This window comes from Toxorhynchites rutilus, chromosome 1, assembly GCF_029784135.1.
Source record: "Toxorhynchites rutilus septentrionalis strain SRP chromosome 1, ASM2978413v1, whole genome shotgun sequence".
NCBI lineage: Eukaryota > Metazoa > Arthropoda > Insecta > Diptera > Culicidae > Toxorhynchites > Toxorhynchites rutilus.
In genome coordinates, this window is record NC_073744.1 from 178,763,937 (window position 1) to 178,836,025 (window position 72,089).

General features: G+C 39.1%; 2 protein-coding genes across 2 annotated transcripts; both read left to right on the plus strand.

The window, feature by feature from the left end:
• The first annotated feature begins 40,735 nt into the window (after positions 1-40,735).
• Positions 40,736-46,866, plus strand: LOC129761616 (uncharacterized). The gene is made up of 2 exons (XM_055759350.1): positions 40,736-41,006; positions 46,397-46,866. The coding sequence occupies exons 1-2, from the start codon at positions 40,736-40,738 to the stop codon at positions 46,864-46,866; spliced, it is 741 nt and encodes a 246-aa protein (XP_055615325.1).
• A 9,299-nt stretch (positions 46,867-56,165) lies between these two features.
• On the plus strand, positions 56,166-57,299 carry LOC129761617 (uncharacterized). The gene has a single exon (XM_055759351.1). It carries the CDS (start codon positions 56,166-56,168, stop codon positions 57,297-57,299), a length of 1,134 nt encoding a protein of 377 aa, XP_055615326.1.
• Positions 57,300-72,089: the final 14,790 nt, after the last annotated feature.

The window sequence follows — 72,089 nt, forward strand, 5'->3', positions numbered from 1 at the left end:
ATTTTAATTCAATTGGAATGCTGGGATGTTATTTTTCAATTCATGCGAATTGATTCGAATGTGAACAAAAACGAAAACAGAGTACTAGTTTTGTTGCATACATTGTTGGCTATGATTCGACAATTCGCGTAAAGCATCCATAGAAATCAATCGCTTCTGTGACAAGTCACTTGTTGGGTCTTGCTGTCTGTTGAAGTTTATCCCGCCCTTGGTATTTATTAAGAACAAAAAAAGGAGAAAACACATGTTTATAGAAAAAATAGCTAAATAGGGTCCTTCGCATAAAATTAAAAAACATATACTTATTTCCTAAACTATATTTCGATAAATAAAACCTAAAATAAAATTGAAATGACAGATTTAGCTATTTAAGGGTTAAAAGAAAGACGGCACATAGTCATACACAACACGAATTAAGGATTATATACAGCACAAACAACATTACACGACACATTAAAACATCGCTGCGGTTGGTAGTGCTGAAGGCGATGAAAACCAACCCGGATTTGGCGGGTCGTAGAGGTTCCGGTTGGAGCGAGTCGGGACTTGTTTGAACCACTCGATAGAGACTAGACGTGTAATCATAAATCCGCGACGATTCGGTGGAATTGTAGTTTCTACGAAGTCCTATCACAAAGAAGGAAATATCATTCCGCACAAACCTAAACCAAACTAGCGGTTATTGGCGGTCGCGTACAGTGGCGCACCGTAGTGTCGAAGAGGTTGAGTCGTGAGGGTTGGCATTATCGTCAAAACTCCAGAGCGCGGTGTGGCGTGGCCGAGGATCCGTACCGGCACCCTGAACGACGAACGAGAGGACAAGGCGGCGACGATCCGAATCTCCGCCAAACAGGAGAACCAACGCAGGAACGAGGGAGTATCAGCGGCGGTCAGAACCTACGCCGAAAGCCGTGGCAACGCAGGAGCGCGGCAGAACCAGCGGCGGGCCCTGACACGACACAATACACACATGTGAGTATTTGTAAATCTGAGTAGGAGTTAGGGAATTAGGGCAGACAATAAATAGAATAAAGACCGTCTCTTTAGGAATCTATAACGTGGTGTTTTCCCTTTTCCGAGAAACCTAATTTGACTGGAATTGAGCTGACCCTGGGAGGGAAAAGAAGGAGTACATGCGGGCAGCTGGGCGTAGCAAGCCCTGTGTTACACTTCGTTGAGTTTTACTAAACCAGAAAGTTTTTATCAACTTTGACCTTGGAACTTTGGACTCCGCCATCGATTATAACACGATTCCTTGACCCTTTCGCTACGAGCGTCGTCTATAGACGACATCAGGGTGATACTGCACAGCGCGATAGGCATACTTTTCGGCTCAGTTAATGATCCCCGATAATCATTCGATTAATCGATTAATCGAATACTTCCAACAGAAATCGATTTTTAATCGAACGAATGCTGCGCAACCAATAATCGAAGTGAACGAATAATTCACGTTGATTAAACGATCCAATGCCTGAGAAAAATCGAAAAATCGTTTTCTAATCTGTTGGTTTATCATTTCGGATATTATTTGCGAATACGTCGAAATTTCATGAATAACTTTTTAGTAAAAAGTTCCGGGACCCTGAAAAGGTCTAATGGCCTACGTGGTTTTGTAGAGTCATTTAAATTTTTAAGTAACGATTCTTTCTTGCCTTTGCGAGAACAATACACTAATTGGTCATATGTCGCAATTTGTTTCTTTATATCAATGCACGCACTGCACTGAGTATTCAACGAGAGGCATCTTCCATGCTTCGCCATTCAACAAGCATCAAACACGCTTCTAACAGATGCACACAGTTGCAGCGATAACAATGAAACATCGCGAGAATGACTGTTTATGAAAAATCGTTTCTCGACTCTCGATCAAAACCGTCAACAAAGCTAGGAGCTTGTTGTATCAGGACAGAGTCGATGCGCACGAGAGCAAATACGAATGGCAACGAAAAGTATCGAAGGTGTGCTATTCACATGTACAGGAAATGAACAAGTTTTAAGCTTCGCGCAACGAAAACAAGCAACACACTCAAAGCCGAACACTGATGGCTAGAAGCGACCTATAATCATTTGCACTCTTCTCTTTTTTCGCCTGCTTTGCCATGGCTCGAATGGTTGTGTTAATTACAATGCCAGATGCACTTGATGTGAAATATTCGCTAGCCTTCACAGCTCAAGAGGAAACATAAAACACAAAATGAGCAGAATAAGCGACCTTTGTTGTTTCGGGCACAGAAAGATTCAGTGAATTTTCCTCAGATGAGATGCAATACTTATACACTAGCGACAGCTTACTTACCAGGCAAATGTGGAGTTTACTTCGCAAATATGCTCTTTTGGCTATCCACCTTCGTTGTTTCTAGCGGCTGCATAAGTTGCCCGTTATTGACAGCTCTGTTCGGGAAAGCACACAAATGGACGGAACAAATGTATGGGAAAATGGGAATGCTTCCCATTTTCATCAATTTAAAAAATATACAGACTATGGGATTGTAACGTATAGCATATCAAACAAATCTTAGAACATTTACGATTCGTTTGGTATGCAAATCGTTAAATCCGTTTGCAGCGAAAATAACGGGTGTTAAATAAAAAATAAGAATTTTTTCAATACCTTTCAGTAACTCAAATAAAGAGCGTAAAATTTTCTTTCTCCAATAAAATTGTTCTTTGGGCTCCCTAGAAACAGTAGGGGTTTTTGGTTTTGCTAGTTTGAATTTAGTCAAAGCAAAGATGGCGTCGAAACAGCACGTGCTCCGCGAACGCATTGTACGGTTCTACGAAACGCATTTCCAGCAAGGAAAAAAGTTCACGGTGGCACATTTTAAGGAAGAAAATGTACCTGTATATCGTATCCTGGGTTCCCTGAACGTAGAGCGGAAGGTCGGAAGTGGTCGTCCGGTGACGATAATGACGAAGCAGAGGAAGACATCGTTAAAGAAGCTGTTTAACAACAAGGACGCAACCAGCCTGCGTGACGCCGGTCGGAAATATGGCTGCTCCCACGTATTGATCCATCGGACCCTCAAGATGGAAGGAATCGTCTGCAGGAAGAAGACGAGGTCGCCGGAGTACACGGAGGAGCAGATTGAGACGGTTAAATAACAGTGTCGGTGGATGACCAAAAAATACCGCGGGACGTCTTTCGTTCTGGACGACGAAAGCTATTTTCCGCTGTCAAAAACGCATATTCCAGGAAATGATAATTACTACTCCAGCGACAAGTCATCCACACCGCCTGAAGTGAAATACAAGTTCAAGCACAAGTTTGAGAAAAATGTTATGTTGTACATCGCCATTTCCGACCGGGGCATTTCAAAGCCTTGGTTTAAGCCGAGCAGTCTGGCAATCAACCAACAAATCTATCGAGAAGAGTGCCTCGATAAAATCCTGCTGTCGTTCCTGAACGAGCATTACGCGGATTGGAAGTACTTCTTCTGGCCGGACAAGGCGTCTTCCCATTACGCCAAGAAGACGCTGGCGTATATTGAGGAGAAAAAGATACCGTTCGTGCCGAAAGATCGTAACCCAACAAACTTGCCCCAGTGCCGCCCAATAGAGGATTTATTTGGCTCACTCAGTGCCCTAATGTATAAAAACAATTGGAGGGCCAAGGACACGATGCAACTGACTACAAGAATCCGGAATTGTATCCGGAAAATGGACGTAAGTTTACGAGCTCAGGGGAGCGTAAAGGATAATAATTGATTTTCGGGGAGGAATTAACACTTTTTTGATTCCAGATGGCTTTCTAGCAAATGAGAAATAGTAGTCTGACTAATTGTTTCTCTCAGTGTGACGATTAATTGATTAATCAATTATTTGGGGCGATTAATCGTATCGAATAGCAAACTGCTGAAAAGTATTCGATTAGTTGATGAACGATTAATTTCAAAAATCGGGGATCACTAGGCGCAGTGCTCCGTTTAGCGGAGCAAACTGCCGTAGTGAAAGGGTTAAAATTTACAATATATGCGAAGCAACAATTTGCGAAATGCGTACACTGGTGGACATAAGTATTCGTCATGAATTAATTTATCGCATTTGTATTACATACACAAATAGTCTGTGATATAAACTCAACTGTGCAGGTGCAGTAGATTCTGTGAAGTATACTTAGTAGAAGCAGTAGAAGTTTTCAATGATTTACCCTGCTTTAATAAATTACAGGAAAGAAAAAGGCCGAGTTCCACATTTTTAATTGGACAGAAGTATTCGTCACGTTGAAAAAAATGTTAATTTATCGATCCCTAAAGATCTGGAAACACTGTAAATGAATGAATGCGATTTAATCACTTTTGTATATTTTTAATAAAAATCGGCTGCGTTCGTATGATTTTTATTCCGTGGTAACAAAATGGGCAGAAAAGGTAAGGAAACTACGATAGAGAAAAGGAAAATTGTTTAGAATTTGTTCAAAATGAATAACACAGTTTCCAAATAGCTAGGAGTGTTGGTATGCCAAGAACAACGGTACAGGATATTATCAATCGTTATAAGAACAGCGATAACTTCGACAAAAAACCTAGGACGGGAAGTTAACGGATAGAGAAAAGCGAAAAATAATACAAATTATTGAGAAAGAACTGAAAACATCTTCGTCAAAAGTGCGAGGAGAGCTGCTGGAGTTCAGTGGGCAAGATGTTCTTTCCAGAACGGTGCGCAGAGTGTTGAATAATGCCCAATATAAAGCCCGTGTTTGTCGTAAGAAGCCTCTTATTAGCAAGGTTAATCAGGCTAAAAGGTTGAACTTTGCGAAAGATTACCAAAATCACCCGATTAGTTTCTGGAACAATGTGTTGTTTTCCGATGAGGGCAAATTCAATGTTTACAAATCAGATGGAAGGGTATTGGTATGGCGAAAACCGGATACTGAGCTGTAGAAGAAAAATGTTCAAGCTACCGTGAAAAAGGAGGTGCATCAGTCATGGTCTGGGGCTGTATGGCAGCATCCGTTGTCGGGGAATTGGTATATGTAGATGGTATCATGAAAAAGGAGCAATATTCAAATATTTTGAAACAAAATATGAAGAAAAGTGCTGAAAAATTGGGTATAGAGAGCAATTTCTACTTCGAACAAGACAACGACCCTAAACATACTGCGGAAGCGGTATCCCTCTGGCTGCTATATAATACACCCTATCAGCACAAAACGCAACCCCAATCACCGGATATGAATCCCATAGAGCATTTGTGGGATGTTCTAGATCGACGTGTACGTGAACATCATGTAACATCACAAAAGCAGCTGAAAGATATTTTTCGTGAAGAATGGTATAAGATCGAGCCTAAAGTATGCGAGAAGCTGGTTCACTCAATGACAAATCGATTGAAAGAGGTCATTGCACAGAAAGGATTAAACACAAGATATTAAATGTCTAGATAATTCGTTCAGAAATGTTTTTTTGGAGAAATGTTCTAAGTGCCGAATACTTTTGTCCAGCTGAATTTGAAGATGAAGTTATGATTTTTGTAAAATAAGCTAATTGTTTTCATTGTTTTGATTTCCCAATAAAGTAAATTTATAATAAGACTATATTGTTTCACTAGAATAACCTTCGGAAGTGGATTGGAATAATATCGCTTAGTAAAAAAACATTCGTGGTAGATTCATGCATATGCCGTATATTTATGTCCATCAGTGTAGCTAAATTTTCTATACCTCACAGTTATACAAAATGACTATCTCTCATGCAGGGATGCCAGGCGATTTTTTCAAATGTCTTCAAACGCAATGAAAAAATTCTAGGAGGTTGTGTTCAAGATACGACCGCATTGTTGACGTAAAACTAACCTGTTATTTTATATAAGTCGCATATTTATAACTTCGGCTATTATTTTATAATACTGTGAAATTTTAGAAACAACTGTTTAGTAGAATGGTATAATCACCCTGAAATGTTTTTTTTAATCGTAGAATCAGTTGACAATATTTTTTTTAGCTGATCGTTTGTCGCAATTTGTTTCATGTCAATGCATTAAAAGTTTACCTCGAACGCTATTCCGGTGGCCTTTTTCACAATTAACATAGGCTCGGCTACAGTCGTTTATATACGTGTTGCACCAGCACCATTATCCCACATCTCATAACTACATCAATACATCTTTGGAACCGCATGGAAAAAACAACAATGACAATACTTGCATGTATCGAATATCATGCTACATGTTATTTAGTATTGTCTCAGTGGAATCGCACCTCTAGGCATCGTTCGTACAACGCAAACCAAGCGCCAAACAAGCGTTCGCCATAGCATGCACACAGAGCCATATATTGGTGACTTAAAGCTACTAGAATTAACACTTCTCATCATTTAGCACTATTCTCAAAAGAAACGCTTCTGTTAATATTCTTCTTCTTCAATGGCACTAACGTTCCTAGAGGAACTTCGCCGTCTCAACGTAGTATTACTTGCGTCATTTTTATTAGTACTTAGTTGAGATTTCTATGCCGAATAACACGCCTTGAATGCATTCTGAGTGGCAAGCTCTAGAATACGCGTGATCACAGTGCCAGTCGGAGGAAATTTCTTTGACGAAAAATTCCCCCGACCAGAACGGGAATCGAACCCGAACACCCGGCATGTTAGTTATGACGCTAACCACTCGGCCAAGGGAGCACTTTCTTTTTCTTTTCTGTTAATATTACTGGCCTCGAAAAAAAGTTGCATTACTTTCTCATGCTCAAGATAAGCGCAGCTGACACCCTTAGTGGAAAAATTCCAGAGTGACATTTACTTTCTTGGTGACTAAATAAACGAAATAAACTCTTTCTGTTAATCTCAACAACCACGAACAGAGTAGCATTGCTTCATTATGATTAAGATTAGCGCAAATGCAATCTCCCCTATCTCCCCTCCTTGTTTATATTCATCATCACTACTGCATAATTTGCACCACCAAACAATGTTGCGCTCTTTTCAACAGAAGCCCTTTCTGTTATTATTGCCGGTCTAGATTAGCTTACCTCTCATCTTTTGTGGAGAGAGTATTGCTACTGTCATGCGGAACCAAATCACCGACAAAATTCCAGAACATTTATTTTCTTGGTGGCAAGACGATAGCCTAGCTTGATGATTCCCCACACAATTGCGCAGCTCAAAACCTTAATGCAATGGCGTCAGCATGATGCAATGGTTGTAATGCCAGAGACATCAGCGAGTGAGTGATTTGGTCACGACCACAGCTCAACCCGAAACGAAGACATTTGATGACGCAAAACAAGGAAGAACAAGCGATGTTCATTGCTTTGGAAAGAGAATGGAATGGAATGGTTTTGTATTATAGAGACTTTAAATTTTTCAGTTCATTCGTCTCTGGCCTTGAGAAAGGCTCTTGGAAAACTTTACTCTGACTCCTGCACTACAGCTCCACCCTCATTGCCTTGAGAAAGGCACTCGATCCCTCGCCGTCCAGCTCTTCCAGCAACGATGTTGTCCAGTCGGTGTCCACACAAAGAATGAGGCGTTGAAAACAGAACGAGATTGAAAGTTTGCCTCAGCTAGATCCACTGTTTATACTCTAGGTAAATATTCCCCTTCGTTCTTCTTCTTTTCCTGCAATCACGGAGACTTTTAATCTCACGATTTCCCCTTCTTCTTCTTCTTTTTGGCATTAAGAGGGTTTAAACTTTTCAGTTCATTCGCCTCTAGATTTCCCCTTCGTTACTCGTCGATAAGTTGCCCGTTGTTGACAGCTCTGTTCGGGAAAGCACACAAATGGATAGAACAAAAGTATGGGAAAATGGAAACGCTTATAGTTTTCATGAATTTTAACCACTTACACACAAGGGGATTGTAATGTATAGCATATCAAACAAATCTTAGGGAAATTCCGATTCGTTTGGTATGTAATAAATATAAATCGCCCAATAATAAGCGATAGAATCTAGATTTTCTCAATTTGCACCCTCAATATGTTCTCGAAAGACGAAATCGTACGTTAAAAGGTGCCAAGTCCAAAAACAAGAGGAGCGCTATTGCGCTCCTTCGCGCTCAAACGGTTAAGCTGAACAATAGTCTAAAGTTTGATGAATTGGTACATAATTTTGAAGATGAATCACTACCGGAAATTTTGGCCTCGTTATGGTTGATAAAATTCAAATATTCACAGCGCTGCAAAGTTCCCAAAGCTGTGAAACTTTATTTGACTTTTGAGTTCGATCGAGCGTTCCGCTATCGCAGCTTCCGACCATCCCTTCGGGGCGCCCGATAATTAGTGATTAATTACGCAGAGGCGCATCGAATCGAAACGCAGGGATATTGTTACAAATTGCGCTGCCGGTATGTTTACACGTTGGCACTAATTATTCGTATTATTGTGCGATTGTACACGTTTCGTTGCGCTGCGTGTTTATTGGTGACGCTTTATGTTTGGTTCGATGGTGTCACCGCTGCGAGTGTTGCTTCCGACTGTTGGATTCCAGCGAAGCGATTGATATCGGGTATGTTGGCTGAATTATCTAGGGATTTGGGGCGGAGCTTTGATACTAGATCGAAATTCAAATTGTTTGTTAGATGGATGTTTCCAAAAACAAGATTGGAATATGTGGAGATAAAAATGTGTCACATGGTCCAGTCTGACTTAACACCGACCAAGTGATGACAGATACGGAGGGGTGCTATTGGGGATCAATAAGTGCCACTCATTTTTTCAAATTGACCTTCCACCTATTGGAGGGATCGAAGCTGTTGCTTGTCATGCAAACATCAGAGGCAAAGACCTCTGTATTGTCAGCTTGTATTGGCCTCCGAGAGCTGCGGTTTGCCGCAAGCAACTTGCTGACATGTGCTCACTCCTTCCTGAGCCACGATTGATCTTGGGAGACTTCAACTCTCACGGAACTGCCTGGGGGGAACAGTACGATAACAATCGTTCATTGTTGATACATGACCTTTGTAACAGCTTCAATATGACCGTTTTAAACACTGGGGAAACAACACGTGTACCTAAACCTCCTGCTAAACCAAGTGCTCTTGACCTCTCGCTTTGCTCGAATTCACTATCGTTAGATTGCAAGTGGGATGTAATCCAGGACCCCAACGGTACTGATCACTTGCCAATCAAAATTTCCATCACCATTGGGTCGAATTCTTCTGAATCTATAAACATGGCATATGACCTCACAAGACACATTGACTGGAAAAAATATGCGGACGCGATTGCTCTAGCCATCAATTCCAGAGATGGTTTACCTCCATTGGAGGAGTATAACTTCATTTCTCGTTTGATATATGACAGCGCGGTTCGCGCTCAAACGAAACCCATCCCAGGCTCCACTATTCGTCGAAGGCCTCCCAATCCATGGTGGGATAGCCAATGTTTCAAGCTTTATCAGGATAAATCGAACGCATTTAAAGCTTTTCGAAAACGTGGAACCATTGAGAATTTTCAAACGTATTTGGACCTTGAAAATCAATTTAAAAACTTGATCAAAGGGAAAAAACGTGCTTATTGGCGAAATTTCGTGGGAGGTTTATCACGAGAAACGTCAATGAAAAAAATATGGAAAGTGGCTCGAAACATGAGAAATCGCTCTTCATCCAATGAAAGCGAGGAATATTCACATCGATGGATTTTTAATTTTGCACGAAAGGTTTGTCCCGATTCCGCTCCAGTGCAAAGAATTATTCGAGATATACCACAAGATAGGTGCGATCTTGATTCCGAGTTTTCGATGGTAGAATTCTCTCTTGCTCTCCTTTCTTGTAACAATTCTGCTCCGGGATCGGATAGAATTAAGTTCAACTTGTTGAAAAACCTCCCTGATGTGGCGAAACATCGCTTGTTGAATTTATTCAATCGGTTTCTGGAGCATAATATTGTTCCAGATGATTGGAGACAAGTACGAGTTATAGCTGTTCAAAAACCCGGAAAACCCGCGTCCGACTTCAATTCGTACCGCCCAATAGCAATGCTGTCTTGTATACGGAAATTGTTGGAGAAAATGGTCTTGTTTCGCCTTGATCGATGGGTTGAAACGAATGGCCTACTCTCAGATACACAATATGGGTTCCGCAGGGGCAAGGGGACGAATGATTGTCTTGCGTTGCTTTCTTCAGAGATTCAAATGGCTTACGCCGAAAAAAAACAAACGGCTTCAGTATTCTTGGACATAAAGGGGGCCTTTGATTCTGTTTCAATAGAGGTTTTGTCAGACAAATTACACTCTCGGGGTCTGCCGCCTCTGTTGAATAATATGTTATATAACTTGCTTTGTGAGAAACATTTGAACTTTTCTCACGGAGATTCGGCAGTAAGTCGGTTCTCTTACATGGGCCTCCCCCAGGGCTCATGTTTAAGCCCCTTTTTGTACAACTTCTATGTAAGCGACATCGACAATTGCCTTACACAAAATTGCAGCCTAAGACAACTTGCAGATGATGGAGTGGTGTCTGTCGTAGGATCAAACGAATCCGACCTGCAAGGACCCTTACAAGATCCTTTGAACAATTTCTCAACCTGGGCCATTGGGCTAGGGATCGAATTCTCCACGGAGAAAACAGAGATGGTGGTTTTTTCTAGGAAGCATAGACCAGCAAAACCAAAGCTTCAACTTTTGGGTAAACCGATCACTCATGCTATGCCATTCAAGTATCTTGGGGTCTGGTTCGACTCCAAATGTACTTGGGGGGCCCATATTAGGTATCTGAGTAAAAAATGCCAACAAAGAATAAACTTTCTCCGTACAATTACCGGCACCTGGTGGTGAGCCCATCCCGAAGATCTTATAATGTTGTATCGAACAACTATTCTCTCAGTGATGGAGTATGGCAGTTTCTGTTTTCAATCAGCTGCCAAAACACACCTCATTAAACTCGAGCGAATTCAGTATCTTTGTCTCCGTATCGCGTTGGGATGTATGCCCTCAACGCATACCATGAGTCTCGAGGTTTTGGCAGGCCTACTCCCACTAAAAGATCGCTTCAATTTATTATCTCTTCGGTTCTTCATCCGGTGTAAGGTCATGAACCCATTGGTGATCGGAAATTTTGAGCAGCTGATCGAGCTAAATTTTCACTCCGGATTCATGAGTTCATATCATGAATTCATCTCCATGCAGGTTGATCCTTCTTCGTATATTCCCAATCGTGTTTGTTTCCCTGACTACATCAATTCCTCTGTGTATTTTGATCTGTCCATGAAGCAAGATATCCATGGATATTCAGATTACCAACGATCGAGGATCGCTCCAACGATCTTCGATGAAAAGTATGGGGGTATCAATTGTGATAATATGTACTTTACTGATGGGTCCACTATAAACGAGTCCACAGGATTTGGAGTGTTCAACGAATTTTTTAGGACCTCACACAGGCTTCAGAATCCTTGCTCAGTGTATATTGCTGAATTGGCAGCAATTCATTGGGCGCTGGACAGCGTCGCCTCACGACCTGTTGAACACTATTACATTGTAACGGATAGTCTTAGCTCTGTCGAAGCTATCCGTTCAGTGAGGCCGGAAAAGCACTCGCCGTACTTCCTTGAGAGAATACGAGAAATTTTGAGTGCTTTATCCAGACGCTGTTATGTCATTACCTTTGTCTGGGTCCCTTCACATTGCTCAATTCCGGGTAATGAGAGGGCTGACTCATTAGCAAAGGTAGGTGCAATTGAAGGCGTTATTTATCAGCGCCAATTCGTCTTCAATGAATATTATTCCTTAGCCCGTGAAAATACCATCGTAACTGGCAACAACAGTGGAACGAAGGTGAATTGGGCCGGTGACTTCACTCGATTATCCCTAAGGTTAGCCTCAAACCATGGTTCAAAAGTCTGGACTTGAGTCGAGACATTCGCACCTTCTCTCGACTCATGTCCAATCACTGTTCGTTAGACGCGCAACTCTTTCGTTTTAATCTTGCCGATAGCAATATCTGTGCTTGTGGTCAAGGTTATCGCGACATCGAGCACGTTGTTTGGTCGTGCGAGGTGTATCTGGTCGCCAGATCGAATTTAGAAAACTCCCTTCGGGCCCGAGGAAGACAGCCCAATGTGCCGGTGAGAGATGTGTTGGCTCGGTTACACCTTGATTACATGTCCCATATATATGTTTTCCTTAAAGCTATAGATCTTCGTGTGTGATTGTCCCTACATCCTTATACCCTCCTTTCCTTCCTTTGCGGGTAATTCGTCCCCTTGCTATAAATAGTAGAACAAGTTGAAATGTAAATACACTATAGATATACGAATAGATTTAAGAAATGAGTGTTCATCAACATTGTTACAGTTTTCTTATACCCCATCTTTCTCCTAAAAATATGTCACCCTTCTAAACTCGAGTACACCGCGAGTAATCGGTTTTCCACCTTACTAACCATAGATGTAAGAAAATTGTTTATATATATAGTTTTAAAATTATATTTAAGAATTCGGCTCCTTTAAACTTAAGTTACTGAGCCTGCAAAAATGAACGAATCAATAAAAAAAAAGACCAAAGTTTTTCTTTGGACAAGGTGTTTTATCTGAAATTACATTACATTAAAGATTAAATTGCAAAACTTGATACAATGCCATTTAGGACCACTCCATGCTAAAAGAGTTCATCGCAACAGTTTGCAGTCTAGCAAATTGAAATCGTTTGATGAACAAGAAAATTCACCCACTTCACACCTGAAAAAATGTAAGGGGTTGTATCTAGGACACGACCGCATATTTTCGACGTAGAACTACGCAATTATATCATGCAATCCACTTGTTTACCACTTCGAATATTATTTAGAACTAGCTAACCCGACGAACTTCGTCCCGCCCAAAATAGATTTTTTGATTTGAATACTTTCAAACATCCAGGTTTTCTTACTAAGTGAACGTTAGTGAGTCCAATCACTGAACTCTTCATTGATTGATTACGCTTTGACCCTTCACAATTTCCTTTTACCTTGTCCTTGTCTAGTACTTCTACAAAAATTCGTCCTTATAATAAAGTCTGCTTCATTTAATATTGGAACACATACAATTGCGTGTAGTTCAGTCATTTATTAACGAATTCATAATTTGTTTTTCATACAAATGTAGCATTTTCTTTACTCTTTCATGAAAAAAAATTTAAAAAAATATTCATTGCTGTTTCGAAGAAATTCTCGTACTTTTCCCGTAATACGGCACATTAGGCGGCGCACACCCTTTTCGTCCACCGTTTTGGCGATTTGATTCCACCAGTTCTTCATTTGAGTCATGTTCCTAACAAGTTTTCCCTTTGCCTTAAGCCTCCGCTTCGTGATTGCCCAGTATTTCTCTATCGGCCGGAACTGGGGGCAGTTTGAGGTCCTTGAGGTCCTTCGGTATTACGCTGACCCCGTTCGTTGCGTACCATTCCATAACCGTTTTGCTGTAATGGCAGCTTGCGAGGTCCGGCCAAAACATTACTGGACGGTCGTGGGCACGAATAAACGGCAGAATCCGTTTCTGTAGGCACTCTTTTTTGTAGACTTCTGATGTCATTGTCTTGTCAGTGAGAAAGACTTTGGTTTTCTGTCCACAACTGCATATGCCCTGCCAAATCATGTACTTGCGGGCGAATTTATCCGCAAACACGAACTTAAATTTTGCAGGTACATCCCCCCGAGCCGTCGCCAAATAAAATTTTTGACCTGGGATTTGCCCAAAGTCCGCCTTCACGTAGGTCTCATCGTCCATCAGAATACATCCGTCGAACTTGGTCAGCACTTGGTCGTACAGCTTTCGAGCACGGATTCTGGCCACATTGTTCTGCTTCAGCGTCCGATTTGGCTGTTTGCTGGCTCGGAATGACCTTATTCCTTCCCGGAGACGAATTCGTCGCACCGTACTGTGAGCGGCCTGGAACTTATTGGCCAAATCGCGGTCTGAAAGATTGGGATTCCTCTTGACGGCCTTGATGACTTTCCCACGCAGTTTCCGGTCGACAGTTCCACTCCGACGCTTCGAATGCGGCTTCCGAGCCGTCGTCAATGTTTCCTTGTACTGCTTGATAACACGCCATACGGTATTTCTGGGCATTTTAAGCTGTTTAGCTAGCTTAGATGCCGACAACAATGGATTTTCAAGAAAACTGTGCACAATTTTATCTCTTCGCTCGGCTTCCATGGCGGTTGTTTACAAAATGCTATCGTTTGGTGTTATGACATAAAAACATGGTGAAAGGTAATGAATTTCCCGACACGTGGGTGAAAAAAGTTTCCAAATCCGTCCACTAGGAGCGCCACAATGAGCAAAAGAATTTGTTCCAATATTAAATGAAGCAGACTTTATAACATTATTTTCAAACAATTCTCGTTCAAGATTCTTCAAGCATTTGGAAATAACATGTTTCTCCGTTACGGAACCGTTTGGTACATCACGCCACTCGGGTCCGCCAACCTACGGTCGACAACGTGGAGCGTGCAGCGTCAGCAGTATGCAGTCATAAGAGGGCCGCGAGCGCATGGCTCGCCCTCTTTTTCGCTGTGCAGTTCTTGTGGAGCACCGGTGGTGCCGTGTGATTAGTGATAAGTGAATAAATTGTTGAAAGTAGTTAGTTTTTAAAAGTGTTTGCATATCACGATTCCCATAAGTGGTGTCAGAAGTGGGATCGTGAGGTGTTAAAATAGTGGAAGATCCCGCCGCACGAGTAACCAGCCGTCGAAGGATCACCCGGATGCTGCAAACACAACCGTAAGTGAATTACTTTTCAACATCTAAAACTCTATTATCAATCATGCCGGAAACAAGAGCCAGTGAACTTGAAGCACTCAAAACAGAGCTTGAACAGCTCCGAGCATTGGTAGTGGCCAGGGAGGGCAACAAATATGCCATCCCCGACCCTATTAAAAATATGTCGGAATTTTCCGGAAATCAACGTCAACGAGCTTTACGAAATGTTTAAAATAAAAGGCGAGAACGGGCAACCCGACTCGCTTAGCTCGATATATTTGCGGGCAATAAAAAATAAAATCAAAGGGGACGCTCGCGTGATATTATGCGCAAATGGTGATCCCGATACCATTCACGGTATCAAATCGGTTCTCATCGAACAATATGGGGACCAGAAGGACTTCGCCACCAATTTGTCGGCGATGTTCCATTTGAAGAAAGGAGATAAGAATCATTTGAGATTCTTTAATGAAATCAAAGAAATTAACACTAGGCTAAAAGCCAATCTATCCTCGAACCCGTTATCGGCTCGAGAGGTAGTTGATGTGATAACAATCACACGATATTTGGACAACATCGGAGAGCCCCTGGCCTCCATTATCAGGCAATCGAAACCAAAATCTTTAGAAGAGGCATACCAGGCTGTATGCACTAATCAAAACGCGGAAAGTAGAACGAAACCCGCAAAACAAATTTTCAAACAGCACAGTAACCCTAGTAGCAGTGGTTCTGGTGGCTATAATAATAACAACAACAGCAACAGCTCTTACAGAGCATATGCCAAAGAAACGAACGCAAAAACTGCATTCAAACGACCGATTCAGCAATTTAAACCGCGCGTGGAACATAACACCAACGAGGTTGACGTGGATAGTGATGATGATGATGACGATGATGACAATAACGCGACCGAGTGCGAAGTGCAAAATACACGCGAAGTAAATTTTCACAGAGGAGAGGAAGACCAGACAATAACTTGAACAATTTCATTCCTTACATTCGCTACCGATCTAACAAGGGAATCTTAAAATTCTTGATAGACACAGGTGCGAACAAATCGTATATGGAATCCAGAACATGTGGCAAACGCAAAAGTGACTGATCAGCCAGCCATCGTCACGAACAAAAATGGAAAATTTATTTTGGATAAAGTGGTGCACGCGAATCTTTTTCCGAAAGATGTCAACAGAGCACTACCATTTCATGTGTTTAAATTTCATAAATTTTTTGACGGGCTCATAGGGTACGAAAACTTAGCAGCCTTGAAAGCCGTGATCAATACAGATAAACACGAGTTGATTATTGGGAAATCTACGTACCAATTTTACCGGTATTTCCCTTCTTCCATGAATTTTCACGAAAATTTCGAAACTTTCATGAAAATTCCAACTTTACAAGATGGAACGTTTCTAATCGAAGATGAGCTTAACATTACTGCAAATGTTTCAGTCCAACCGGGACTTTACTTGGCAAAGAATAATAGTGCGATGGTTCACGTACATTCAAAAGGCCTACCGAAGCCTATATTGTCGAAACCATTCGAAAATAAAGACTTTCTTATAAAAACCGATAATCCAAAAGAGAATTTGAATTTCCCTGCGGATCATCTAAATAAAGGGGAGGTCAAACTTCTTGCAAAGACCTTACAGCCATTCAAAAGCATCTTCTTCCAGGAAGGTAAAAAACTTGCCTTTACACATCAAGTAAAGCATAGAATAGAGACCACCGATAACAAGCCAATACACCAAAAGACATATAAATATCCGTACCATCTAAGAGAAATAGTGAGTGAACAAATCCAAAAGATGTTGGATACAGGCATTATTAGAGAGTCTTCATCTGCCTGGACTTCTCCTATTTGGGTCGTACCTAAGAAGGTCGACAACTCAGGTGCGAAAAAGTACCGCATAGTGGTAGATTACAGAAAATTAAATAAAATCACACCGTCTGATCGGTATCCAATACCGGAAATCAGCGAAATTTTGGATCGTCTAGGAAATGCGCAGTATTTCTCTGTGCTCGACCTGGCCAGCGGGTTCCACCAAATAGAGGTAGACCCAGCTGACATCCCAAAAACGGCGTTTAACGTCGATCATGGGAAATACGAATTTGTGCGGATGCCGTTCGGATTGAAGAATGCGCCCGCAACATTCCAACGCCTGATGGATTCGGTATTACGGAAACATTTAGGTATTAGATGTTTCGTCTATATGGACGACATCATAATTTTTTCCAGCTCTTTGGAAGAGCACATGAAAGACATTCAAAAGGTTTTAAAAACTCTAAAGGAAGCAAACCTTAGAGTTCAGTGTGACAAGTCGGAATTCCTTCGTAAAGAAGTTGAATTCCTCGGTCACGTGGTTACTACGGAAGGGGTTAAACCTAATCCCAAGAAGGTTGAAGCAGTGAAAAACTGGCCTCTTCCGAAAACCCCGAAGGAACTAAAATCCTTCCTTGGAACAATTTCATACTATAGAAGATTCATTCCCGACTTTGCTAAAATCGCAAAGCCGATGACAAGTGTGCTTCGTGGAAAAACCAAATCCATAGAAATTACTCCGGAATATGAAAAAGCCTTTACTGAATTGAAAAATATAATGAGTTCGGATCTCTTATTGCACTACCCCAATTTTGACGAGCCGTTCGTTTTGACTACGGACGCGTCAAACTTTGCGATCGGGGCGGTCCTCACACAGATAGTGAATGGAGGTGAAAAACCCATTGCCTATCTATCAAGAACATTGACAAAGGCGGAAGAGAAATATTCTGCCACCGCCAAGGAACTGTTAGCTATCTATTTTGCAGCTAAAAAGTTCCGGCCATATCTGTATGGTAGGCAGTTTACCATATACACAGATCATGAGCCTCTTACTAAGGAAATCAAGTTAACAGATGCTACAGGACGAGTGACTCGCCAACGGCTATACCTGGAGCAATTCGATTTCCAGTTGGTTTACAAAAAAGGAAAACAAAATGTAGTGGCCGATGGTTTATCCCGGATACCACGAGCTGACGAATCTGAACTAAATATTCAAACCGTTTTGCAAAACGAGCTTTATGAAAATGACCCGATATATGGACCAGAAATAATTAACAAGTTTAGGAATCAGCTGATAATTAATGTGTCAAACGATCCTAGAAAATCGGCTCACATATTTTATTCTATATTTTCAGGTTACAGCAGGCATACTTTCAACCGTGGAGAATATTCCGAAGATGAAATCCGAAACATTCTTAAAAGTTATCTTTCCCCGACCATATCCAATGGTATATTCGCTCCCCTAGAGATTGCACAATTGTGTTCTAAAATAATGAAAGATCAATTCAAAGGCATGAAAGTACAATTTTGCAATCTAAAACTCCCTGATCTTATTTCTAAAACTGATCAAGAGGAATTTATTCGTAAGAGCCATAATTTTAACCACAGAAGTTGGAAGCTCACATACGAGGAGATTCGTCAGTCAGTTTTCTTCCCCGATATGATTACGAAGATCAAATCATTCGCAAAAAATTGTGAGGACTGCAAGTTCGCGAAATACGAACGACGTCCCTTCAAAATTCCAATAACTCGAAGAGCATATGACAAACCATTAGAGAACATTTTCATTGACGTATACGTCAAGGAGGGTGAAAAATTCCTTACCCTTGTTGACGCATTTTCCAAATTTGCCCAAATTTTCAAAATCCAGAATGAAACGGCGGATGAGCTGATCGAAGTAATTACAAAATACTTTAAAATTTTCGGCCTACCAAAAACTATAACATGTGATCAAGCCACATCTTTCAGAAGCTCAAAATTCAAAACCTTTCTCCAAAATCAAAATATTGATATACACTTTGCCAGTACTAGTAACAGCAATGGCATTGTCGAGAGATACCACAACACGCTTTTAGAAATGTACATGTCAAACAGGAGAAAACTTGAAGAACTAACCTTATACGAAGGGCTCTCCATAGTAACTGCCCTATATAACGATACCAAACATTCAACTACGAAATTAAGACCTAGGGATATAATTTTTGGAAATTCTCATTCATTGAACCCGGAGGATATAAATACACAGAAAGCAAAAATAATACTAACTGCCAGGGAAAATATTGCGTTAGAAGCGAGGACACACAATCAGAAAAATGAAAGTCAAAACAATAAAGAATATGAAAACCTCACCATCAGTGAAGCTTTAGTTAAAGGGAAAGGAAAGCCGACCCCTTACACCAATAGATTTAGGCCAATTAAAATCCAAAGTCAAACCAGCAAAACTGTAACAGATGAAAAGGCTATCAAAATTCACAAATTAGATATGAAAAGAGCTAACTAAAACAACACTTTATATTTTCTTGCAGAATACTGTGGCTCCTTACGCTGGTAGGGATGGCCACTTCAGACTTGAGAATTCATACCCTGGATCAGAGTCCGATCATTATAGTTCCGTTAGGACCCGCTAAAATAAGCACTAGTTCTCTGCGAATTGTGCACCCCATAAACTTGACCTCAATTGGAACAATTGTAGAAAACTTTAACGCCGTTTCTATGGAGAGATTGTCGAATCAAACGCCTTTTAAGTCAATAGTTAAAGCAAAATTAGACAAAATAAACTTGAGTTACAACCGAATAAAACCACTACGTAGGAGAAAACGATGGGAATCTCTCGGAAAGGCCTGGAAATACGTATCGGGAAGCCCTGATGCAGACGACCTTAAGATTATAAATTCGTCATTAAATTCATTAATTAGCGAGAATAACAAGCAAATAAGAATCAATAGTGCTTTCGATTCACGAATGAGCAACATTACAAAAGCAATTAACGTCATACTAGAAAATGAGGAAAATGTAATACATTCCTTAGAGGGCTTTGATGTATTAGAATTAATATTCAAAATTGATGAGCTATTATACTGCTTAGACATAATCGAAGAGGCGATCACACTAGCGAGACGGAGTATCCCAAGCAGCCGCATCATTCACCTCGACGAATTGGAAACCATTCATCATTCCCTCATTAATGACGGTTTCGGGCTTAACTCGGTCGATAGCATACTTAGTACTGCCAATGCCTACGCAGTATTAAACAACGAAATTTTCATGTACATACTGAAGATACCCAGGATCAAAAATGTACAGTACACCCTCAACTTCATTGAACCAGTCATTGTAGATCACCACAGAGTCCACCTACAAACACAGTTTTATTTGAAAGGACAGAAATCATTCATGTTAAAAAGCGCTTGTTCCAAAGCCAACGCCATGTTTATATGTTCCTCAACGGATCTAGAACCTTTGACGGGTTGTATGCAACAATTGGTCTCCGGAAATACAGCAGAGTGTCCCATAGAACGCACCTACGGAAACAAAACTATTCGGAAAATCAATGATGGCAATATAGTCGTCAATGCAATCAATGTAACACTTTCGTCAAACTGTTCAGTCACCCAACGCACTCTACAGGGGTCGTTCCTAATCCAATACTCAAACTGTACACTGAAATTGGATGACGAGGAATATGTCAACACAAACATGGAGATACAGCCGTTCATACCTACCACGGGATTGAAGGTAAATCCAACCAAACTGTTTAACCACATTCCGTTGGAACATTTACAGGAGTTACATATGGAACAGCGTAACCATATCACACACCTTAACCTGACAGCCGAAAACCTCCATTGGAAACTTCATTTCCTGGGATGGATAGCATCCGTAATCTCATCAACTTTACTAATCTGCATACTGGGTTCATCCATAATCATCGTTTTGAAATTCGCCGCCTGGAAGACACTCCTTACCAACAGCAAACCAGAAGTCATCGAACAGGATACCATCGCATCAACCGAGGCCCATCCCGAGTCCAGAGAGGTACCGCTGATACTTCAGCAGTAGACGAAAGCCGAGGACGTCTTTCAGCTAAGGGGGAAGCCGTTACGGAACCGTTTGGTACATCACGCCACTCGGGTCCGCCAACCTACGGTCGACAACGTGGAGCGTGCAGCGTCAGCAGTATGCAGTCATAAGAGGGCCGCGAGCGCATGGCTCGCCCTCTTTTTCGCTGTGCAGTTCTTGTGGAGCACCGGTGGTGCCGTGTGATTAGTGATAAGTGAATAAATTGTTGAAAGTAGTTAGTTTTTAAAAGTGTTTGCATATCACGATTCCCATAAGTCTCCGTTGCATGGAATACATGTTTGATACAGAGAATATTACAAAATAAAGACAGCTCAAATCGGACCATTCCTTCCTCGGGTTTAGGGCACACCAAGATTTTGTTTAGTGCTATTGTCAAGCTGTGTATCGCTTTGTGTTTTGTTGCTGTTGCTGATGTGTTTTCTCCTATTTATGAATGAAGGATTCTACAAGGTGAAGTTGGTCCGAATTGAGTAGAAGCTATTCGTGAGTACACCTATAGACACATTTTGCGATACCACCTTTTTCGACAGCTTTTCGTGCTATTGCTATTGACAAACTACTAGACAAACGTTAAGCAATTCGACAAAAGTTCTTCGGTGGAGCTTTATGGTCTGCTCCTGCAACATAAGCGCTACATTTGTGATACCTTCCGAACAGTCACTTGACGAGCAAATTGCTGTGTTAGCGTAAGAACACACTGGACGGCTCTCCCGCGCGGATTTCGCAATGACAGACCGCCGCCGGGCCTCGATAATGGAATGTAAATGATATAAAACACACAAGGCGGGGCGGGTGTGTACGGTTCCAAAATCACTGTTGTACGGTTCCTCATTCGCTGCGGTGGCTCGATGGAGATGATGCACCGCAACGATTTTGTGAGAGTATTAGTGTTTATGCGCTTTTGAAAGGTGTAAATAAAGCAAGGCATTAATAAATGTACTCTCAGGTGAGCCAATACATAAAAACCACTCTGCGGTCATGTAGCTGCGAATACTCGAATTCCATCCAAACTGTCGAGAAATGCAATATTTCAGACGTCTGCGATCAACTTCTCTCTCTCTCTCGCTCAAGTAAATATCCCCTCTTCCGTTTCCCACCATTCTGTTTTCATATACCGCCCCTCTAATCCGCTTACTGACCAAACAGTTGTACCTTGTACCATAGACTCGTCTTGCATGCGTCTATAAAAATATAATAATGACAGATTGTAAAACCGCCGAAAGCCGCTGAATGTGTTCTACATCAAGCTCCTGCTGCGACTTGTCATTGCGAAAATCGCGCGGTAGAGCCGTCTAGTGTGTTTCCACGCTTAGTGGTTGAGTGGTTTAGTCTGGTAGGTTGGAAAACAGACATCAACGTTCGGTTCATTCAGTAGCCGTGAATGCTTTACTTCATTTGTACTGATGTTTTCTGTTTGACGTACATGTGTTAACTTCAAATGACTGTTCTTTTTCCAAACTATTAGCGCGAATAGATCCAGTGTTAATGTTTCTGCTGATCATTTATATTATTTGTTTAAATTCTTGTTTTTTTCTGTTCAGGCTTACTTTCAAATCATTCCAATGGAAAAAAATGACGCATTCATCTGTACTGTCTGTAACAAAAAAGAAACTGATGATTCCAAACTGTTTAGTTGTATGTATTGTTTTCCAAGTGCTCACTTCAGATGCAGAAACTATGTAGGGAATGCAATTCGTCGTATGAGAGAAAAAGAGTATTTTTGCACGGCTGATTGCGCTGCGATCTACCATCGAATTATTTCGATGCAAGACAATTACAAGTCCCTAATGTCTTCTTTCGCTGCTGAAATGAAAGCAACCATTCCATCGTCGGCTGCCCATGAAATGCAATCTGTCTCGACTGAAATCAAACTGATCACTACCACGATAGAAAGATCTCAGGAGTTCTTGTCTGCTAAGTTCGATGAGATTGTGACTGATTTCAAAGACCTTAAACTAGAAAATGAAAAGTTAAAAAATGAAGTGGAAGGTTTGAAAAAGTCGCAAAACGAGTTACAAAATATGGTCTACAAATTGGAAGCAAATGTCGACAAGTCTGATAAAGCAGCTGTTGACAATAACATTGTAGTCTGGGGCATACCAACAGTTCCTAATGAGAATGTGACCCAGATTATTGAAGGAGATAAATCTGACTTTGTTACTTCTGCTGAGCGAATATTCGTTAATAATAAAACTAGAAATGCGTTAATTCCAATAAGAATTGTACTAGGTGACAGGGAATCTAAACAAATAGTGCTGAGTAAGAAGAAGCAATTCGGTAACATGCTGTCAACCTTGATTGATCCGAAATTCGTTAATAATGGGGAGAGCAATGAATGTGACCTTGCGGGATGAACTCACCCCATTATCACTGGAACTGCTCAAAGAGCTCAGAGGTTCTCAGGAATTATTAAATATTAAGTACATATGGGTTGGTAAGGGTGGTGTTATTTTGGCTAAGAAGAACGATTTGGTTAAAAACAGAGAAGATCTCAGTCGTGTTATGAGCCAATACTGGAGAACTCTCAATGTGTCTGAATATGACTCGACTTCCGGGCATTCTCCTTCACCAAAACGGAAGAGGAATGAACATTAAAGTTAAAGTTTTGTTGAAATGGTAATGAATTCTTCATCAAACATGATTATAAATAAATACCACGATAGTCTGGATGATATCAATAAAAAATGTTATCTTATTGGCTCAAAAACCTTGAATATTGTTCAGTGGAATGTAAGGGGGATTAATGTTTTTGAAAAATTTGATGAAATTGGTTATTTCGTGGACGAATGCAAAATTGTTATCGACGTTATTGTTATTGGTGAGACCTGGATTAAGAAGGAGAATAGCCATATTTACAATATCCCAGGATTTCATGCGTTTTTTTCATGCCGGGATAATCCATCGGGAGGTTTAGCAGTTTTTGTGAAAAATTCATTAGAATACAAATTAATAGATAATCAAACGGTTGATGGTTTACACTATATCCGCCTGGAAATAAAATGTCAAAGCCAAGTCTATCAAGTTATTGGTATGTATCGTCCACCTTCATTCGATTATCATGAATTTCAGAATATTTTAGAAGGGTGGTTATCCACGCAACTCCATCGAAACCGCTTCTTATTGTTGGTGATCTTAATGTCCCAATTAATTTGAAAAACAATAACCTTGTAATCAAGTACACGAATCTCTTAGAATCCTACGGTTACGTATGTACAAACACGATCCCTACCCGTCCAGCAAGCAATAATATTCTAGATCATTTCATCTGTCCGATCAACTTTGTCGCAAATCTACAGAATCAGCGATATCAGCGATCATCTCCCTATTATCTCATCTTTCGTTTTGAATAATGGAAGAAGTAAACAAGAATTGAAAATAACCATAGTAGATCGTATAAGGCTCAAAAATCTTTTTTCAATATTTTTACATGATTTTGAAGTCACTAACGATGTGGATGACACACTGAATACTCTTATCACAACCTAAAGGGTGTGTCACATCAAATTGCATCACGGAAAAAACGCTGTAGAAATTTAATTTTTAGGAATTATATCTTCAGCTTCCACTTATAATCAGATAAGAGTGTATAGATCACGTTGGCCATGCTTCACTGTCAATTTTTCGTAAATTTGGAAAAATGTCGTCGAACGAAAAAGAGCGTCGTTAATCCTGTGCACTCATTTCGAGAATCCGGAGTTGTCACATCGGGACATCGGTAAGATGCTGGGAATCGTCCAATCCACGGTCAGCAGAGTACTAAAACGATACTTCGAGAACCTAACCATCGACCGGAAGGTGAAGAACGGCAAAAATGGATGCTCCGTCAGTGAAAAAGATCACAAGTGCGTAGTTAAGCAGTTTAGACGTGATCCGAGAAGTTCGGTCCGGGATGTCGCCAATAAGCTGAATTTGTCAAGTTCATTCATCCAGCGGACCAAGCAGCGGGAGGGCCTGCGTACATACAAGGTTCAGAAGGCTCCTAACCGCGACGAAAGGCAAAACATGGTGGGGAAGACGCTAGCCCGGAAGCTGTACACCGAAATGCTGACGAAGCCGCATTGCCTGGTAATGGACGACGCAACCTACGTCAAAGCGGACTTTCGTCAGCTGCCGGGCCTGTTGTTCTTCTCCGCAGAGGACAAATTCAGCGTTCCGGAGGAGATTCGCATACAGAAACTATCCAAGTTTGCCTAAAAGTACATGGTGTGGCAAGCGATCTGCTCTTGCGGAAAGCGGAGCGCCCCCTTTGTGATGACCGGCACGGTAAACGGGCAGGTTTACCTTAAGGAGTGCCTACAGAAGCGCTTACTACCACTATTGAAGCAGCACGAGGGCCCGACCATCTTCTGGCCGGATCTCGCTTCGTGCCACTATTCAAAGGACGTGTTGGAGTGGTACGAAGCCAACGGGGTCACATTCGTGCCAAAGGAAATGAACCCACCCAACGCGCCGGAGCTTCGCCCAATAGAGAAATATTGGGCGATTATGAAGCAGGCCCTCCGGAAGAACCCAAAAGTTGTCAAATCGGAGGCGGACTTCAAGAGAAAATGGATTTCTGTTCAAAAAAGTTACAGGAGGGTTGTATCCAAGACACGACCGCATAGTTGACGTAGGATTCCGTTAGGCTATCTGCTGCATGCTGATTTTGGATAAATTGTAAAACTCTTCAATAATGATTTGGATCCGTTTTGTCTGGTTGTTAGGAAATGTTTGTTCACTCCACCAGTGTCCATAACCGAGTGATAATGATAGAAGGATGGTGATTAGTCATTAGATAGTGCGTATCACGTACCAAAGCCGCCCTCTGTATTCCTGGACGAGATGGCTCCTGTGTAATGTATGGATGAAATAAAGAAAAAAAGCTCATCAATCATCATCGAACACAAATTTTATCACCAGAAAAAAAGTGTTACTTTAGTATAGAGAAAATATATTTGAAATGGAAAAGGTAATTTCATTTATAATTTTTTTTTCTGAGTGTTTATTCAACCCATTTCCTTTTCGCTTTAAACCCAACGGAACACGATGCTACATGCCTCAAGGCGAATTTCAATTGAGCTAACAGCACCCAATACGATATATAGAGCATATGTGGAATCACTTTTTCGAATACTCCTTCATTTTTCCAATTTTGCTTGTCGCATGAACTTTCGTTGGGAGAAAAAAAAATTGTTTCATATTTCAAGTCATTTTAACACAATAGCTACCATATACAATTTTACGCTTACAGTTCTGCTAAAAGTTTCAAAACATGACATGATCGGTCATTGATATGAAATTTCACGAAGCAACCAACATAAAAGTTCCAAATTTTAATTTTATTTATATTCCATCTGTTAATCTAGGGAATGTCAAAATTCCCTAGATGCTAGTAATTTGACTAGCTGGTTCGGATTCTACTCACAAAGAAAACGCTTCTTCCTTGGACGAATCGAGAGTAATTTATTTCTGTGATTTCTACAGTTTTTATACTAAAACTGCCTGTTGGTGCGCAAGGGTATTCATTACTTCTCTTTTGCCTTGGTGCCAAACTCTTTTTGCCTGCGTCATTTCAGTTATTCCTGCCATGTGTTCTACCTGCTTATCCGGCAATCTCTTTTTGCCTGCGTCATTCTAAGTACCTATTTTCTAGTTGTTTTCTCCCTTTCTCGCTCCTATACGAGATACGGGGAAAACATGTGTTTCATAATTCAGTTTCTCCTATTCTCGCCGTTGCTCGAGATAGGGAAACACATATTTCTTTTATTATCCCTAGATCGTAAACAAATTTTACCACCGGCCCTGATTTGACATTTCCGTCCGTAACACCATCTAGCATAAGTTCTGTTCAGCTCATTGAAACATCATTCTTCAATCTACCTATCGATAGATTCTTATTGGAACGAAAATAACAAAAACAAAACTCGTTCATCACTCCCAACTTATCCGCCAGCACGTATGCAATCAGCAATGCCCACGCTAGTTACAACGAGCACTATCCATTTGTGCGCGTCGTTAGTTAAACTATCGACCACGAGGGTATTTACATGCTGATTTCCCCCAGACACCTTGGATTTGAAATCTCTGTTAGGGAATACATGTCGGTGAGAATAAAAGCTCCCCCTACTTTCATGCATCTGCGATGCCGATTTCCCCCAGGCAGCTTGGTTTTGATGTCTCTGTTAGGGACCCGCCACATGTGTCGTCAATTTCGACCTATCAGAAGTGGGTATTTCCGTTAGGATAGGGGTTGAAATTTTTCAATTGTTCGATAGTTAGTTTCATGACATATATTATTTTAGTCAATGTAAAAAATTGTTATGGAGTGCCGAAATTGAATGACGCAAAAATCTCACCAATCCATCATAAAATGACTGAGCAATAAGCATTTGAAATTGGACAATTTTCACGGTGCGCTCGATTTTCGATTTTCAATTTGTACCCCAATATGTTCCCGAAAGACGTAATCCTATGTCAAAAAAAAAAAACTATAACCTGCCGTTGTACAGAACCTTATGGACGGGGTAATGAGGAAGGTGCGAGCATACGGGCTTGGGCTCGAAGTATGAATAAAAGAAAATGCCAAAAGTTGTTTAATAGTTTTTATTTTACTGTCTAAACTTTTCAAAAGGATCGGTCTACTGGGCGAATTTCTACAGCGTTTTTTCCGTGATGCAATTTGATGTGACACACCCTTTATAATAATTTGTTATCTGAGTGTACTAAAACGTTTACCAAAATCGTCAAAACTAAAGGTGAGCATTGTCCATGTGCTCCCGTGGCCGAGTGGTTAGCGTCAAACCTAACATGCCGGGGGTTCGGGTTCGATTCCCGTTCTGGTCGGGGAATTTTTCTTCAAAGAAATTTCCTCTGACTTGTACTGTGGTCACGCGTATTCTAGAGCTTACCACTCAGAATGCATTCAAGGCGTGTTATTTGGCATAGAAATCTCAACTAAGTACTAATGAAAATGACGCAACGGTAGTGCCATATAAGAAGAAGAAGATTGTCCATGGATGACTTATAGTCTTTGGAAGCTGATACAGATAAAAAACAACTATCTTAAAAAGTGAAAAGCTGTCCCAATGATATACACGTTAGAGAAATGCTAATTCATATATCCAAAAAAGTCCAAATTCTAAAGAAGCAGTGCAAAAAAGAACATTATGAAAATATCCTTAGAAGTTCCAATCATTCCAACGTGTGGAAAAAAATTAATGAAATTTTCGGTCGCTCTAAACCTAGTGCCAGAATTACATTGAAAATTGATGGCAAAATCAAAGATTCAGATCTTGATGTTGCCGAAGTTTTCAATCACTATTTCTCCAGTATTGGTAATAATTTGGCCAGTCAGTTACCTGACAATAATTTTGATTATTTCAAAACAGTAAAGTCTGTTGCTAACTCTATTTTTCTGAGACCCGCTACTGTGAGCGAAGTCAGCAACTTCACCCTAAAAAAAGCAAGGGTTATGACAACTTTCCAGCAGACCTGATGAAAACAAACATGGGCCGGTTCTCTGAGATTATCTCAAAAATTTTCAATAAAATAATCACAACTGGTGTTTATCCCAATGCTATGAAAATCGCCAAGGTTTTACCAGTGTTTAAATCTGGAGATGCGAGCGACCCTTCGAACTACCGACCAATTTCAACGTTGTCTGTCATTAATAAATTCTTGGAAAAACTTCTAACCAACCGTCTGGTTAACTTTTTAAACGCCAACAATGTTATGTACAAGTATCAGTACGGTTGACGGGAAGGTTGTGGAACAATGACTGCTATTACCGAACTAGCTGATCAACTAATCAACGAAATTGACCAGAAAAAGATCGTGGGAGGATTATTTATCGATCTAAAAAAAGCTTTTGATACACTTGACCATGAAATTCTTTTGAAAAAACTCCATCGTTATGGCGTAAGGGGAATTGCCAATAATCTTATAAAAAGCTATCTATCTGATCGTAAACAATTTGTTTCAATAAACGGTGTTCGCAGTGGCTTACGACAGATTAGTATAGGAGTTCCACAAGGAAGTAATATAGGTCCTCTACTTTTCCAGATTTTCATCAATGACTTTGGTAATCTGAAGCTCCATGGAATATCAAGACTTTTTGCAGATGATTCAGCTTTATTTTACCCTCGTTTTAATATCCAATCAGTCCTCGCAGACATAGAATCAGATTTGGCGATTCTCCTGGAATACTTCAGCGGCAATCATCTTACCTTGAACCTAACTAAAACGAAATACATGATTTTTCACTCGCCACGCAAAAAAATATCTCAACACTCCGATCCGCGTGTCAGGAACCTATCTATTGAAAAAGTTACAGCTTTTACTTTTTTTTTTACAACAATACTTAGGGCTACATTTAGATTCCTGTCTTTCATGGGATTCTCTTATAGAGCATGTATCGAAAAAAGTTTTGACTCTATGTGGCCTATTGAAAAAAGTGCGTTGTTCCGTACCGAAAGAAGCATTGTTGCAATTTTATTATGCGTGTATCCATTCCATCCTTCAATATTTAATAATTGTCTGGAGTCATGCTGCAAAATCTAAACTTAAAAAATTACAAACGCTACAGAATAGGTGTGTAAAAGTAATCTTCAATATTCCTGTATTATTTATTTCCGACAATTGCACTCTATACATGTTTACATCACCGAATTATACCAGTTATAGGTTTGTGCGACACTCAAACAATCGCATTTATTCATAATAGCTTACACAATCCTAGATTTTATCACAACATAAGTTTTTCGACTCGGGTTACCCTCACAAATACGAGAAATGGCAATGATTTATTGAGAACCAGAGCATACACAAACTTGGGTCTTAGACGTATCATGAGTTGTGGTCCATTAAAGTATAACGCACTTCCTAATGACTTGAAAGCCGTCACAAATAAAGGGTGTGTCACATCAAATTGCATCACGGAAAAAACGCTGTAGAAATTCGCCCAGTAGACCGATCCTTTGGAAAATTTTAGACAGTAAAATAAAAACTATTAAACAACTTTTGGCATTTTCTTTTTATTCATACTTCGAGCCCAAGCCCGTATGCTCGCACCTTCCTCTTTACCCCGTCCATAAGGTTCTGTACAACGTCAGGTTGTAGTTTTTTTTTGAACAAAAATCCATTTTCTCTTGAAGTCCGCCTCCGATTTGACAACTTTTGGGTTCTTCCGGAGGGCCTGCTTCATAATCGCCCAATATTTCTCTATTGGGCGAAGCTCCGGCGCGTTGGGCGGGTTCATTTCCTTTGGCACGAAGGTGACCCCGTTGGCTTCGTACCACTCCAACACGTCCTCTCAATAGTGGCACGAAGCGAGATTCGGCCAGAAGATGGTCGGGCCCTCGTGCTGCTTCAATAGTGGTAGTAAGCGCTTCTGTAGGCACTCCTTAAGGTAAACCTGCCCGTTTACCGTGCCGGTCATCACGAAGGGGGCGCTCCGCTTTCCGCAAGAGCAGATCGCTTGCCACACCATGTACTTTTTGGCAAACTTGGATAGTTTCTGCTTGCGAATCTCCTCCGGAACGCTGAATTTGTCCTCTGCGGAGAAAAACAACAGGCCCGGCAGCTGACGAAAGTCCGCTTTGACGTAGGTTTCGTCGTCCATTACCAGGCAATGCGGCTTCGTCAGCATTTCGGTGTACAGCTTCCGGGATCGCGTCTTCCCCACCATGTTTTGCCTTTCGTCGCGGTTAGGAGCCTTCTGAACCTTGTATGTACGCAGGCCCTCCCGCTGCTTGGTCCGCTGGACGAATGAACTTGACAAATTCAGCTTATTGGCGACATCCCGGACCGAACTTCTCGGATCACGTCTAAACTGCTTAACTACGCGCTTGTGATCTTTTTCACTGACGGAGCATCCATTTTTGCCGTTCTTCACCTTTCACCAGTACTCTGCTGACCGTGGATTGGACGATTCCCAGCATCTTACCGATGTCCCGATGTGACAACTCCGGATTCTCGAAATGAGTGCACAGGATTAATTCACGACGCTCTTTTTCGTTCGACGACATTTTTCCAAATTTACGAAAAATTGACAGTGAAGCATGGCCAACGTGATCTATACACTCTTATCTGATTATAAGCGAAAGCTGAAGATGTAATTCCTAAAAATTAAATTTCTACAGCGTTTTTTCCGTGATGCAATTTGATGTGACACACCCTTTATTAGAGTTTTCAAATGCAAGCTGAAACACTATATGATCAGGAATGTGAATGAATATATTCTTTAATTGTGCCAACCGCCTAACAATTTATACAATTTTTCTTGCTTTTATAACAATTTCCTGTCTTCTTTTATTGTTGTTTAGTTCAGTGTAGTCGTTTGAAGCAAAAATGCTTTTACTTTTAAATCTTTTAATCTTTCCATTTTTATATTTTTTTTTTCCTGTAGTGAATCCCTTCAAGGGAACTAAGTTCCACTGAGAATTCACTGTTGCTTACAATTAGATTTTCCATGCTTTCTTTTTTTTTGTTGTTTCTGTTAGTAAGTGTCCACGAGCAGTGGGCTCTTTGTCTGAGCCAATTGTTTACGATCAGATAGATACCTTTTTATTAGATTATTGGCAATTCCCCTTACGCCATAACGATGGAGTTTTTTCAAAAGAATTTCATGGTCAAGTGTATCGAAAGCTTTTTTTAGATCGATAAATAATCCTCCCACGATCTTTTTCTGGTCAATTTCGTTGATTAGTTGATCAGCTAGTTCGGTAATAGCAGTCATTGTTCCACAACCTTCCCGTCAACCGTACTGATACTTGTACATAACATTGTTGGCGTTTAAAAAGTTAACCAGACGGTTGGTTAGAAGTTTTTCCAAGATTTTATTAATGACAGATAACGTTGAAATTGGTCGGTAGTTCGGTAGTGGGGGTCAGTGGAGGGTAAAAAAAAAAAGAACACATTTGGCCTTCCATTTTTGTTTATATAGATAGAAAATATAGGAATGCGTTATTCCACTTTCGAACAAAAATCAATTTCGTTGGCGCCAACATCAAATGGACTAACAACGCTTAGTTAATTGTAGAATATATGGGAATTCAATTTTCCGAATTTTCCGATTTTTCTCTCCACTATATTGATCTACGGGAAGAGACGAATACAACAAAATAAAGAAGGCTCTAATCGGACCATTCCTTCTTCGGGTTTTCCGCTTACCAACAGATTTTGCCTTACATTTTCATTTATATACAGGGTGGGCCATTTAAAGTGGAAGCATCTGGCAACCTCATAACTTTTGACAGAGATGTCAGATTAACAAATGTCATACCGCGTTGGAAGCGTCATTTCAGTACAATTTTAACCATCGAACAATACACACCTAAACAACGCGCTAAAATTGTTCAGCTGTACATTCAAAATAACTTCTCAATTGTGTTAACTAAACGTGCGTGGAAAAATAAAAATAAAGTTAAAACATCGCCTGGAGACAACACTATACGTCGATTATATGCCAAATTTATATCGTCTGGTAGTGTTGGTAATGCCAGTCATCTGTCCAGACAACGACCAAGACGTTTCGACGAGAATATTGATGCCGTTCGAGCCAGTGTTGCAGAGACTCCATCGACATCAGGTCGCCATCGTTCGCAAGAGTTAGGCATCTTTTTATTGCCATTTGTTCGTGAAAATGAATTGGACAACTACTGGTTCCAACAGGACGGCGCTACATGCCATACAGCGGCTGCCACGACCAAATTATTGCGCGAAATGTTCCCCGGAAGATTAATATCGAAAAACGGCGATTATGACTGGCCACCGAGATCACCTGATTTGACGCCTCCTGACTTTTTTTTATAGGGATATTTAAAATCCAAGGTATACACTGGTAAACCAAGGACCCTGGCTGCGCTGAAAGACAATATCCGACAAGAAATTGTTGCCATATCGGCCGAAACATTGGGCAAAGGGATGGAAAATGCCGAAAAAAGGGCACATTTTGCCGTCAAGGCCAGAGGCGGTCATTTACGAGATATCATAATCAAAAAGTAGTTAGAACAAATCTCCTTGGACCAAAATAAATTAATTTCAAAAATTTTTTTTTAAAATTCCACTTATTTACTTTGCTATTGCAAAAACAAATCCTTCCACTTTAAATGGCCCACCCTGTAGAAGATATAAGATATGGTAATGCGTTATTTCGCCTGAAAATCCATTTCCACTTACGAACAGAGATCAATTTCGATAGCGCAAACATCGAATGGACTAACAACGCTTATTATGATGTAATTTTCGAACATGTGGGAATGAAATTTTCCGAATTTTCCGACCTTCCTTCAGGATTTTCCGAAAATGTTCCGATTTTTCTCTCCACTATATTGATCTACGGGAAGGGACGAATGCAACAAAATAAAGAAGGCTAAAATCGGACCTTCCCTTCTTCGGGTTTTCCGCTTACCAACAGATTTTGCCTTATATTTTTATTTATATAGATGCATCGAAATTTTTGTAATAGATTATGTTCTTCGTTACAAATAAATTTGATAAACGTCCTTTTACGTTTGATATGATGCCTAGGAGTACCAAAATATTTGAACGGAAAAATTGTCAAACGATCATTGTATTTTACATTTCCCTCTGAAATTATTGCACATCTCATGTTTACGTAATTCTCGAACCGCGAAAGTTCATTCACCTCTAGTATCTGAAATGACAATTTTCCCAGGCTTATCAGTTTGGAAGTACGTTCTAGGGAAACATATTCCGGTCTGCACAACGACAAGCGAGTACAAAAGTACTCAATACCATAAAAAGCTAGAGATGTGCTATCCGCTCATGAGCTGTTCCGAAGAATCGACTCTTTGAGGTGAGTTGACACGGAACAGCTCGCAAAGAAAACAAACAGCTCTTCAGCTCACTTTGATAATGATGCAGGAGGGAAAAGAGCTGTAGAATTGCAGAGAATGTGTGAGCTGTAAGATTCAAATGAACTGACCGCCTCTCGCTCTTCGTATTATGACATCAGTTCCATTTGTTCCTTGTCTTTTCAACTGTTATATTCGCGTTGACGGCATGGAGCTTTGTTTACCAGTTTAGGGGCGCCAAAAATAATAATTGACTTTCAGGCAGAATGAACACGTTTTTAAAATTAAAATTATAAATGAAAATTAACTTCTGTGTATCAAACTAATATTCTATTTCAATGAATAACACTTTGTTTGCAAGCGGTGAAAAACTCTCATAAAAATGTTTTTGAAGACAACTTTCTATTTTAATGAAAAGTCTCAGTAAAAATGTCGGAAATGTATAGACAAATAGTTAAATAAGAGTCAGGAATACGCATTTCAAGTAATTTAATAACATTATGTGAAACATTTCATTTAAATTTAAACATTTTAAAACTGGCTTCGTGTCTTCTAATCTGATAAAGATTACACTATCGAGTTTGGGACTCAAATTGAAAGTCGCCACCAGACGTCGACACTGACCACTGAGCTGGAGAGCTGTTCATGAAGAACAGCTCTTTTAGATGAGCTGAGCTGATCTGAGCTATTCATCATGATGAGCTGGATTGCACGCCTCTAGGAAAAACACCCGACTTGCATGTTTTGACAAAGCGGATTCCTCCAGGCACATTCCATTTTGAAGTCCGTGTTAGGGAAACACAGCTCGGTGGAAACAAAAATTCCCCCCGACTTGCATGTATAAAGGGTGTGTCACATCAAATTGCATCACGGAAAAAACGCTGTAGAAATTCGCCCAGTAGACTGATCCTTTTGAAAATTTTAGACAGTAAAATAAAAACTATTAAACAACTTTTGGCATTTTCTTTTTATTCATACTTCGAGCCCAAACCCGTATGCTCGCACCTTCCTCTTTACCCCGTCCATAAGGTGGTTGTAGGTTTTTTTTGAACAGAAATCCATTTTCTCTTGAAGTCCGCCTCCGATTTGACAACTTTTGGGTTCTTCCGGAGGGCCTGCTTCATAATCGCCCAATATTTCTCTATTGGGCGAAGCTCCGGCGCGTTGGGCGGGTTCATTTCCTTTGGCACGAAGGTGACCCTGTTGGCTTCGTACCACTCCAACACGTTCTTTGAATAGTGACACGAAGCGAGATCCGGCCAGAAGATGGTCGGGCCCCCGTGCTGCTTCAATAGTGGTAGTAAGCGCTTCTGTAGGCACTCCTCAAGGTAAACCTGCCCGTTTACCGTGCCGGTCATCACGAAGGGGGCGCTCCGCTTTCCGCAAGAGCAGATCGTTTGCCACACCATCTACTTTTTGGCAAACTTGGATAGTTTCTGCTTGCGAATCTCCTCCGGAACGCTGAATTTGTCCTCTGCGGAGAAGAACAACAGGCCTGGCAGCTGACGAAAGTCCGCTTTGACGTAGGTTTCGTCGTCCATTACCAGGCAATGCGGCTTCGTCAGCATTTCGGTGTACAGCTTCCGGGCTCGCGTCTTCCCCATCATGTTTTGCCTTTCGTCGCGGTTAGGAGCCTTCTGAACCTTGTATGTACGCAGGCCCTCCCGCTGCTTGGTCCGCTGGACGAATGAACTTGACAAATTCAGCTTATTGGCGACATCCCGGACCGAATTTCTCGGATCACGTCTAAACTGCTTAACTACGCGCTTGTGATCTTTTTCACTGACGGAGCATCCATTTTTGCCGTTCTTCACCTTCCGGTCGATGGTTAGGTTCTCGAAGTATCGTTTTAGTACTCTGCTGACCGTGGATTGGACGATTCCCAGCATCTTACCGATGTCCCGATGTGACAACTCCGGATTCTCGAAATGAGTGCACAGGATTAATTCACGACGTTTTTCCAAATTTACGAAAAATTGACAGTGAAGCATGGCCAACGTGATCTATATACTCTTATCTGATTATAAGCGAAAGCTGAAGATATAATTCCTAAAAATTAAATTTCTACAGCGTTTTTTCCGTGATGCAATTTGATGTGACACACCCTTTATTTGCAAAGCGGATTTCCACAGGTACATCGATTTTGAAGTCTGTTTTGGGGAAACCGTCAATCGGACCAATCAAAACTTGGCAGTTAGGGCGTTTAGATGACGCTTGATATTTTACAGTTGCTCAATTGTTCATCTCCTGAAAAATATCATATTATTAATTGAGATAGACGCGTAGAAATATTTCCTTTCAATTGATGCAAACATCTTTCCGATCTGTTAAGAAATGTTCGGGTTATAAGCATTCGAAATACGGGTAGGGTTAGCACACAAATCGGCAGACAAATGTAAGAAAAAAAGGAAGTTCTTCCAGTTTTCATGAATTTAAACCGTTTAGAGATTAGCGAATTGTAATGTATAGCATATCAAATAAATCATAGAGAATTTCCGATTCGGTTGGTATACAAATCATGGGAATTCGTTCACAGTAAAAATAGTTATTATCGTTAACTTTATTTCATAAAAATTATAGGAGGTTGTGTTCAAAACACGAACACATTGTTGACGTAGAACTACGCTGTGGTTTAATTCAAGTCGCTTGTTTATAACTGCGGATATTATTTTATAATGCAACGAAAATTTGAAATAACCATTCCACCAGTTTGGTCGCTCTGAATTTTTTTTTCTATTGTAGAATCATTTGACGATTATTGTTTGATGATTCATTCTTGTACTCGCAGAACAATTCTTTGCTCGAGATAAGCGCAGCTGTCATCCTTAGTGGAGAAAGCTACTGGCAAGCGATATCAAATCGCATACAAAACTCCAGAACGACATTTACTTTCTTGGTGACTAAATAAACGAAATAAACTCCATCTGTCAATCTCAACAACCTCGAAAAGTGTAGCACTGCTTCATTATGATCAAGATTAGCGCAAATGTTGAAAGCAGCTCTGCGACTGGCACGCGTGCCCAAATAAATTAATAACTTAATATAAATTATTGAATAACTTGGTATTCCCCAAATAATTGTTTGGTGCACAACCTTAACACCAACTTCACCATAGCGTCAGTTCAATGCATTGATGACAGAAAACAAACAATGTTAACTGCTTGGAAAAAGGCTGAATATTTGCTTCAGCAGTGATTCATTACTAATACCCTAGCGTAAATATTTCCCTCCCGCTATCTTCCCTCCTTGTTTACATTCATCATTACGACTGCGACTCCGTTTTGCGCTCTTCTCAACAGAAGGCCTTTCTGTTAATCTTGCCAGTCTAGATTAGCTTAGTTGTCATTCTTTGTGGAGAGATTTTTTCTACCGTCATCCACCATATTACTGACAAAATTCCAGAACATTTATTTTCTTTTGAGCCGACGATAGCCTAGCTTGATGATTCCCCACACAATTGTGTAACTCAGAACTCTAATGCAATGGCGTCAGTTTGATGCAATGATGGCAATGCCAGAGACAACAGCAAGTGAGTAATTTGGTCGCGTCCACAGCTTAATCCGAATCAAGGAAGAACAAGCGATATTCATTGTTTTGAATACATAATGAGACTGAAAGTGTGCCTTCTTTCCCTGCTTGTTGAATTAGAGAAACCTTCAACTTTTTCAGTTCATTCGTCTCTAACCTTCAAAAAGGCTCTTGGAAAACTTTACTTTGTCCATCATATTACTGCTCCACCCTCATTGCCTTGAGAAAGGCTCTCGATCCCTCACCGTCCAGCTCGTCCAGCAACGATGTTGTTCAGTCGGTGTCCTCAGGAGGAATGAAAGTTTGCCTCAGCGAGATCCACTGTTCATACTCTAGGCAAATATTCCACTTCGTTCTTCTTCTTTTACTTTGTGCACGGAGATCTTACATCTTACGATTTCCCCTTCGTTGCGCGTCGATAAGTTGCTCGTTATTGACAGCTCTGTTCGGGAAAGCACACAAATGGACAGAACAAATGTATGAGGAAATGGGAATGCTTCCAATTTTTATCAATTTAAACCTTATACCGACTATGGGATTGTAATGTATAGCATATCAACCAAATTTTAGGAAATGTCCGACTCGTTTGGTATATAAATCGCCAAAATCCGTACGCGGCAAAAATAGTTATTAACGTTAACTTTATTTCATAAAAACGTGACCTGTTTTCTGATTTGGCATCCTTCCTGAAAGACGTAGCTCTACGTCATAAGAAGTATTCAAGAAAGCTCCGCAAGACGGTACGCAATGCAGGGTTAGAATTATTTTCCACGAACATAACGTTTTGTCTCATATTTCGAACAGTCTCAAATTCCGAACACTTCATTTTTAAATGTAAATTTACTACACTTTAATGTTCTAATTAGTTGAATAATGAAAGCTCTGACATTATTTGAGGTATAAGCTACATTATAAGATCAGATCAGCAGAGATCAGGAGTTCAATTCTCACTCCCGACATTCTTCCAAAAATGGAAGTAAAAGTGACGAACCAGCCGAAATGTGTTGAAAGTCACTATAATAGAGAAAAAAAAAATCATTTACAGGCATTGATTTAGCCTATAATTTAAAATATTAAAAATTTGCAAAAAAGTGACAGTCAAAACCAAAGATAAGATGCTTGCGTTAGCAAATTGCGTAAAAAACAAGCATCGTTAATTTTTCAGTTTTTGTAGTTCTTTCAACTTCTTTGTTTGCTTTTTTTCATGTTAAGTGCTAGAAAAGGTGAGAATCTACAATGAATGGATGAAAAAATGATGTTTTATGCAGAAATATTCATTAAAATTAGTATTGAAGTATTGATTCGGAATTTGAATCAAGTTTCTTTGCATGATTCGAATTCCGAACACTTCATTTTAAATGTAAATTTACTGAACTTTACTGTTATAAATAGTTGAATGATCAAAACCCTGATATTTTTTGGGTTATAGCCCTCATTTTAACATAATTTACATGTATCGATACAGCCTATAATTTATAATATTAAGCATTTGCAAAAAAAGCGACAGTCAAAACCAAAGTTAAAATGTTCGCGTTAGCAAATTCCGTAAAAGACAAGCACCGTTATTTTTTCAGTTTTTGTAGTTTTTTTTAACTATTTTGTTTGCTGTTTTCATATTAGATGCTAGAAAAGGTAAGGAACTATAATAAATGGATGAAAAAAAAGATATTTTGTGCAGAAATGTTCATTGAAATAAGTATTGAAGTAGTGTTCGGAATTTGAATCAAGTTTCTATGCATGATCCAAATTCCGAACACTTCATTTTAAATGTACATGGTACTAAACTTTAATGGTATAAATAATTGAATAATGAGAGCCTTGACATTCTATGGGTTATACGCTTCATTTTAACATCATTTACGGTATCGATACAACCTATAATAGTTTTTGTAGTTTTTTTTAACTATTTTGTTTGCTGTTTTCATATTAGATGCTAGAAAAGGTAAGGGACTATAATAAATGGATGAAAAAAAATGATATTTTGTGCAGAAATGTTCATTGAAATAAGTATTGAAGTAGAGTTCGGAATTTGAATCGAATTTCGACGTATGATTCAAATCCCGAACACATCATTTTTAAATGAGAATTTACTGAACTTTAATGTTATAAATAATTCCATAATGAAAACCCTAACATTCTTTGGTTTGTATGCTTCATTTTAAAGTTCATTTACTGGTATAGATACTGCCTATAGCAAATTCCGTCGAATACAAGCATCGTGAATTTTTCGATTTTTGTATTTTAATTGCTGTTTATCAGCTCGTTCGGTAAGAATTTCGTTACGAATCTACTATAAACTGTTAAAAAAAATCTTTTATGAAGAAATCTTTTTTGAAATTAACGTTCAAGTAGTGTTCATTATTCGAATCAAGTTTCGACGCATGAATCGAATTCCGAAAGAAAATGTTTGAACACTATTTTCCGGCAAATACAACGATAGTTCAAAAATTAGGATACAAGGACTATCCAAGTCTGGTGCAACAGTATACAAAGAGCATTTGCTAACAAATGCATGCTCTTTCTTTGCAAAACGCAGGTCGCAGGTGCAAACCAACGAGAGTAAAATTGATTTTCTTAGCCAGGTTTTCAACTCAAACCACAATAACAAAACCGGGGTCCTGAAGTAACAGGGCGAACTCGATTATTGTATTACATTTTTATATAACATATCCAAAAATCAGAAATGTGTTGTTTTTCGTTTTTGAATTATAATTTTTCAAAGTTAATTGTTGGTGTTTACAAACAAGCGAACTCAAAACCAATAGAGTGTAGAAGTGAGCGTTAGTGTGTTGCCTGCATGCAACGTGTACTAAACTTTAAATAAGTAGTTTATAGCATAAGGTACGATGGCCAATCCCTCGCTACTATTTAAATGATGCTGCGAAGAAGATACCGTACAATTGGTTCATTTTGTGATAGTCGGCCAATTATGTATTTTTGAATGTCCTATAGTTCAGTTTTTATCCTAGAATCTAAGTGAAAAGTAGTAATTGTCCTGTTTCTGTAGTAATGTAAAATTAAATGTAGTCTAAGTAAAATTAGTAGTTTCGTTGAATAAATGTAGTGTAGCAAAATTTTGTTTAAATAAATGTTTAATGTAATCGCTCGTCTTAACTTTCGTGTTCGGGATAAATTTGCGCAAAAGTTCAAATTGTCACGGAAGTTGTGGTGGAAAACTTTAATATTCAAACAAGAAACATTGGTGCCGTGACCAGGATGTGTATTCCAAGGATCTGAACGACGACGATTACATGAAATTTCTGGAGGATATTTATTCAACGTCATCATGAATTGGAAATCTGTGGTTCTACTCAAATCCATCATACGCATCGCCATCGCTAATTAAGCACGGATATTCATTGGAAGGCGCCATCATTGGCTACCGATATTGGTGTTTCTCTGGATCGATTTGGAAAAATACGAAATTACAAGGCCTGTTAGACAGGCTCACAAGGCTGTTGGCGAGGCATTAGCGTGAACCACAGAAGCAGAAACGGGAAACTTAAATTTTGAAGCAAAACATTGCTTGGATTGGAATTAGATTTTGAATATACAAGGCCTTTTAGACAGACTCACCAGGTGAGTACCTGTCCAAACAATTCAAAATCTAGTGAAAGGTGCTTGCTTGTTGCTTTACAGAAAATAGCACGAATAATTTTATTCTGTGTTATTCAACGGTTCGACGTGCGACGGGTAAATTACGAAGACTTTGGTTGGAAGTTGGCAAGCTTGACCGGAAGTTGGCTAGTTCGAGAGATATTTTAATACAAGGCCTGAAAGACAGGCTCACAAGGTGAGTGGCTGTCCAAATTACATTATATCTCTCGAAAGGTGCGTCTTTTGTCGTCCTTGTTCCAGTTACATTTGTTCTCTTCCGTGAATCGGCGTTTCGGCAGCAGCGATGGGTAAGAAGACCAAAGCGAAAACCCATGTAAGAGATGGCATCATGGACTTCATTCATCGTCTGAAGGACTTCTTGCAAAAACCTGGACCGATCGATGGAAATCAAATGAAAATTCGATTGGAAAAACTGGAAGAGAAATGGAAAGAATTCGAAGAAATACAATGCGAAATCGAATTCTCAGAGGAACAAGAGGAGAACATGGAGCTCCACAGCCAAGTCACCACAGAGTTTGAGGAGAAATATTTTGAGGAAAGGGCAGGGCTAGAGAGTAAATTAGCGACACACAACGGTACTCAGAATTGATGATGATGATGGTCCCGCCTCCTTCCCCTACAGAGGTTTGAGCAAGACGAGTTATCTAAAAGATAATTTATTTTTTTTTTCAACATTGAAATCAGTTTAGCAAACATGAAAAACGAACTGATTTTATTTACAGATATAAGTTCAAAAAATTGCAATGTCCAAAAAAGCCAATACTCAGTCATGTCCGCCACAGAGCCGATACGGTCCCGACGAGGCCCTTGCAGCCAAGTGGTCCACCAGAGCACAAGTCCAACCGCCAGCCTTGTTTTAGATTGACTTTGAATACCCTCATTCAGAGAAATCGAGAAAATTTCCTTTACGAAAAATTCCTAGACCGGCACTTAAAAAAAACTTTCAATTTAATATACTTTATATCTGTGTCTCGCGCGCGACGCTCAAACTTTTGTAGACTACTTTTATATATTTTTTTTTTAAACTAATACAACTATAAGAACGACAAAATAAAAATAAAAATAGTCCATCATCACCAAGACATCAACTTTTGTAGACTACTTTTATATATTTTTTTTTAAACTAATACAACTATAAGAACGACAAAATAAAAATAAAAATAGTCCATCATCATCAAGACATAATAGAGATCAATACAAATTTAAAAAAGATGATTTAAAAAAAATTAAATAATCTACATAATATAATCCGTTCAAAAACTTCGTCAGATTCATTGAAAATATTGAAAACAAATTGCAAAAAAATTGTCCACATTCAATTATCCGTTCGTATAAAACTTCGTCAGTAAAGATCTTCGTCATAAAAATAAACAAAAACTCGTTCAGCTGTTAAGAGAACACAGCTTTTACATGTGAAATACAGTGCCTCTTAAATTCTGTAAGTGTTGTTGCGCATTTAATATGTCTTGGCATCGAGTTGAACACATTTATTCCTTTGAAGTACAACGAATTTTGTGAAGCACATGACAAGAAATTAGGTGTTCTTATTTCATTCGCGTTTCTGGTGTTATAACTATGAAAGTCAATTCCTCTTTCAACTCGATCACACAAATATCGAGGCAGCAAACCTTTAACTACTTTGAAAATGAACACCATAGTTAAATAAACAATCCTTTGCTTCACGGATAACCATTGCAGAGCGTCCAACATTAAAGATGAGGAAGTGAATCTGTTACATTTTAGTATCAACCGCATTATTTTGTTTTGCAAGCGCTGTAATCTCGATATTTGTGTGTCATTGGCTAAAAATAAAATGGAAGAGCAAAAGTCTAAATGAGGAGAGATGATTGATTTGTATAGCTGTATTTTGCTGCAAATAGTTAAATCGTTTTTCAATCGACATAAGATTCCATACTTCTTGGCAATTTTCTTGATGACATTGTCAATGTGAGTGTTGAACTTGAGTTTGTCATCAATAATCACGCCAAGATATTTAATGTCCCGAACTCGATCAATAGTCTCATTATCAATAACGATGGAGACGTTTTCATTTAAACGATTTCGCGAGATTACCATATATTTAGTTTTACTTATGTTCAATTTCAATTGCTTATACTTCAACCATCTACTTAAAGAATGTAAATCTCCATTCAAATGTAAAACGACCTGATCTAAATCATTAGCTGCAATGAATAACACAGTATCATCTGCAAAAAGATTGATATCACAAAATCGTAAAACTCTTCCCATGTCATTGATATACATAATAAATAAAAGGGACCCTAATACACTTCCCTGAGGTACTCCAAGATTATTCCCTAGGGGATTCGAAATTGTATCATTAAAAATAGTCCGTTGAGTTCTGTCATTTAAATAGCTTTCGAACCATTTATATGCAGTACTCGTAAATCCAAAGCGCTTAATCGTGTTCAACAACAAGGGCCTAGAAATTGTTTCGAAAGCGCGTTTTAGATCCAACAAAACAGCAATGATATTCTCTTTGCACTCTAGTTTCTCTTTCCATTTTGCTAATACCAAGTTCAATGCGGTTTCACAGGAATGACCTTCCCGATATCCCGATTGTTCTGGTATTAGCAAAGCATTGCAATTTAAATATTCCAGCAGCTGGCCTTTAACGACTACTTCTAATATTTTCTCTAGCGTGTGCAACATATTGATGGGACGAAACTCTTCGGCTTTAATCGTTCCAGCAACCTTTTGAATTGGAACTATTAAAGATTCCTTCCACACCTTAGGCACATGCCCAGTTAGCAAAGATTTATTAATAAGGTCCAGCAAGATGTGATCGATGACATGAAAGCAATCTTGAATAACTCTAGCATTGACATTATCCACTCCAGCCGTTTTTCCTAAAGAAAAGCAAATAGTTCTAAGTTCATTTAATGTAATTGGGTGAAAACTTTCAAATCTACAACTACTGTTAACCGGCTGTTTTATTTCATCAGGTTCATCAACCAATTCAATGGACTGATTGATCAATGAAACACTATTGACAAAATAATCGTTAAACTTAGATGCTATAGCCTGTTCAGACTGTTCAAGTGTGCCATTAAAAGTTATGGAACGCGGTTTGCTATTACTAGGTTTTAATAAAGATTTCAAAATTTTCCATAACTCCTTGCTGTTGCTTTGATGCAGATCAATCTTCCTCTGAATATATTCACAACGAGTTTTCTTAATCGACTGTGAATATATATTGCGCGCGTTTGTGTACATATTCCAATGATTTCCATCATTTGTTCTACAAAATTTCTTGTACCATCTGTCTCTCTCACGTTTAAGGCGTAAAAGATCCAAATTGTACCAGCTGTTCGAGTTTTTCATAGGAACAAATTTTTGCGTAACAAGCCGATTTGTACACTCTTTCAAGGTATTAGTTAGAACAGCTGATGATTCATCTAAATTACCGACCTCGAATGGAAAATCCAGGCTTCTCACTACGAGATTCGAAACAGCATGCTTCGAATATTTCCTCCAGCACTTTAATTTCACAACATCTTCATTTACCACGAGATTATCTACAATATTGATAATTAAAGTCTCATGATCGGTTATTTTCAAGTTGGTATCCGTGACTGTGTAAATAGTATCAAAATTGGAATAAACATGATCAATTAAAGTTTTACTGTGCCTGGAAATGCGAGTAAATTCATGTACTGTTTGTTTCAAATTGAAGAAATCGGATACACGCTTCAAATGGTTCGAATTGTAGTCATCACGCCAATTAATATTGAAATCACCAGCTAATATATTCAATTTGCTAGAGTCAAGGAACATTTCAAGCCAGTTTTCTAAAATTTCAACAAAACGCAAGTCGCTTGAGCTGGGACTATGATACAAAACACCAAAATTACCCATCTTCATGCCATGTTCAACTGTAATGCCCAAGAACCAGTTACCATCAAACACTTCGTTGAGGCGAAGATTGAATTGAACTGATTCTCTGACATAAATAGCAAGAATTCTCAAAGTAATTCAAATACGAGTGGCGTACACTCAAACGTACGACTTCCGCAAATAATTTTACTCGAGTTTGATGGAAACTTCGAAAATTGGCTAGCGTTTCATGATACATTCAAGGCTCTCATCGATTCGTCCCCGGATTTGAGTGGTATACAAAAGTTTCACTATTTACGGGCTTCTCTAAAGGGCGATGCACTCAAGCTGGTAGATTCATATCCGATGAGCGAGTCAAATTATAGGGTTGCGTGGTCCGGATTAGTTTCGCGATTTTCGAATGCGTATCTCCTCAAGAAAAGGCACATGAATTCTTTACTAGAGTATCCAAAAATGAAAAGAGAGTGTGCTGTTGGAATTCACGATTTAATCGATAGTTTCGAACGCAATACAAAAATTTTGAATCAACTAGGAGAACAAACTAAAGGTTGGGGTGCAATGTTAACTCATTTGATGGTCTCGAAATTGGATGATTATACACAAAAACATTGGGAGGAGCATGCTACACATCAGGATAATCCTTGCTATTCATTGTTGATCGAATTTCTGAAGAATCGAACACGAGTTCTTGATGCGGTGTCTGTTGATCAGCACGCTTCCGGTACAACAGCTTCGACGACACTAAACAAGCTACGTCCAGTGAAGGTTTCGGTCAACTAGGCGACTGGAATTAGGGTTCCCAACTGTGCGGTCTGCAATGAAAAACATTATTTAACGCAGTGTCCATCGTTCAGCAAACTAGATGTTGATAAGCGACTTAGAATAACAAACTCGAAACGGCTTTGCAGTAACTGTTTAGGGAGAAGTCACATGGCCCGAGACTGCCCGTCGAAATATCGGTGTAAAACATGTTCGAAGAAACACCATACGCTATTGCATCCCGGTTTTCCTGCATCTGGTTCTGGTTCCTCTCCTGCACCTTCGAACTCCAATGCGCATTATCCAGTCCCATCGACATCTGGTGGTACTACAAACTCTGGTGGTTTGGGTTCAAATTCGGTGGGATCGTCTTCAATCAATGTATCGATGAGATCTTCTGCATCACACGTCCTCTTGCTTACGGTATTGCTGAAGGTGCAAGATAATTTTGGGAAGATGCATTTGGCTCGAGCTCTCCTGGACTGTGGCTCTCGCGCCAATTTGATGTCTGAAAATCTGTGTCAACTGCTAAGGCTTCCTAGACGAGATAAAATCGTCGAAATAAGCGGAATTGGACAATCAAAAAGACAATCGGTATGCGAAGTGTCAACAACAATCTCCTCGCGTGTTCAAGAATACACGTTGCCATTAAATTTCCTCGTCTTGGATCGAATCACAGACGATCAACCATCAATCTCTCTTCCGTTGAAGTACTGGAATCTCCCCGATTCAATGAAACTCGCTGATCCAAATTTCATGAGGTCAGGTCCCATAGACATGATTTTGGGATCTCAATTCTTCTACGAATTTCATCTCCTGATTGGTGGCCGGATGCAAATGAAGAAATTGAATCATAGTTTGCCATCGTTCGTAAAAACAGTTTTCGGTTGGGTGGCTGCTGGAGAAATTCAATGGAATGAAATGGAAAAAAATGGTTGTAACGTTGCTCTGACTGATCCCCTGGAAAAAGCAATAGAGAAATTTTGGAAAATAGAAGAATTTCAAAGTAAAATCCCACGGTCGCAGGAAGAAGAAGATTGTGAATTGCACTTCCTAAATACTATCGCCAGAGACGAAAATGGTCGCTTCGTGGCTCAGTACCCTAAAAATGCGAATTTTCACGAGATGATTGGGGACTCAAAAGGTACAGCATTACGGAGATTTCACCAATTAGAAAAACGGTTAGAGAAAGATGTTACATTGCGAAACAAATACAATGAATTCTTAGAAGAATATTTGGAAAGCGGACACATGAAATTAGTTGGTGAAGCAGAGGAAAATTTGGACAAACATAAGCGCACAGTCTGTTACCTCCCACACCATCCAGTCTTCAAAGAATCCAGTACAACCACCAAATTTCGGGTGGTATTTGATGGGTCTGCAAAAACGACAACAAACCGTTCCCTTAATGATGCGCTGCTCACAGGTCCCGTGATTCAAGACGATCTTTTCGAATTGATGATTCGATCCCGAAAAAATGCAGTTGCTCTGGTGGCCGACATCGAGAAGATGTACAGGCAAATACGTGTGCATCCTGACGATGCTTGCCTGCAGAGAATCCTATGGCGATTCACATCTTCAGAGAGCATAAAGGTGTACGAGCTTCAAACGGTCACTTACGGGTTATCTCCCTCATCTTTCATCGCTACTCGCGTGCTTCAACAGCTTGGTGTGAGCTACAGCGATAAATTCAAATTGGCGTCCTATGCTGCACAAGAGGATTTTTATATGGACGATTTTCTGTCTGGCACCGATTCAGTTGAAAAAGCAAAGCAATTACTCCACGAAATGCAGTGAATGATGAAGGAAGGCGGTTATCAACTGAGGAAGTGGAGCTCTACTCACCGTGAAGTTTTGAGAGATCTGCCACCAGAGTTGATTGAGAACGCTACAAAATTGAACCTGGAACCAGAAAATCATATTAAAACACTTGGTATAATTTGGGAGACGGAATCAGATCAACTTGGGATTGATGTTAAGGCCACGCTGAATCACGATCCATGGACAAAACGGAAAATATTTTCGGCAATTGCACAGCTTTACGACCCACTTGGTATAATATCACCTGTGATAATGTGGGCAGAAATCCGGATGCAACATCTTTGGGCAGCTGCTCTCGGATGGGACGATCCGATCCAGGATACTGTCGGGGCCAAATGGAATGAATTTTACGAGCAGTTGCCACTCTTGAAAGAGTTTAGAGTCTCTCGCTTTCTTTTTACAACACCTCGATCGAGCATACAATTTCATGTTTTCTCCGATGCTTCAGAGGCTGGATACGGTGCTTGTATTTATGCTCGATCAACCAGCAAGGAAGGAACAACTAAAATCGAGATCATAGCATCTAAATCACGTGTAGCTCCAATCAAACGGCTCAGCTTGCCACGATTGGAGTTGTGTGCTGCACTCTTAGGAGCCAAATTATACGCGAGAGTTTCTGCAGCGCTGAGGATGGAGGGGAATCCTTGCTGGTTTTGGTCGGACTCAACAGACATGGCAGACCTTCGTCGGAAATCGTACGTCCGAAATACAATCGCTAACGCATGGTCGCTACTGGAATCACGTGAAAGGGTCTGATAATCCAGCTGATTATGTTTCACGTGGCATGCTCCCGGCAGACTTTCTCGTTATCAAATCCTGGCGATTCGGCCCAGATTGGTTGACAATGGAAGAAAATGATTGGCCAAAACACGACGATACTAATCCACCATCTGAAGAAGATCTGGAAAGAAGGAAAACTGTAGCTGTGGTTCAAACTTCGATAGAAATATTTTTCTTATTCCATCGTTATTCGTCCTTCACAAAGCTTGTTCGGATTACTGCTTTCGTCCTTCGTTTTTGTCGATTATGTCGCCGTAAAAAATCCCCGTTGAAGCTGCAACAATTTCTCACAGTACACGAGCTGAAAGTTGCAAAAGAAACGTTAGTAAAATGCGCCCAGCAGGAACAATTCGCAGATGAATTAAAAACCCTGAAAACAAATATATAAGTTAACAACGTACCACCCTAGCCCCTGTAATACATCCGATCTCACAACAGACCACACGAACTCCATCAGAACAGCCAACGCAGTATCAACGCCATAAGCTTCCCATAGAGCCGATTCCATGAATTGAAAACCATTCACCATAAGTGCAATCCGTTTACGACCGGAACATAAACTACAGCCGAGCCAGCAAACGCTGCTTCGTCACGAACAAGGAACTCATTGATAAGCGCAAGGAACCATATGCGCAGGATCGTAAATCAACCGAAGCAATAAACCGAACAGCAACATAAGCAACGAAGCGATAGAACCCCCGGACACTCAACATGCGCGCCAGCATAAGGATCATCTCACTCAACACATGAGTGAAAGAAGAGAAGAACACGTGTGGGTAGTTTCGTAGCATAGGAAATGTAAAACAGAATCTAGCTTAGCTTGTAGGGACAGTTTAGAAATAAAGTCAGTCTAGTTTAAACCTCCGAAAAGTGTAGTTGTTCTCCTTTTTAAAAAGATCGTTCCCGTCTCTAAACATATAATTGGCGCAGTCGAACAGGCGTCGTGTTTTGGTGAATCTATCAATTCATTGAGTGAAAATCAGTTGAATTTGAAAAGTGTTCAGGCTACGTGTTTAACTCCTTAAGACTAAGCGAATACTAGTTTGCGAGGTGAATACAGAAGCAGCCAAAATTACGACGACCGGACCAAAGGAATTCCAGCGGATATGGAACACATCCTTTTCTTAATGTAAGTAACAAATAACTAAAAAACTAGTAGTAACAAAATATTAAACCACAAGTGTTTGAATAACTTTACCAAACGAAAATTGTTTTTGTTTCAATAATTTCACCAAGCGAAAGTTTCATTCAGTGTCTCAATAATTTTATAAAAGGAAAGTGTTGATTATTCTCAGAACAGCAATGGAAAACCGATTTCCAAATATTGCGAACGTAGAAAATCAGAGCAACGAAGATGAAGAGAGAAGGGCCGTAGAAACAGCGCAAATGTTTCAGCAGGCCGAAACAATCTTAAAATCTATGCAAACTCCGCAAGCTATTCGAGAGCTTCCGAATTTCGACGGAAATCCTGTAAAGCTCCATAGCTTTATTCGTTCAGTCGAAAATCTGATTCCATTTTTAACGGCATTGGAAAATACACCCTTTCATAGTGTGTGGCTCCAATCAATTCGAGCAAAAGTTATTGGCGACGCAGACCAAGTCCTGGAAATCTATGGAACTCCACTAGATTGGGATAGTATTAAAGAAAACCTGATCGCTTATTATAACGATAAAAGGGATAGCGTAACACTGACGCGCGAATTATTTCAATTACAGCAAGTAAACACTGTTGAGGAATTTTTCGGACGTGTACAAAATATTTTGTCGCTCTTAATAAACCATACAAACATTTCGACAGATAACGAAAAAGTGCGAATTGACAGGATAAATACGCACAAAGAAAATGCTCTACAAGTATTTCTTTCTGGATTAAAGGAACCGATAGGCGGGAATGTGAGGGCAAGAAGACCATCCACGATCAAAGCGGCATTTGACGCTTGCATCGAAGAGATAAATTTTCAATCAAAAACAGGACTGAAATCCCCAATAGTCGTTCCTCCGCCTAAGTACGGGAACTTAAATCCTAGATTTCAACCATCAACCTCTAGAATGATGCCCGCACATCAACCAAGAAACTATAACTTTAATATACCAAGAATACCAATACCAAATAGAAACGTTTGGGCTCCAAAATCATACCCGGTACCACAACCAAAACAAGTACCTATGGAAGTAGATCGATCAATCCGATCTAGACAAGTAGACTACATGAATCGACCTAATTCAAGAAACCAGAGAATAAATTATCCTCCTATACACCCGCAACAGAATAACCGTAACTTTTTTCAACAAACTGGACCACCAAGATTTCACGTAGAAGAATTACATAACGCAGTGGATGAATCATTCGATCCATACTACTATTACTATCCACAGCCATATCAATATTACGATCATAATATAAATTACGATAAAACTATCGAAAAAACGGAACAGTTGACCATAGAACCACCATCGCAAAACACTCCGGTAGAAAAATCCGCTTTAGTAGATAATCTAAATGGGCACCAAAGAAGACCCGATAACATGAACTTCATACCGTACTTGAGATTGAAAACCCTAGAAGGATTCGACCTAAAATTACTCGTCGACACAGGAGCCAATAAAAATTATTTGAGCCCCAGACTTGTAAAACAATCTTCAAAATTACCGTCTCCAACATTGGTCACAAATATTTCTGGAAAACATTTGATTGATAGCTACGTTGAATTTAACCCATTCCCTGATATCATCAAATCCAAATTTGTTTTTCACGTTTTCGAGTTTCATAAATTCTTTGATGGCTTAATCGGATATGAAACTCTACAGGAGATAGGAGCAATCATTGACACTAAAAACAATACACTGAACGTTGCAAACAAAACATACAAAATGTACAGAAAATATCCAGAAATTATTTCACAAGAAATTCCCAGACAAACGATCTTGAATATCGAAATCCCAGTTTCTACGAAAAATGGAGATTTCTTAATTGAAAGCGATTTCGAAATTTCACCTAATTTAATCATATGTGCTGGACTCTATCACGCACATGAAAGTAAAGCTTTTGTAGCGATAGAAAACAGAGCAAAAGTATCACAGCTGCTCAGTTTAAACTCCCCATTCGAAATAGAATCAAATAATTTCGAACAATTGAAATCTAGTACAGACTTAAACCACATAAATGATAACGTACCCATCAGTAACAGATATAGGAAACTAATTGACCAATTAAGATTAGGTCATTTGAATTCAGAAGAGAAAGCTCAACTAATAAAGGTCATAAACGAACACCAATCAGTATTTTACATCGACGGCGAATCACTTTCAAACACTTCAGAAGTTACACATTCAATACACACAAAAGACAAATTACCAGTATACCAGAAAAGCTATCGTTATCCTCACTGCCATAGGGAGGAAGTTAGCAATCAGATTCGAAAGATGTTGAAAGAAGGCATAATTAGACCTTCTATTTCCCCATGGAACTCTCCAATATGGGTTGTTCCAAAGAAGAAAGATGCCTCAGGCTTACAAAAATGGAGAATTGTAGTGGATTACAGGAAATTAAATGCCAAAACTGTGGACGATAAATTTCCAATACCAAATATCACAGACATCCTAGATAAATTAGGACGAAGCACATATTTTTCAACACTGGATCTCGCATCCGGTTTTCATCAAATCGGTATGAATAAGAAAGACATCCAAAAAACAGCCTTCTCCACAGACGAAGGGCATTACGAATATTTGCGGATGCCGTTTGGACTAAAAAACGCTCCAGCGACATTTCAGAGGCTCATGAACTCCGTTCTCAAAGGTCTTGTCGGATCCGTTTGCCTTGTGTATATGGACGATATTATCGTTTACAGCACGAGCCTGCAAGAACATTACGTTAATCTGAACAAAGTATTCAATGCTTTAGAAAATGCTAACCTAAAAGTGCAACTAGACAAAAGTTTTTTCTTGCAAAAAGAAGTCAGCTTTTTAGGACATATCGTCAACGAAGATGGTGTTAAGCCGAATCCAGACAAGATAGACGCAATAAAGAATTGGCCCGCTCCAAGAACTGAAAAAGATATCAAATCCTTCTTGGGAACGCTAGGCTACTACAGAAGGTTTATTAAAGATTTCAGTCGAATAACTAAACCTCTTACTCAATGTCTGAGAAAAGACGAAAAAATCGAACACACACAACAGTTCTTAGACTGTTTTGAGAAATGTAAACAAATATTAACTAGTACTTCCGTGCTACAATATCCAGACTTCGAAAAACCATTTCACTTAACCACAGACGCATCACAACATTCAATCGGTGCTGTTTTATCACAGGGACCGATAGGAAAAGACAGGCCAATTGCCTTTGCCTCAAGAACACTGAATAGAAGTGAAGAAAAATATTCGACGATAGAGAAAGAGCTACTTGCCATTTATTGGGCAACTAAATACTTTCGCCCTTACCTCTTTGGAAAGAAATTTACATTATTTACAGATCATAAACCTTTAACCGGAGCTATGAATCTCAAAGATCCTTCTACGAAAATAGCAAAATGGATGATAGCCTTGCTAGATTATTCATATGACATCCAATACAAGGCTGGTAAGCAAAACGTTGTTGCAGATGGTCTATCTAGAATACCACAAGAAATTAATGCAAATGAAGAGGAAGACACATCTTCCGATATGGCTACACAACATTCAGCAGATACAGACGACTCAGAATTTATACCATGCACCGAGAAACCAGTAAACTCCTTTTCTAATCAAATAATTTTAAATATTAGCACTAACGAAGACGAAAAATTTGAACAAATTTTTCCTAAAGTGTTTCGACATACAATAACGAAACATATTTACGGCGTTCCACTTCTTATTAGAATTCTCAAAACAAAAATAGATTTTTCCCGAACAAATTGCATCTACTGCCCAGAAAAATTAATCAATACCATACAGATTGTATACAAAAACTACTTCAGCAGAGTAAAAACGTTCAAAATTTTTATTTCCCAAAAACTTCTAGTCGACTTGAAAACTTCTGAGGAGCAGAACGAAGTAATAGAAACTATTCACTCTAGAGCTCATAGAGGAATTGAAGAAAATTTAGCCGAAATTAAAAGAAATTACTACTTCCCAAACACGAAAAAGATCATTCGACAGTTCATTTCAGTATGCGAAACGTGTCAAAAAGCAAAATACGAACGTCACCCATACAAAATCCTTTTTTCACAAACCCCCATACCCAAAAAACCGTTGGATATTGTCCATGTAGAAATTTATATTTCCCAACCGAATATCTTTCTTACGGCAGTCGATAAACTCTCTAGATATGGGATGATGATACCAATTAAATCAAGATCAATACCCGATATTAGAAACGGCATAACAAAACTAATTACAATGTACGGATGCCCTAAATTAATAGTTTGTGATAACGAACCATCACTCAAATCCGCAGAAATCCGAGGTATGCTTCTTGATCTTGGAACAGACATGTATTTCACTGCATCGAATAAAAGTGAAATGAATGGTATCGTCGAGAGATTCCATTCAACAATAAGTGAAATCTACAGATGTATTCAAGACAAATACATAGACGTTACAAAAAAGGAACTATTTAGAATTTCCCTTGCACATTATAATAAAACCATTCATTCCAGCACAAATCTCAAACCAGCTGAAATCTTCTTTGGAATCAAAGAGGGCGAAGAACGACCTTTAAATATGGACGAAATCATAACAAATAGGAACAAAATTTATGACGAAGCGATTGTGCGCTTGAAAGCAAAACAAAAAATGGATCTTGACTACCATAACAAAACCCGCGAAACAGAACCGGTACTCGAACCCAACGAGGAAATCTACGTTGCAAGACAGGGTATAAAAAGCAAGACGAAAGACCCATTTAAAAAAACTAAAGTATTGACGAATAGAAGGAAGACGTTTATCGACTCAAAGAATAGAAAACTTCACAAGACAAAAATTAAACGACGTCGAAAAACATAAAAAAATAAAAAATAAAAAAAATCTATAAAACAAATAAGAAATACTAGACTAAGATTAATCTTCAATAATAACATATTTCTAATTTTAGGTACACACAAATACAAATCGATGGAACATCCATTCTACAAACAACATTACGAAAAAAAATAATGAATATTCTTATATTTTAGGTACATCTACCTAACAACCGCTACTATAACAATAACGGACCTCAATAGACATGCTGGAATAATAGCATTTAAAGAGAAGGAAACAAAAATCGTCAATTCTCATCACTTGCACATCCACAAGGTTGACTTGGAGAAATTTCAAAGGAATATCGGAATGTTGAATTATACTTTGAAGCTTCTCGAGGAAAACGAACAAACAGCCGAATTCCAAGACGTACTTAACGCACAAATGTCTAGCCTTTTAGAAACATTTTCCAGACTGAACCCAGTCAAACGCCCAAAACGAGGAATTTTCAACCCATTAGGAAGCGCAATTAAATCTATAACCGGTAATTTAGATGACAACGATTTGAAAGATATCAAACAAGCACTTGAACAAACAGACAACAGGATAAATAAATTAATAAAAAATAACGAAAAACAAATCAGCATCAATAAAGAATTCGAAAATAAACTAAACTTAGTGATCTCAAAGATAAACTATCAACAAAGAGATATTATACACGAAATACGAAAATATAGGAACCATGAAAACAAGTGTAAAGACCCTCATGTTAGACAGAACATTCAAAATACACTATTCAATATGAAAGTGCTTGAAAATAAACTAAAAGATATTTTCGAATCTGTTCAATTTGCCAGGTTAGGAATTCTATCAAAAGCAATCCTTAATCCAAACGAAACAAAATATTTTTTAGATGCATTAGAAAATCAAAACATTAAGCTGTCCAACTTAGACCAGGTTTACGAATATTTAGGAATTCAAGTTTTGCACAACAATTCAAACATAATTTTTGTTATCAAAGTTCCATTATTTTTGTCAGGAAATTATCATTACGTTAGGTACGAAAGCTTGCCCCACAACAACAAAATCATTTCTTCAGACTATCGTATTGCTGTTACAAGTGAATCGGCAACTCTCGTCACAAAAGAACCCTGCGAAATTATCGAACAATACCGGGTCTGCCATCGGAAGACCTTAATCAACATTACAGAAAATGGATGCATTCATAACGCACTTTCCGGACACAATTCTGAATGTTCATATACAAGTTACAACGGGCCTATGCAGATAAAACAAATCAACGAAAACACTCTATTAATTTTAAACGCCATTCAACCAGTCACACTCAACTCTAGCTGCGATATCGGAAGCAGAAAAGTCACAGGTAATCTACTGATCAACTTCCAAGATTGCAAAGTAAAAGTCAATAACGACACATATGACGCTGAAACCACCACCGATCATGATCAGATAACTCTCATCTCAACCATTGGGCTAACTATCAAAGAAACAGAATTTATTGAACAACCTGACATCAACCAACTGCACACATTGCATATTACCAACCGTGAACATATCGATGAGATACAGAGCAATCATACAGCCTTTGAAAACACAACAATCGGAGGATTCTCCTTACTCACAGTAATCATATGCAGTCTAGGAGTGTGGATCCTTTTGTCATCACGAAGAAACAATTCATCAAAAATAGAGGTAAATCTGGAAAACGTAGAATAATTCCAACTACAATCTCACTTCAGAAGAAATGGCACTTCGAACCAGTCGGAGATTCGGGACGAATCTCACTTAGGGAGGGAGAAGTTAACAACGTACCACCCTAGCCCCTGTAATACATCCGATCTCACAACAGACCACACGAACTCCATCAGAACAGCCAACGCAGTATCAACGCCATAAGCTTCCCATAGAGCCGATTCCATGAATTGAAAACCATTCACCATAAGTGCAATCCGTTTACGACCGGAACATAAACTACAGCCGAGCCAGCAAACGCTGCTTCGTCACGAACAAGGAACTCATTGATAAGCGCAAGGAACCATATGCGCAGGATCGTAAATCAACCGAAGCAATAAACCGAACAGCAACATAAGCAACGAAGCGATAGAACCCCCGGACACTCAACATGCGCGCCAGCATAAGGATCATCTCACTCAACACATGAGTGAAAGAAGAGAAGAACACGTGTGGGTAGTTTCGTAGCATAGGAAATGTAAAACAGAATCTAGCTTAGCTTGTAGGGACAGTTTAGAAATAAAGTCAGTCTAGTTTAAACCTCCGAAAAGTGTAGTTGTTCTCCTTTTTAAAAAGATCGTTCCCGTCTCTAAACATATAATTTATATATGGTTTCACCAAAATCATCGATAAAGCTATTGCACCCCTTCCTCGATGAAAATGGCATAATTCGCGTCGGTGGCCGACTTCAGCGGTCCAATGAAACATACATCACGAAGCATCCCATGATTATACCAAATAACCACCCCCTATCTCGCCTCATCGCAGTATATTTTCACGCCCTTTGATTACACGCGGGTCCCCGAATGACGCTAGCCACAATCCGCCGAGAATTCTGGCCGATCAATGGTACCAAACTAGCTAATAATGTGTGTCGCAAATGCCCTAAATGCTTTCGCATTAGCCCAACCCCAATTACCCAGCCTGTAGGCCAACTTCCGAAAACACGCACTATTCCTAGTCGACCCTTTTCAATCACCGGTGTCGACTACTGTGGCCCCGTTTACTTAAAGCCAACGCATAGACGAGCTACATCACGAAAGGCTTATATAGCTGTATTCGTTTGCTTTTCTACCAAAGCAGTGCATCTTGAACTAGTTTGTGACTTAACAACTGAAGCATTTGTAGCCGCACTCCGTCGTTTCGTCGCACGTCGTGGTTTACCCATGGAAGTACATTCGGACAATGGGACTAACTTCGTTGGTGCAAAAAATATACTGAATGAACTCTACAACACGATGAACAGTAAGAAGCACCTAGACACAGTCACGCATGAATGCAGTAGCCGAGGAATCACTTGGAACTTCATACCTCCGAGAACACCAAATTTTGGCGGCCTTTGGGAAGCAGCAGTGAAAACAGCAAAGACTTCACTCACCAAAACAATAGGCACAACACAATTATCGTTTGAGGACTTCTCAACTGTTCTCACACAAATCGAAGCAAATATGAACTCCCGTCCACTCACTCCATTGTCAGAAGATCCTGGAGAGTACGACGTTCTAACTCCGAGTCACTTTCTGATCGGAACACCACTAAATTCAATGCCCGATCCCGATTATTCGCACACACCGATAAACCGTCTTCGCCATTACCAGCAATTACAGAAATTGATACAGGATCACTGGATACGCTGGAGAAAAGAGTATCTGTCGGAACTCAACAACCAACGCAAACGAATATCACTTCCAATCGATATACGCGTGGGGCAGATGATCCTTGTACAGGACGAAAATAAACCTTCGATTGCTTGGCCACTTGGTAGAATTGAGTCAACTCACCCAGGAGAAGATGGTGTCGTCAGAGTAGTGACGATAAAAACAGCCAATGGTTCATACAAACGACCGGTATCCAAGATATTTCCACTACCGTTCGATCGCGATGTCACTACAGCACACTCCGAATTAATGAACGAGAAGAATATGAATCAAACATTGTAATTTTGTATTGTTATTGTGAAATGTAATGTAAATTTATCATTGTAAATTTAGGTGGCCGGCTATGTTTACAAACAAGCGAACTCAAAACCAATAGAGTGTAGAAGTGAGCGTTAGTGTGTTGCCTGCATGCAACGTGTACTAAACTTTAAATAAGTAGTTTATAGCATAAGGTACGATGGCCAATCCCTCGCTACTATTTGAATGATGCTGCGAAGAAGATACCGTACAATAGGTTCATTTTGTGATAGTCGGCCAATTATGTATTTTTGAATGTCCTATAGTTCAGTCTTTATCCTAGAATCTAAGTGAAAAGTAGTAATTGTCCTGTTTCTGTAGTAATGTAAAATTAAATGTAGTCTAAGTAAAATTAGTAGTTTCGTTGAATAAATGTAGTGTAGCAAAATTTTGTTTAAATAAATGTTTAATGTAATCGCTCGTTTCAACTTTCGTGTTCGGGATAAATTTGCGCAAAAGTTTAAATTGTCACGGAAGTTGTGGTGGAATACTTTAATATTCAAACAAGAAACAGTTGGTCTAAAACTCATGTTTCCATTTTTTTCCAAAAATGATGTTTTTCAAAAATTCATAACTTTTGAACTTCATAACAGATTTGGATAATCGACATATTAAATTTAAGTCAATGAGCTAGTCTTTTTTTGGAAAAATATTCAATTTGCAAAAAAAAAATGGAATCCTTTTCGCATAGATCTCGTCTAGTCGCATAGGAATATCGAACGGAGACTAAATCATGTTAACTTTGAAAAATAATAACTCAAAAACGATAAAAAACACACCTCTGATTTTTGGATATGTTATGTAAAAACTCCTCAGCTTTCAAGCAAAAATATAAAAATATATAGCGCCCTTGGTCCCGAAACCGTGTAAACTAGAAAAAACGAACACAATCGATAATTACGAAAACCAAATCAAATTTTTTTGCGAGTAAAATATTTTTCCACAGAAGACTAGCTTATTCGCTTTAATTTGATATATCGATCATCTGAATCGGTCCAGTAACGGGTGTTAAATAAAAAAATGAGAATTTCTTCAATCACAAATAAAAAAAAAAAATTTTTTTCATCGATTTCAGTATTTTTTATTAATAACATAATGTATTTTCTTCAAAAAAATGTCAGTGAATGTTTGAGTAAGGGCCGTGGTCTGCTGTTCGACGCAACTTTGTCGCGATGCTCTCACAAGAACGTTGTACGGCACTTACGTCCATTTTCCGGATACAATTCCGGATTCTTGTAGTCAGTTGCTTCGTGTCCTTGGCCCTCCAATTGTTTTTATACACTAGGGCACTGAGTGAGCCAAAGAAATCCTCTATTGGGCGGCACTGGGGCAAGTTTGTTGGGTAAGGTTTTTTCGGCACGAACGGTATCTTTTTCTCCTCAAGATACGCTAGCGTGTTCTTGGCGTAATGGGAAGACGCCTTGTCCGGCCAGAAGACGTACTTGATGATGATGGTCCCACCTCATTCCCCTACAAAGGTTTGAGCGGGACGAGTTATCTTATTGATAATTATTATATTACGGTATTTATATTTTTTATTAACTAACCAGTATGCAAATTGAAATTGAAAGGAAAACGGACTGGTTATCTCGCAGACATAAATTACTAATCGAAAGAACAATATAAGCCATTATCTGATCGTATTTATTCCATGGCATGTCGAGAGAATTTCCAACCCGGGAAGACCCTAGACCGATCGGGAATTGAACCCAATACCTATGTCAGTATTAGCCACAAATTTACAAGGGAATTCCCGCTTTATCAGATCCCCGGCCACGATTCTATCGTTTCCGAGTTCAAGCAGCTGAGCAAACCCAAGCCTAATTCTAGCCGATACTTCAGGCCCACTACTTATCCCAAGGCATGTCAAGAAAGTTTCCAACCCGAAAAAATCCTTGACCGATCAGGAATTGAACCCAATACCTATGTCAGTATTAGCCTTGAATTTACAAAGGAATTTCTGCTTCACTGGATACCCGAAAACGGTCTGTTAATCGTTTTCGAGACCAGACAGCTGAGCAAACCTAAGCCCAATTCCAGCCGATACTTCAGGTCCTACATTCAACATGGAGTATAAACGTATCCACCTGAAATCTGCAATGAGATCCGCCACAACACAGAAAAATCTCGTTATCTGTTGAAAAGATGAATCTACGAGTATTCCAGTTGAGCTATTCCTAGCTTCAATCCGGTTTCCACATTAAACCCGTTGGAACGTTTTTATCTGATTCGAGAAAAATTTGTTCATGTTCAATCTCATGCTTCTCTATGTGTGTAAACGCGCGCGGGCTCAAACTATTGTTTAAAATTAAATTTGTATGTTCGACTAAAGAAAAAAAAAATACGACTTAAGTTCTGCAAACAATTAACATACCATCATCATCATAGTCATAAGTTAAGAAACACAAATATCCGTTATAACTTCGTTATCTTACATGCTAACATTGATTAACATTGATTCTATACTGGGTTACAAATCCAAATCATGCTTCAAAAACTCTTTACAAATACTACGGAACCTTCGAAGATTTGTTGCTGTCTTTGCTTCATTTGGTAATGTATTGTAAAGTCGATATCCTCTGTAAAAAAGCGAATTTTGGGTACAAGACATTCGAAAGTTCATGGTTCTGAGGTCACTTGCTTGTCTTGTGTTATATCGGTGCATATCTCTCCCATACGTTATCGTGTTTTGTAGATAATTCGGTGTCATACCGTTAGTCATCTTATATATGAACGTAAGCGTGCAGTACTTAATACGCTGACTCACTGACATCCATTGCAGGCATTCGAGCATAAATCTTCGTGGAGTTAGTCGATCACATCTCAATATAAGGCGCATCGCCTTGTTTTGCACAATTTGCATTCTTTGCATTTGCCTCTTATTTGCAAGAGATAGCACAGATGCACAATAATCAAAATGTGGAGCAATTACTGCCTTATAGATAGTGATTTTACTTTCAAAAGTCAAGAATCGATTAATTCTACAGAGCACTCCATATTTTTGAGCTGCCTTCTTTATAGTATAGTTTATATGTTCGTCGAAGTGCAGCATTTCGTCAAGAATAACGCCAAGATATTTGATCGATGATGCTCTTTCCACCGTTTGCCCATCAATAGTTATATTAAGACCTTCACATCCGCGTAATGCTCGTTCAGGAACGGCAGCATGATTTTATCGAGGCACTCTTCCCGATAGATTTGTTGGTTGATTGCCAGACTGCTCGGCTTAAACCAAGGCTTTGAAATGCCCCGGTCGGAAATGGCGATGTACAACATAACCTCTTTTTCAAACTTGTGCTTGAACTTGTATTTCACTTCAGGCGGTGTGGATGACTTGTCGCTGGAGTAGTAATTATCATTTCCTGGAATATGCGTTTTTGGCAGCGGAAAATAGCTTTCGTCGTCCAGAACGAAAGACGTCCCGCGGTATTTTTTGGTCATCCACCGACACTGTTATTTAACCGTCTCAATCTGCTCCTCCGTGTACTCCGGCGACCTCGTCTTCTTCCTGCAGACGATTCCTTCCATCTTGAGGGTCCGATGGAACAATACGTGGGAGCAGCCATATTTCCGACCGGCGTCACGCAGGCTGGTTGCGTCCTTGTTGTCAAACAGCTTCTTTAACGATGTCTTCCTCTGCTTCGTCATTATCGTCACCGGACGACCACTTCCGACCTTCCGCTCTACGTTCAGGGAACCCAGGATACGATATACCGTACTGACAGGTACATTTTCTTCCTTAAAATGTGCCACCGCGAACTTTTTTCCTTGCTGGAAATGCGTTTCGTAGAACCGTACAATGCGTTCGCGGAGCACGTTTCGACGCCATCTTTGCTTTGACTAAATTCAAACTAGCAAAACCAAACACGCCTACTGTTTCTAGGGAGCCCAAAGAGCAATTTTCTTGGAGGAAGAAAATTTTACGCTCTTTATTTGAGTTACTGAAAGGTATTGAAAAAATTCTCATTTTTTATTTAAGACCCGTTAGTTCAAAAGTTATGAATTTTTTGAACAAATGCATTTTGTCTGTCCGGAATTTGAGACAAAAGTTTTCGGAATATGAATCGGTGACATAAATGGTGTTCGGAATTTGTGATTAATGTAATTTTTAGTTTTTCACCATGAAATATACCTATTGTATCTAAAAATCAAATTAATTTCGCGATAAAGTACCATTTTGAGTAATGAGACACTGTTTGATGGCCACCAAAGCTTAAGTGTTCGGAATTTGAGACAAAACGGTAATTGGATTGCTCGAATTCGTTCCGGATATTCTATTTCACGCTTCCCCGATTGTGGTCGGAGGTGGCTGAGGCCGCTCGTGCACTGATCCACGATGAATGTTAAAGAATGAAAAACCAATTGGCACCGGCCCGGCAAGATCCCCATCTTGATCCAATCAATTCAACCTCTCGCGCAACAATGATCAAAAAATTCAATTGGTTAAGGTTATTAAATTACTCGAACCACGCTTCGCTTGCTCAACAAACCGAATAAATCAACCCAAACACAGAACACGCCGGGGGCATATTCTAAAGCGGCAACACAGTCAAGAGCAGCGTCGGTCGGTCAACGGTTTTGGCCCTGCACACGCCACGATTGCCACGTTTGATTGAATTGAATCCGAAAACAAGCTGCTGCTAAACTAACGAAATGAGACTGTATCCTCGCGGTCGTTTGCGCGTTCACCCGGTCGCCTCGTACTTTTGCTCGCTAGTAATTAAACCCCTCTGCCCCCTGCTGGGGACGGGGTTGTGCACGGGGTTTGAACCCCACGTTACCCAATTCCACGGGTGAAAAGTGGATGCTCGCACAGAGGTGATAAATGGTGTATCGTGTGTATTTAATCGTATTGAAATTACAAATTTTCATTTCCCGGAGGATCTCTCTCTTTCTCTGGGAGCAAAACGAAGCGCGATGAGGTCGCTCTGGGTCGGGGACGGGGATGAGACCTCCTCCATCCACGGTTGGCTGTATTGAACGGAGTATTGTGGCTGGACAAGGGTGAATGGTAGCGTAGTGGAGGTGTGACCTGTGGAATATTGAATTACGGGAAAATTTATAGAGCAACGAGGAAAACGTAACAATCATGTTGAAAGGGTGCAATGTTGGGAACAGTTCGTTTGTGAGTATCGCTGTTTGTGTTGTTTCTTGGGTATTGCAGTTAAAGTTTTCTAGTTGTGCAATTTTCATTTAAATTTTTGTTTATTGATCTCGTGCTTTGTTTGGGAGGGATTTCAACATATTTTTCGATATACAGGTCGTACTCGATTATATACAGACTCGATTATATGTGATCAGAGCTGCGATTTGTCGTGAGAATCAAGTGATGGTACTCACACAAAGATAATCAACAAATTTTGTACTACGATTATCTTTGGTGACCATCCCAAAGTCAGTCCAATAGTGTGAGAAGAGTATTATCACAACACTAACGCATGGTGAACTTCTACTTGACAGTAGAAATCCGAGCTCCTTGGTGAGTGTCCTGTCGCTGAAATGTCAGAATAGTGCGACACTCAAAAGTCTAGCTGATGGTTTGGTGTTTGGCGATATTCACAACATTCGCCTCTTTGTGTTCGTTCTTCGTGACTAGGGATGCCAGATGTGAATATACAGTTTCATTTTAAATACAATTTGAAGAATATTGTGTTTTCAGGCATGTATTTTCTTTACAACTTTTTAGACGGCCTTAACGTTTTTAGCGGCACTTCACCGACTCTACGTAGTAATACACGTGTCATTTGTATTAGTACTTAGTTTGTGGAATAACACGCCTTGCGTATTTCCTCTATTCCGGCTCCCGATCGGGTTTGAAATTAGCAAAATGATGGAACACGTTCGACTTCGATTTTTTTACCAAATTTGTTTCTCATCATTGCAAGGATACTAAATCTGCAGACATGTTCGCAATTTTACTGATATTTAGTGTCCTGTCTATCTTGTTGCAAACTTATATTTTCAGTTGCAGACTGTAGGGATATGGTATTTCTTCTCTTTATGACTTGATTCCCTGCGCTTAAAACCCCTTTTTTCAAACATTACTTCGCTATTCTCGCGGTTACAAAAGTATCTGCATCTCAGATTTTATCAACATTTCAGATTTTTGTCGAAGATTTTCAAAAAAATCATCTGGCATATCTGGAGGTGATGCATTTACTCTGACAAAGGCCAACACAAAAACAACAAGTCACGAAGTATTTTTGTATTATACATCAAATATTTTTGTGTACAATGACTCTCTGAGTTGACCGCTACCGACCGCGCCAGCTGTCCAAACTGGACTACCACAAAACGCAAGTTGCGCATCTGATTAATCTTCGCTCCCAGGGAGACTTCCCGCATCTCATGTTATACGGTCCTTCCGGGCCAGTAAGAAAACTCGCATCATGTATCTGCTGTGGAAACTTTACCAACCGGGCGTGGAACGGCAACGCCCTCGAACCGGAAGGTGGAAATCAGTACCATCAGCAGTAATTACCACATCGAGTTGAATTCATCGGTTACCGGGATATATGACAGGGTGGTCGTGTCGGATTTGATCAATCAAATTGATCCCAGCGGGTAGAGTGAATATGAGACTCGTCTTGTCCGTGGTGGATTAGCTGACCAAAGATACCCAGGATGCGCTGAGAAGAACCATTGAAAAGTACGTGTCTAGGTGCAGATTGATTTTGTGCACCAATTCTACTTCGCGGGTTATTCCCGCGGTGAGAAGTCGTTGCTTGGGAATAAGGGGGCCGGCTCTATCTTAGGAGGATATTCTTAAAATTTTGAATGTAATATTGTCATTTGTTTGTTTCTTGAATGTAACAACACTATTTGCATTTCAGCACATTCCTTCGGAGAAAAGAATTACGCTATCCTCATGCTGGAAGCTTGCAAGGTACAACAGTAACCGTTCACGGTCAACTAAGAAGTACCGGAAATTGACTGGCAAATATTCCATCGAGAAACCGCCAATCAGATTGTCCTCGAACCTCGTCCTCGAAGTCCACAGAAGCTGGAGGGGGTGAACGAACGGCTATACGAGCTGCTATTTCAAGGCGTTCTACCGAATGTTATAATCTGTGGATTGGTACCGAATCTGGTTAAAAATTGCGATATGAGTCTGAAGACGCAAACATTGAATTTTTCCGGGCATTATGAACACTGGATGCAGCAAGGAAGCAAACATATATTCCATCTGGACGTGTTCGTGGCGCAGTTTGTAACACTGAATAAGAAGTTTCTCAATAAAGCCTCAATGGAAGTGGATGATTTTTGAGCGATTCTTTGAGATCGCAATTTTCTTTCGTTTTATAAAAAAATTAAATTTTTGTGTTCATCTCACGTTTATTAGCTAAACTTCAATAGTTCTGGTAAGGCTTAACTCTAAATAGAAAAACGCCTTGTCGGTTTTCAATCGGATCATTTTCATGATCAGCAAATAATTATGAAATGGTAAATTTATCAACATACTTAAATACCATTTCATTCAAATAATGGTTTTGGCTGCACCATGTTTATTTGAAAGTTATATTTAATATAACTTTTGAAATTATGACACCATAATCTTTTTTATTTTAAATGTTTGTTCATTTTAACTGCAAGAAATAAATACTCGAATACTGAAGGGCAATTGTTCGAATGAATCGAATATTTGAAAATGGCCCCACGATTAATCGATAATCGAATAAACGATTAATTTAGACATCTCTAACAACAACTTCTACTTCAACAAACAAACCTAAACCAAGGAAAGTGAAGTGGAAGGTAAAACGTAATGTCAGAATTGCCGTTCAGACGTATCCCGTAAGTTTGAATTTATTTACATAGATGGTATCCAAACAACACTAAACATTGGCTACAGTTTCATCGGCACAGTTGATTGCCGTTATAAACCAACACAAAAAACAAAGCTGCAAATTATGCACCATGTCGGTACCACGATCGAAGCATTCCCTGAATAAATCATATCACATTAGCCGAGCCAGCTTGAGGAAGCATTTGTCAATTTGATGATCAAAAATGTCAAAAATGATTGGAACTGTCTGATCACTCACATTTCTACTACCATCATACGCCACAATCACCGCTCTCGTAACGTAAAGTTGTAAACAGAGCGATCGGCAGTGAGAGGCATTGGAACCAACCGTCATTTGGTTAGGTGTCAGAAATAAAAGAGTGAGTATCACTACTGAATATTTGGATCTCACGTGCCGTGAGAGGAATTGAGTGACTATGGTCAGCTTTTTTGTGACATTGACGGTGATGGATTGCAGCTCTGTATGTGATTCGATTATATACAATTTTGGACTCGATTATATACAGTTTGGAAAATTTTTTTTTTTTTTATATTTCAAATATGACCTATTTCAAGAAGAAATGTAACTTTTCAACGTTAAGGTGAAGTTTAAGTAGCTATTACATGTACAGTGGGGTAAAAATCGTGATTTTTGAAGATTTTGCTTGAATGTCCACCAGGAATTGTTTAATCGATATTGCAACCAAATTAAGAAAGATAGAAGTTGGGTGTCAAAGAACAAATTGTAGAGCGGTTAAGGAGCTTCAATTTAATTGATATAAACAATCTAGTTCACTATAATTTTTTAGGATAAAATTACTTATAACACATTAAAAATTATTAACTTTTAAGTTTTTCACTTCCAAAATGTTATTAAAATCCACTAATTTAGTTGTTCCACTACTATATCCTGTACTAAATTTTCTCATCTTTCAAATGAAAACATCAGAACCGTCTTCCGTAGCGTACTTTTTATAGCAGAGCCAGTTTGAGGCAATAGAGTCCGAAACAAAAAAAAAAGTTCTATAAATCTGTCATTGTTGAAATTCGAAAATATGCGTAGGAGGATTTTTTTCATCAAATATGATCGTCAATCTCAGAGAATCTGTATAAATTTATTTTTTTTCATGTGAGAAAGGTGTTTTATGACTTTAAGGGGTAGAATCAAAACATCTAATTCCGCTTTTATTTTTAAAAAAACTAAAAATACATGCAAAAAAAAAACAAATTTAAAAACAATTTTTTTGACTCGATTATATACAGGGAAAAGAAATCAAAAACTGTATATAATCGAGTCCGCGCTGTACTCCTTATTCGCTATTCGCTATTCGCTATTCATATTTTCATAAATTTTTTGGGTTTCCGTAGTTTTTAAAAAATTTAGAGTTTTTAAAAATTTTGGAATGTTTAAAATATAAAATATTTTGCATGTTTTAATTTTTTTTTTAATTAAAAAAATATTTCTTTTACATTTTTGACGGATTTTTTTTAATTTTTCTGTTTTATGGATTGGTTATTATTTTTATAATTTAGAAAATTTAGAGTTTTTTGATTATTTTAAATAATATTTGGATTTTTCAAATTTTATATTTTTTGCAATTTTTGAAACTTTTGAAATTTTAAGAATTCTTAGATTTTTTTGGAAAATTTGAAACAAAATTAAGTTTTCTATAAATTTTTAAATTTTCAAAGTTTTGAATATTTGAATATTTCAATTTTTTGATTTTTATAATTTCGAGATTTTTCAGTCATATTAATTTATTTTTTAATTAAATAATTTATTGATCTTTAACATTTTTATAATTTAAAAATTCAGAGATTTTTTTTTGAATTTTTCGGTATTTGTTATTGAATTTTTGTCATTTTTAAAATTTTAATTTTTTTTTAAACATTTAGATTTTTGGAAAAGAATATTTTGAAAAATTTATGTTTGAATATTTTTAAATTTTTAAAATTTTGAATATTTCAAATATTATAATTTTTAAGAATTCAAAAAAATTAACTACTGTTTTGAATCTCCTGTTTTTAGATATATTTTTCTGAACTTTTAGATTTTTTAGAATTTTGAGATTTTAAGGAAATTTTTAGAACCTTTTGGAATTTTGAAAACTTTGAGTATTTCAAATGTTCCAATTTTATTGCATGAATTATGAAAGAAAGACAAATATTGGTCTATTTATTCATTTTGTAAAATTGTAATTTTTTATACTTAATTTTTTTTCATCTTTTTAATTTTTTGATTTTTTTTATTTAATTTTTTCAGGCTTGGAGAGTGAGATCAGCCTCACACGTTCAATACTTTCGAAAGCTGTTCAAAGACTAGGCCATGCGGATTCAATCACATTTTTTTTCAAGTGCATCTTTCTTGAAAAAAAAAATCTAAAAAATAAAAGGAGCAAACGTTCTCGTGACTCGATTTTTCTTATTTATCTTTTTTACCGAACCAGAATTGAAATAAATGTTCTAATTTGTGTAATTCGGTTTTTTTTTATTGATGAAAGTCACAGGAGGGTTGTGTCCGGGACACGAACGCATAGTTGACATAGGATTCCGTTAGGCTATCTGTTGATTTTGGATATGTTTAAATAATTACATCGTTAAACGCTTTGATAATGATTTGATGGCCTCCTGAAAAGGGCCGTTTTGTTTGGTTGTTCACTCTACTAGTGTTTACCGAGTGATGATGACAGAAGGATGGTAAACAGTCGTTGAATGGTGCGTATCAGATAAAAGTGAAACGAGATATGATGAAAACCGTCCTCTGTGATCCTAGACAAGATGCCTCCTGTGTTATGTATGGATGAAATAAAGAAAAAAAACTCACCAATGTAATATGAGGGGCTTAGAATGCAAGGAGTGTAAGTGACTTGATCGATTTGTCTTCATCAACTTTTTCTTTAGTTAATAACTCAACTGCAAAGAACGTCCCAATTTAAGATTGCTATAGAATCCGATAAATGAGGTTCTGACCTATCTTCCACATTGTCAAATACAGCTGGGAATGTATTTGCAGCTAAGTTATGAGCAAAAGAGAGTGTCGATGTAGAGAAATCAATCAAATCACTTACACCCCTTTCATTCTAAGCCCCTCATATAAGATAATTACCAATACCGAACACAATTATCAATTTTTCTCATCAGTGAAAACATGTTACTTTAATATAGAGAAAACATATTTGAAATGGAAAATTGGTGTGCCTTGGTGTGCTTATTTTTAAACATTGAAATAAATCGTTTCATAAATCAAGTCATTTTTAACACAACTGAAACCATATACAATTTTACACTTATCTTCTTCTTCTTCAATGGCACTAACGTTCCTAAAGGAACTACGCCGTCTCAACGTAGTATTACTTGCGTCATTTTTATTAGTACTTAGTTGAGATTTCTATGCCAAATAACACGCCTTGAATGCATTCTGAGTGGCAAGTTCTAGAATACGCGTGATCACAGTGCAAGTCGGAGGAAATTTCTTTGACGAAAAATTCCCCCGACCAGAACGGGAATCGAACCCGAACACCCGGCATGTAAGTTATGACGCTAACCACTCGGCCAAGGGAGCACCACTTTACACTTATACTTGGGTTAAATTTTTCACAATACACGATCGGTGATTGATATGAAATTTCACGAAGCAACCAACATTAAAGTTCCAATTTTGAATTTTATTTGTTAGAATTAATCGAATCACTCACCTAACTTGCAATATAAAAATGCCCCCGATTTCCATATATTTGCAATGTCGATTTCCCCCAGGCAGCTTGGTTTAGATGTCTCTATTAGGAAATACATTTCGGTAGGAACAAAAGTTCCCCCTACTTTTATGTATTTTCAATGCCGATTTCCCCCAGGCAGCTTGGTTCTAATGTCTCTGTTAGAGAACACATTTCGGTAAGAACAAAAATTCCTCTTACTTTGATGTATTTGCAATGCCAATTTCCTCCAGGTAGCTTGGTTTTGATGTCTCTGTTAGGGACTCGCCGCATGTGTCCTCAATTTCGACCAATCAGAAGTGGATATTTCCGTTAGGTTGAGATTTTCCAATTGTTCAATAGTTAGTTTCATGACATATATTATTTTCTTCAATATAAAAAATTGTTATGGAGTTCCGAAATCGATTGAAGCAAAAATTTCATCAATCCATCATGAAAAGACTGAGCAACAAGCGTTTAAAATTGAACAATTTTCACGATGTGGACGATTTTCGATTTTCAATTTGTACCCCAATATGTTCCCGAAAGACGTAATCCTACGTCAAAAGAAAAAAATCAAATGATGTAATTCTAGCGTTCAGAATAATAAAAACATAACATTTGGCGAGTAGTGAAATTTAATTATAGTTAAGTTTGGAGAAATTTAGAAGTCAAAAATACCGAAATTTGAAACGATTATTTTTGCCTTTAATAACAATACTATCTCTATGTAGTGGATTATAAAAAGAAAATCAACACTTTTTTCCCCTCCTGAGTAATGGATCTCTATTGACATTTCTATTGGTCTGTTTTTGGCAACCAATTTGATTTTACCCACATGACCCTGGTTAAAGACACTGTCCGCAAAAGCAAACATTTTTGCCAACACAGTTTCCGTTGCTATAAAAAAGCAAGCCGTGACCGAGAGGTGACGTATTTTCAATTCATCCTCTCGTGCTATTTTTGTTCACTTTTAAGGCTTGAAAACCCGATTTCAAAAGAAGATTACGATTTTTTTCATGATGGATGTGTTGTGTGCTACACTGTATATCAGCAACATTAAAAGTGCATTACGGTACGGTTCGTCGTAGCTAATCTTTCACTACAAAAACGAGCACATACATCAACAGTGAGAACGGAGCGTGTGGTTTTTCGGTGGTGCATTTTATGTACACATCAGTCCGGTAAAATGGTCCAGGGGAAGCTCCCCAGCCACTGAAACATCGTATAGTTTTTTTTTTGTAGATTTCGATGATTTTTGACGTAGGATTACGTCCTTCGGAAATAAATTCTGGTTCAAATTGAAAAAGACGGGTGGGTTATGTCGGGGACATAACCGGAGTGACGTAGGACTATACAAAGGGGACAGCTTTTACTAAATATATATTTTAAATATATTGTTTCATTTTCTTCTCCTACGTGGATACCTACCTATTTACCTGAAACATGGATTAGTTTACTGTTTGCTCTTTATGAACATGTTAGGAGTTCTGAAAAGAACCTTTGGTGTTGTGTTTTTGCGTTTTTCCACAAACTTTCTCATTTTTTTTTCACTGTCTTATAGTTGATTTCTTGATTTTTTTCTGAAGGCTTTGTACTTATTAAATGTTTAACGACGGGCATCTTTTGGCGTATGCACATATCGTACAATCAAAATGATGGCTGTGATAGGGAATGCATAGGTGGTCATCAGCTCATTCACTATCATATATTTCTCTATTGAGCACATTACCGTACCCTAAACTGTGGTTTCGGAGACGAATGAATTGTAAGATTTGTATCTCCGCAATCAAAGTAAATAAAAATGAAAAAGAACTGAGGTTTTGGAGACGAACTCTACGATCTGTCGAGAAATAATCGAGCTATAAGCGTTCTGAAAAACCAACGGTAAATACAGGGACTTATGACCTTCGGATTAAAGTCCTTTAAAATAAGAACAGAGCAGCAGGAAATACATAGCTCATCATGTTGCTCCTTAGTTATTTTTCTATACAATGCGGATGTAACGTCAGTCAATTTTCAACATCAGTTATCAACCAAAGAAAGCAGTTCTTGCTACCGAGAAAATCCGTTAATGCCATCCTGCATACAATTTGAAGCCACTTTTAATTCGGAAACCATGTATGGGTTTGTGAAAACTGAATGATCATTTTAAAAGACCCCAGCCACCAATAAGTTCAAAAACAAGCATAAACAAAATAATTCAGTTCATATTATATGTCATATTATGTCACTTTAGAATGCATTGGTATTGTGAATAACTTTTAATAACTCTTCTTTGAATGGTTTAATGGCCCTGAAAAGCGCCTTGTTTTACGGTGGCTGGTTTTGCCACCAAAGCAGTCTGTATAAACAAACTTTTTCCTCCTTCTCCCTGCTGCCGTTTTGCGATTGCGTTTGCCACTCGCTGAAACTAGTTGTTGCCACCGAACCGAATGTGGTATGTTCTCATTGTCGTGAACAGCTTTGCAAGCCAACTCGAGCACTCCGGCGGCCGAAACTCTATAACGCCGGCTAGGTGGACTAGTGCACTGGTACTAACGCGCTCGGCCTAGCTACCCTTGCGGGGAACTCCAGACCAGCACGGTTCGAGCGGGATTTTGTCTTTCCTTTCACTCTTCCTCCTTTTCCATGTCCAGAAATGGCTGCTTGTGTTGGTTTTTTGATGTGGTGTGGTGCGAAACGATGTGGTGTACGGTTTGAATGCGAATGATCGTTACGGAAGGAAGGAAGGTATTGTATTATAGAGACTTTAAACTTTTGCAGTTCATTCGTCTCTAGCCTTGAGAAAGGCCCTTCTTCTTCTTCTTCTTCTTCTTTTTTTGGCTTTAAGAGGGTTTAAACTTCTCAGTTCATTCGCCTCTAGCTCTGAGAAGAGCCGTTGAGCACTAGTCTTGAGGAGGCTGGTGAAAAAGAAAGAAAGGCCCTTTGAAAACTCTACTCTACTTTACTCCAGCGCTACCACTTCCGCCCTCTTGCCTTGAGAAAGGCACTCGATCCCTCGCCGTCCAGCTCGTCCAGCAACGATGTTGTCCAGTCGGTGTCTACACAAAGAATGATCGTTACGGCAGCGGAGCGGGGATTTTTAAGCTGACTGGCTGGCTCGAGAATTACGCATGTGTGAGACTGCGACCAATGTTTTGTTCATTTTTTTCTTTTTCCTTTCCAATCGTGCTTCATTGTATTTCGCTGCTGCTCTGGTTGCCCGTTTTGGTCGGTACGATTTGAGGAGCACAAAATGGACCAATCAAAAATGGGCACATAGTGCATTTGGACAATGCTTGATATTTCACAATT

Excerpts from the sequence above, each read along its gene's own strand:
- LOC129761617 (XM_055759351.1), top strand. The coding sequence starts at position 56,166 with ATGACGCTAGCCACAATCCGCCGAGAATTCTGGCCGATCAATGGTACC.
- LOC129761616 (XM_055759350.1), top strand. The coding sequence starts at position 40,736 with ATGGGTAAGAAGACCAAAGCGAAAACCCATGTAAGAGATGGCATCATG. Across the intron at positions 41,007-46,396 it reads GGAAAGGGCAGGGCTAGAGA|TCTTCAAAGAATCCAGTACA; the intron begins GTAAATTAGCGA and ends CACACCATCCAG.